This window comes from Solanum verrucosum, unplaced genomic scaffold (genome assembly GCF_900185275.1).
Source record: "Solanum verrucosum unplaced genomic scaffold, falcon-dt-bn FXZP01000081.1, whole genome shotgun sequence".
NCBI lineage: Eukaryota > Viridiplantae > Streptophyta > Magnoliopsida > Solanales > Solanaceae > Solanum > Solanum verrucosum.
Genome location: NW_026020233.1, coordinates 25,510 through 84,926, shown reverse-complemented (window position 1 = coordinate 84,926; position 59,417 = coordinate 25,510). Strand labels below are relative to the sequence as shown.

The window sequence follows — 59,417 nt, the reverse complement described above, 5'->3', positions numbered from 1 at the left end:
ATGAAGCTGCCAATTTTGAAACAGATCCAGATACTTTCAGTAATGATGAATGAGAGGTTCAACAAAGAGAGAGTTAAACCAAGAAGGAGAAAAAAGGTGAATAGAGTTGTATTTGATGCATCTTCTCAGAAAATAGGGCGGGAATTGGGTCTTGTATTTGAAAATGTTAATGAGTTTAGATCTGTTGTTACCAAATATGTTGTTGTTGAACATGTTGCAATTGAAATGTATATTAATGAACCAACAAAGGTAAGGGTTAGGTGTACACTTGGTTGTCCTTGGGTTTATTCGCTAGCTTTGATTCTAGGACAAATAATTTTGTTGTAAAGAGATACAATCCAGTTCACAAATGTGATCCTACTAATAGGAACAAGCTTTGTAATAACAAGTTCTTTTCTAGTCACTATAGTGAAAGGATAAAGGAACAACCTGACATTAGAATCTTTGAGTTTCAAGGGCTTATTAAAAAAGAATTGGATTTATATGTTGGAAGAACAATGTGTAGGAGAGTAAGAAACAAAGTATTACTGGAGCTAATGGGTGACTATGTTCTTAAGTTTGGGAGGATTTTAGACTACAAAGATGAGTTGCTAAGAACTAATTCAAGTAGAACATGTGTAGTCAAGCTTCATGAGGAAACATTTGAAAATGGTAGAAAAAAGTTTCAAGGCTTCTACATATGTTTTGATGCAATGAAGAAGTCCTTCTTAGCTAGTTGTAGGAAGTGCATTGGTTTGGATGGTTGTTTTCTAAAGGGAGTATATAAAGGTCAATTATTGGTTGTTGTTTGTAAAGATGGGAACAATCAAATGTTGCCACTGGCTTGGGCAGTAATTGAAGTTGAAAATAAGTTAACTAGGGCTTGGTTTGTCAATCTTCTAAAGGAAGATCTTCAGTTGGGAGATGGTACAGACCTCACAATCATATCAGATATGCAAAATGTTAAAATGTTTATTGGTTTTTTTTATTTATTATATGTCTTGAATTTATTTATGAATGTCTTAGTTTCTTTAATGCCTTATTTTCTTAGTTTCATGTCTTGAATTTTCTTATAGGGTCTTGAAATTGCCATAACTAATTATTTGCCAAATGTTGAGCATAGAATGTGTGCTAGACACATCCTTGCTATTTGGTCAAAGAGATGGAGAGGTGTTGAGAGAAAGAAATATTTCTGGAGGTGTGCAAGGTCTGCTTTTGAGGCTAAGTTAAAGGATAACATTAGTTATATGAAAAGGTTGGGCCATAAGATAGTTGATAACTTGTTGTATTATAATCCTGAAAGATAGAGCAAGGTTTCCTTCAATTTTACTCCAAAATGTAATGTTGTAGACAATAACATGGCTGAATGTTTCAATTCATGGATATTAGCAGCAAGGCATAAGACTATAATTACAATGCTTGAAGAAATTATGGTGAAAATGATGAAAAAAATAGGGTAAATGAGAGTTTTGCAATACTTGGATCTGTGACATTTCTCCTATGGCAATGGGGTTTTACAAGATAACACAACTAAGTCTATGAAATGCAGCATTGAATAGAATTCAGATACAGGGTATGAGGTACTTCATGGACCATACAGACATGTTGTAGATATTCAAAGGCAAACATGTAGTTGTAGAGCATGTATGTTGAAAGGCATACCATGTCCTCATGCAATAACTGCTCTTCACCATAGAAAATTGGACCCAATCAACTACATTTCTCATTGGTATAACAGAGAAACATACACGAAGACATATAACTACTTCATTCAGCCAGTTATGAATCTGAAAATGTGGCCAGAATCACAAAACATCTCTGTGATACCACCTCATGTTAGGAAGATGCCAGGAAGGCCTGGCAAGATAAGGAAGAAAGAGCAGGGTGAAACCAGTAAAACTGGAAAATTATCCAAAAGAGTGTTTACATTGCATTACCAACAAAAATCTACCAAAACAAGTTAGATTGCATTAGATGTTGTGAGCATTAGAGCTCTTTTGGCTCAAATGTGCAGCCTTAGATCTAGTCTCAATTTGTTTTCTTCCCCTCATCTCTTCAAGTTGGCTTGAGGTCATAGCTTGTTTTACTTTCCATTTCACACCACATGTTGGTTTATGCCCAAGATCTCCAGTGACAAATGCTGAATACTTCACACTTCTAAATCTTTCACTAGGCATTTGAGGTTGTTCAAATGAATATAAATAATCTTAATTTGTGATTAAAGAAAAAATAATAAATGATATTTAAGTATAGAAATAGGGAACTTACATTAATAATAGTAGCACCACTTTGTGTGTGTAGTACACCTATTTCAACCATTCTTGTTCTGCTAGCAACACTACCCTAAAAAACAACAAAATATTCAGTAAAGCAACTTATTTAAAACTTATACATGAAGTAAGTAAAGGAAATTATATCACATTTTCTGTTGAACCCCTTAGTCTACCCCTTCCTCTTCCAGTTGAAGCATTAGGTGTTGCTCTTGGGCCAGCAGTTTGTGTTGATGTTGGTGCAACAACAGGTGTTGTTCTTGGGCTAGCAGTTTGTGTTGATGTTGGTGTAGCAGCAAGTGTTGCTCTTGGGCTAGAACTTGGTCCAGAAGGAGGTCTTGAACTTGGTCCAGCAGCAGGTCTTGAACTTGGTCTTGGTTGATAGACAATGCAGTGCACTTTATCCCTATTTAGGTACTTTAATTTATATTTAAGACAATGAATTGACAGTTGTGACTGCATTTTAATTTTTGGTGTTTGATTATGTAAATGTTTTGACATCTATTAACTTCTATTTTTAGATTAATGATTATGCAGTTATGGCTGTCTGTTTATGTAACATTATTGCTTCTCTGTTAGTTGATGGTTAATGATTCTGTTTTATGAAGGGCAATTAGTGACTACTTTAGCGGTGGCTACACAAATGTATAGTTTAGACAGTTGAGCAGATAGTTGTAGACACTAAATGTATAGTTTATGCCAAATACAAAACCAAATACTCGCCAACATAAATGAGACAAATTAAGATAAGGGAAGCCTTGCAAACTCTTCATTACACAAATGCAAATTCATTACACAAACAAATTCAACCAACATCTTTTCATTACACAAAATCCTTACAAGTTCAACACAATAATGCAAATCTTTGGTACAAGAAGAGATCATGGCAATTTCCTTGAATCGCCTTTTCCTTTCAGAAACAATACTCTTTGAAATACTAAACATACACCTAAAATACAAGCACACAACAGAGCAATCCAAAGTTGTTTCTCCCTTTTCTTGGACTATGCCAATTTGTTTTTCCATTTCTTTTCAACTACTTTCATCTTCTTCAAATCATCATTAAAATTGTCCATTTTTTACTCTATCTTGTTCATATATATTTTGCTTTCCACATATTTGGTCAACTTAGTAGGCTTGTTGATTTCCTTATCTGAAGTTTCAACTTTTCGAGAAGATTCAACACTATGTTCAAGCTCAGCAATTCTTCCCAACAACTTAAGAATCACAAATTTGGATCTTGGATCAATATAATCATCCTTCCAAAGCCAAAAATCACATGATCTAGCAGTCTTAAAAAACAAAACGAATCATTCAACTCTTAAAAAAAATTTAACTTACCCTATAGTAAGGACAACCCCAATATTTTCTACCAGGATTTCTTGGGGTCCAAGAGGTCAGCAAAGGCAAAACAAATCCATGTTTGCATCACAGCTCTTCCAATTCATGATCTTCCTCTTGCAAACAGAGCCTAGTCAAGCTTATTCGAGCCATTGTAGCACCTTAATAAGAATTACAACGAATCAAACAACTAAAAATTCAAAAAAATTACGAAACAGATAGAAACAAATCAAAATAAAAAAGAGAGGAATGAATCAAAATGGAAAATAGATGAATGAATAATAATGAAAAAGAGTTACCTTTGATTCAAAAGAAGAAATTTTGAACTATGTTAGAATTTAGGGTTCTTGATTCAGATTTTTGGGTGAAAATTTAGGGTTCTTGTTCATTAGGGTCGGGTGGGTGGGTTATAAGAAGAGAATGGGAATATAACCGTTGGCTTGAATTTTTTTAATTAAAAAAATAAATAAAAATGACATTATTAGCATGTTGACACGCTCAACTATGTGGAGCGAAACACGCCCTGAGTTGGGTGACGGAAGGGGGAAATAAATACACTTTTATGTACTTAAGGTGTGTAATAGGTTGCTTCATTAGTTAAAGGGTGTAAGTGACTTTTGGATACAAGTTTAGGGGGCAATTTATGCCTTTTCCCAATTATTAATACCATAAATTTTCATTTATTAATGATGTGTTGCTTTCATTAATAATACATCAGGATTATAGGAATAGAAGCACCAAATCTTCCCATTATCATTAGAGATGTAATTCTAGAAGCAGAATTTAGGGTGAATGTGCATTTAATGGATATAATTCACTTAAGAAATCATATTACAAAGTGTAAAGCCAAATATATGAATACCTTTTTAATGTTGATATTGTTTCTGTAATTACTCGGTTGGTCATTTTTTGTAGTTCTTATAAAATTATCATTTTGCCCTCATGATATTGACCCCAAGTCTTCTATGATTGAGTTTTGAAAGTTGGTTTCCAAGCTAAGTTAAAAGTTGAAAAATTGGTAAGTTTGTGCTTTGAAAGGCTAAGTTGCTTAAAAGTGATTTTTGAAGTCTTTTGGAGTTTCGAGTGTCGGAATAGAATTCTGTTGATTCCATCTGTCCCGAATGTGAAATCTGATCCATAAGAGTTGTCGTTTTCTAATTCAGAGTCTTTTTGAAGATTTAAGGTCCTTAGTTGTGAATTTGTGGAAATTTAGCCTTTGTGTTGACTTTGGTCAACATTCGGGTTCGAATGCTCGGATCGGAATTCCAAGAGTTCTGTTGAATTTGGTGAATAATTCTAAGCCTAGTTGAGGTCTTGGTTGATTTTTGAGAGGTCTCGAGCTTGTTTTAGCCTTTTTGGTGTTGAGTTAGTTTCTTGTGGTTTTCACGAATTTCGGGTCAAGGAGACCTCAAATTCGTATTTTGACAGTTCCATTGAGTCTGAAATGTCTAGTATAATTGATTTGCATATGTGGTTTGTGTGCATGGGTTCTGGACAAATCCTGAGGGTCCTTTTGATGTTTTGAGAGTTGGTTGATTTTCTGGAGCCTGAGTTATGTTACCTTCGCTTTTGTGATAGGCCTTCCACTTTAGCGACTTCCGCTTTAGCGACTTCCGCTTTAGCGACCTCCGCTTTAGCGAAGGTGGGATCGCTAAAGCGAAGGCCAGGTTTTCGTGGGGTTCGCTTAAGCGGACCAGGGCTCGCTTAAGTGAAGCATGGTTCACAAAAGCGAGACCCTTAGTTTTGCACGGTTTGCATAAGTGAACCTATGGTCTCTTAAGTGACATCAAAGGGGGTTTTTGACTTGCCATTTTTGGGTTTTATGCGTCATTTCACTACTTTTAAGTTTTGGGAGCTTTGGGATTGTCACGCCCCAAACTAGAGAAGGCGTGACTAGCACTCGACACCTTAAGCAATCGAGTTAGCCACATAAACATACCAACTGACTCAACTGAAGGCTTAGAAGGTCGGGCAGCATAACATCTAAAATTACGAACTTGATGTCGATAAATCGACTGGACCCTTAAGGTCATAACCTGAATATCGATAAGTCATATAGACGAAGGTAGACAATCCAAAGATAATAAGGTACTAGCTAGCTGATAAGGCTACAATGAAGATATACACACATACATACATATCTATACAGGCCAAGCCTATGTGGCTGGAAATTGGAAGCTACAGAAAGAAACCCAGAATAATGTGTCCACAATAGCCTCTATGAGTGACATAAGCACTGGTCAGGACAAGGCCCCGATTATACTCAAATTGTACAATAAAAGTAACATCCCATGAAAGCTCTAGGATGAAGTGGAGCTTACCAACTCACAGCTGAACCCCGAATCCTAGCAGAAGGGTCAATCAGAATCCCTACCTGGACCTGCACACACGAAACAAAAATGCAGCCCCAGGCAACGGGACGTCAGTACGAATAAAAATGTAATGGTATGTAAGGCAGAAAATAGAATAATAAATAGTTACTGTAAAAAGGGGAATAAAGATACCACCTGAAACAGAAACTTTGGTAGCCGCCATGGCTGACATCAAACCTTATATAAATTAAATATGCATGGTATGCTCGCATAATCGTATGTCGTGAATATATATATATATATATATATATATATATATATATATATATATATATATATATATATATATATATATATATATATAGATATATAGATATATAGATATATATATAGATATATAGATATATAGATATATATATAGATGTAAATGCATGTCATACCCAACCAAGTGCTAATAATGGTGGTGTCTTCCGGTAGCGAATCGGGATCATATTCGCCAACTTGTGGCCATCTGTGTCTCATACGTATAAATATAGGCAATAGGCCCCATACCTTCCGATTATAGCTCGGAAGTAGAATGCATAGCATGTAAAATCATGGATTCGTAATGCATTTGTTACCTGAATCATGTTGCCAATCTTGGCTCATTGGTACTCTTGTCCTCATAATCTCGTAATCACTTTCGTATCACATGTAAATATCTCGTGAAACTTATATACTTGTAGATTAAACTGGAACACTTAACTTGGATTTAGAAAGGCAACTTAAACTTGAGGATGTTCATAAAGAGCTTAAAGTTCTTCACTTAGTATCTATATATATTTCCTTAGTGGTTTGTAGAAGAAAGTATTTTAGAAAAACCCGTACTTTAGTAGTTTAAACCTACGATTTATATTTAAGAGCTTTGGAGATCAACGTTTTATTTTAAAGTTTTCAAAAAATATAAATTAGCGAGGAAAGAGGACTGATTTCAAATTCGTATTGTTCATCTCTAATCTTTTTAAGTTACTACACTTAAAGAAGAATAAGAATATGTACACATGGACCTATAGTCAAGAGAATCAACAAAATGACATAAAGACACCAAATACCCTATCTAACCGAACGAGTGGAATAGAAACATAATGGAGTCACAAAATACACCAGCTGCAATATCAATGCCTTTCACCAAAGGTCTTTCTAGTAATAGAGTAGTAAAACAATATTTGACGATTTAGGATTCCAAAATTCGTGCTCAAAGAAAGTACAGTGCTTAGCCTTAATATACCTCAATTCTGGGTCTTGTTGTATCAATATGGATTGTACCCCTTCCTTATAGTATGTAATCTACAGAAAATCATGTCACACAACCATTACAGGCATAATATTAACACGGCAGGGTCAAAGTAGCAACTTAGATCTTACTAGCAGAGTAATTAGCCCGCCAAACCCTTTTTAAAAGTATGCTTCATTACCTTTTCTTCTCCAAATTACAACCCCAAATTAATGAAGTAGGATAAATTTTTGCAGCATCTATTAACAAGTGGAGGCCTACACAATAGTCAACAACAACCAAATTGTAATGACCCTCCAGGTCATTTCTGTGTCTTGCCTTCTGTGTGTCGTTTAGAGCATTCCTGTAGCGACCCCAAGTCATTTATGACTTGCTGGGACTAACAGTTCGATCACCTGGTCGTTCGTTTGGTCTTGGTGCGAGTTTTTGTGTTTTGGAGCTTATGAACCTTGAACGATCATTTTCGATCAAAAGTTCAAGAAGATGACATCAGAATCCAATTCTGACGATTCCATCAGCTCCGGAAGGGTCATTTTAGGCTTATAGCATGGTCGACATGACTCCCAAGGGTTTCAATGTGAGTCGGTGGGATTAGGCGTTTTAACTTTAAGTTTAAGCCTAAGTTTGACTTTGGTCAACATTCTGAGTAAACGCGCTCAGATGAGAATTTCGTCAGTGCGGTTAGCTCCGAAATGTTGAGTTTGGTCTAGATTGACCCTTCTTTTGTGTCCCGAGGTTTTCGATATCTTTCTGAGCCCTTTTGTGGGTTTTGACTTAAAATGACCTTTGAAAGTGGGACCCACTTTTTACGAGATGACCTTTGATGGAAATTTCAACTGCACCGTTGAGTCCGAAATATCGAATTTGAAATGGTTGCATGTCTCATTTGCGTGCACGGTGTTCCGAACGAGTTCGGAGCACCCCGTCGGAGTTTTTAAGTGTTGGAAATATTGCAAAAAATCTGCTATAATTGCAGAAAAACCAACAATATTTCCCAAAACTTAAACCCTCATAACTCTCTCATCTTTTGTCCGAATTAGGTGATTCGAAGTGCGGGAGCTTCGTATTTTCGGTGGCTTTGCTGTAGAGTGTTCGGAAGTTGTTGGGTGCACGTAGTTCGAGGTAATTTCGCGATTTACCTGCTGTTGTACCTCTTTTTCGAGCCTTTGTTTTTAGCATTCTTGTTTTGGTCATATCTCTCTCATTTTAGCTCGGTTTTGGGTGATTCGAAGTCCCACATGTTGAGAATTGTCGAGACTTCATCGTAGAGTGTTCAAAGAGTGCTGGGCACCTTTCGATTTTCCTTTATTTCGAGTTTGGACTGCTGCTGCTTTCTTTTTTTTAGTTGATTAAAGTGTGATTTCTTGCTTGTTGTTTTTTGCTATGTTTTGAGCCTCGAATTGTGTTCCATTTTGGGACATAAGTTTGGGGTACTGTTTAGGGTCTCTTGACGGAGTCAAATTCGGACAGTTCGGTGCGGGTCCCACGATTCCCATTTTGACTCCAAAATTGACCCGTCTCCATTTGTTGTGATTTTGGTGTCTAAACGACCGTACTAACGTTGTGACCCTATATTTGATAGAGTGACAGCGTTCAAAGGTCGATTGGGAAGGAAAAGCTCCGGTAAAGTGATTTGGAGAGCGCGTGATCGGCCTTAAGGTAGGCTACGACTTCCTTTCTTTTAGATTGAGCTTAATTGTGTAAAAACATGTCAATTGGAGTGAATTGGGGGTGGGTACCAGTTTACTACCTTACCTTGATTAGATACCTCATGTTAGGTTCGATTGGCCACATTTCAGGTATAGTATCATGTTAACCGGCTTAGTAGAGTTGCATGCTTATGTGCTAAATGCTATTGTATGTTTGTATGCTATGTATTGTATGCCTTGTTCATCCTTAACCGTAAGCATGATGGCCTTAGTCTAGGTTAGGCTAGCATTGCCTTAGACTTATGACTGTGTGGGCTGGATAGCCTTGACTTGTTGCCGATGTCGTTCGGATGACTTAGCTCCTTGTAGAATGGAATAGCAGACTTGAGTCTGATAGTTTGAGCCTTAGATTAGGCGTTATCGCTACTTGTTGCACTTCTGTATCTTCTCCCTCTCATTCTGCGGTTCCGACGCATTCTCGAAGGTTTGGTGCATCACTCGAGGCGTAGGATTGAGATAGTATAGGCTTGGAGCCTTTTATGTGATGTCTTAGAGTGGATGGCATTCCACGGTGGTTGTTGTTGGATTGAATCCTATTGGAGATACCATCACCCCCGGGGTCATTCTTTCTAGCTGGGCTGGGAACGTATCGTTGGCTGGGTAGACTCGATGATATCGGCGATCGCCCCCAGGCCTCTCTTTCTAGCTTGGCTGGGAGTGTGCTGCTGGTTGGGTGTCCCCGGGTCGCTCTTTCTAGCTGGGCTGGGAGCTGACTGCATGGTAGGACGACTCGCGATATCTTCCTCACTCATGGGTCCTTCTTTCTAGCTGGGCTGGGAGTGGACTGTTTTTGTTGGGTGCCCCCTAGGGTCACTCTTTCTAGCTGAGCTGGGAGTGCACTGCTGGCTGGGTGGAGTCTGATGGATTATCTTAGTTACTTTGGGCTGGGAGCCCGATTTTCTTCTTTCTCAGTAGACTTAGCTTTTCTGTGTACCTGTCGGGCTTATGGGGGTTCGTTCAGGTTTTATTTGAGCTTGCGCACGAGTGTACCTTCTGGGCATATGGGGTCCAGTTAGGTTTAGTTTAGTTGTACTTAGTTTGTTTTTGGTATGCTCGTGTGCTTTCTTTTCTTATTCGCTTTGACCTCTCAGTGTCTAGATTCTATCCTTTCTTATTGTTTTTTTTACCCTTTTTGCTCAGTCGGCCTATGATGCCTACTGAGTACATGTTGTATTGGTACTCATGCTACGCTCTGCATCTATTTCGTGATGCAGGTCCTAGTACCAGTTACCAGCGGTGATCAGTTCCAGCCTTCTTTTGCAGCTGTGATTCGGAGACAAGGGTGAGCACTTGGCGTTTTGGGGTTTGTTTTGTCTCCTTCTTTTGTTTTAGCTAGTCTTGTTGCCTTTGAGACACGCTTTGTTGTGGTCCACTTTTGGGACTTGTACTCTTTATTAGATAGCTCTGTACTAGTGACTTCCAAGTTCTGGGAGGGATTTCTATATATATTTATTTTAGGTTGCTTCCGCCTTGTTATTCTTGTTTAGATTATTGTTATCATTAGTTTCTGCCCTTTCGCTCATTGCTTAATGTTCTGGGTTACGGGTTGGCTTACCTACTGGTAGGGTATAGTAGGTGCCATCATGACTCGAGAAATCGGGTCGTGACACAAATAAAGTATGCCTGCACAATAATAAAAGCTCGGCGTATCGCCACACCCCTCATCTCCAACCACAAAATAACCACAACCAAATCCAAACCATGAGTCTTCAAACCATTAAAGCCAGAAAAATATATGTAATACAGTCCTATAATTGTTCAATATAACCATAATAACTCGAACTTACAGCTTCCAATCACCATCCTGTGAGTTCGTCCAATAATTACGTTTGGAATCATGTCTTTATCTTCATAAGCAATACGAGAATAAAAGGGTAGAACCTTCACTTAAAATTGATTGAGCTTATAGTATTTTAGAATGTCTCCTTAATTACAAAGAGTCTCCTCAAACACAAGACGTTGAACTAAGAAGAAGTCATTTGAAAATTGCAATGCAATAATAGAACCAACGTTACACTTATTTATCTTATAATTAATTACCCATCTATACTTCTTCATCTCTTCCAGATTCATATCAACAACAACCACACACAACTAAATCATTTCCAAAAATTCCAGCAACAACAACATCAAAAAATACTTCAAAAACAGCCCAACATCACATAACTATCAAAATACGATTTTCCAGCCGTCTATTGGTGTTCTTGCTTATATAGCATAGCTATAACTTGGAATCACTCAATAAAATGAAGGGTGAGAATTAATTATTACCTCCAAACGGCAGTAACACCACCTAAAAACGAGACTACTTTACCACGAAGAATCCTTCAAATCACAACCAACGAGGAGGAAAGAAGTAACACAATCTCTATGAACGTTCCGATGGTGAAACCACGTTGAAATCTTGTAGATCATTGCTTGGATGATAAGGGAACCTTTAGAGAGGATTTAGGAATGTTTTCTTCTTATTTTGGTCGAAAAAAATGAGTTAGAATGAAGGGAAACCAAATCTTATAGAGCTAAACCGACATAGGGGCGAGGGACCCACCTTCACGTGCTTGCTTGTGCAGTCTCACTAAAATCTGAATATCTCTCAATTCTGAAGTCGTATGGACAAATGGTTTAGTGCGTTGGAAAGTAAACTCGTAGACCTTCAATTTCATTTATTGGGGTTCTTCTAAAGCTTTATATATTGGGAGAAAAGCTCCGAGACATTTAACCCAAATTTCAGAAGGTTTATTAAAGAAACTTACTCTAACCTTTGTCAACTTTTATTTCCCAACTTGCTTGACTTCAAAAACTTATGATCATTGGGAGACTATATCACCTTATAAAACATCCTTATTAGCATATAAGACACTCTTTGTCTTACCCTAAAGGTACTGGTTAACTTAAACCTTACGAACGGGTGGGGTGTTAGAAGAGACATTCTTTAACTCGAACTTGTTTAAGGGGATCCTTGACCCATAACGTTAGTTTAATTTTTTCAGTTTTACCACCCCTATGCAAACTTATTCTTCTAACATGATACACCAAGTCATATAAACCTCATACACTCATGCAATGATACGCATACTATGTGGAAGAACCACAGGGTCTCACATGGATGACGATTTGAACCCGGTTTTCAAGGAAAAACTTTTGGGTAACGCAGATTTTTAACTCTAAATCTTCATTTACCCATTATTATTTATGGATTTATGTGTTCAAATCAAGCTTTTGAAATGAGAAACTTGGAGTTATCTTCAAGAACCCAAGAACTTAGTAAAAGGTCAAGCTTTTGAAATGAGAAATTTGGGGTTATCTTCAAGAACCCAAGAACTTAGTAAAGTGGTGATTTTGATCCCTTTTTCGAAATGATTTTCACTAATGAATTCCTAAAGCCTTAGTATTAAATTTCGGATTCAAACCTTATTTTCGGAATTGAGTTTTGTGTTGATTGACCCACTTTTCAAGAGGATTGATGTGGGTATCATTGTTTTTCGGAATGTGATGGTAAATACTTGCTTGTATATAGATTGTGTGGCTTTGAAAGTGATTCGGAAGGGAAGACTCAACTCTTGGACTGATTTGGAATGTCAGCATGAGCCTTCCAACCTACGATTTAACGGCATCCATCCTTCCATCCAAATATTGCCCTTTTGGTTTGATCCTCAATTTTTGTTGCCTTTTTGAAAATTTTACATAATTTTTTTGCCCGTTTGGCTCCAGACTCAGAGAAAACTGGCACAAAATTGCTGACATTCCAAATATGGATATTCGTTAGTCTTATTGTAATTGTTTCTTGGGTTCTTTGTTTGTGAGTCCTACACAGGTTACATTCCTGCCATTGGATATAATATTTTGATTTTCTGTCCAAATAGTACTCCCTCTGTCTCAATTTATGTGACACATTTCGGATTACGAGATTCAAACAAGTGTATCTTTGACCGTAAATTTTTCCTATATCTTTTAAATATTTTGAATTATCAATTATTGAGACTTATAGTACTTTTTATGTAGTTTACAAATATATAAATTTCATTCTTAAAAAATTAAAAATTTCATGAGCAAATTCTCGGTCAAACTTAAATTGTTTGACTCACGGAAAGTGAAATGTGTCACATAAATTGGGACAGAGGGAGTAACTTAAAAGACAATTTTTCTGTTATATCACATTGATCAGCTTCAAAAGTGGGAATTCCATTCTAACATGATCAAAACTATATATCCTGCACCATACATGTAACTCTCATGCTGCCTTGAAAAGACTATTTCTTGAGTGGGATCTTATGTCAAAGGAAATAGAGTTCGGTGAGTTAAGCACAACACACAACAGTCTAGGCCCCACGGTGGGTGTCAAAGTACTGTTCACCGAAAAACGGTACAGATAAATTTGTATGCGGTCATGGACACATGCATGTCAAACAAAAAATATTTCATCCTATAAAGTACAAATGCCCAAAACTATAATGTACAAAGTTGATCTACGTACTAAGCACAACATGCATAAGATTTTCACTGCACTACCAATAAAATTTGTACAGTTATTACAAGAATTATTTTGAAAGTGGATAGTCGCAACCATCTGACCCTCTTTGCTCCGGCCACCCACGTGCAAAACTTCAAGTTTATCAATTATTTTTCCTATGGACAAGTGGGGAACCCATTTTTATTATAGTGTAAGACTTTTCACCATTTGAGTTTCAAGATTCCTTAGCACTGGATGGTAAAAACTTACATTGCTATTAATTAAATAGGTACACAGATGATCTGCCACTCCAAATAATTAGTTTCTTGTACAAGATGGAACTTCAATATGTAAGTTTAAGGTCTCAATTTTTCTCCACTTCAGGATACAAAATTTGAGTAACAACGATTCTAATGTTTTATTGATATGCATGCATGCACTAGTTCTAATGTTTCCCTTGATTGGTTTCTGTTATATCACCCACCTTGATCATACAAGCTTCCATTTAATTTACATGTTATTAGAAAGATAAAGCATCAGCCAATAGGGTGGGTGTGTACTATGTAGGGCCATTGTTGCCAGAAACATTTTGGAAATAACCTAGCTAGTTCAATACTAAATGATCATGACATTCAAGCTTAATTTACAGTGTTACATTCTGAAGTTTTGATGATTTTGCAATCTTATATTATAGGGGAACTGAGAGTTTAAGACTATGCAAAAAGGACGGCTGTAAAGCTGCAACCACTGCTACAGTGACTGCAGAATGGAATTGCACTAGGTTATTTGTCCATCTTATATTAGTTATTATCTTGACAAGGGACATAACCTAGTTCTTGCATTTCAAGAATTATACATATATACAACAAAAGTCATTCTCAAGAACATATTCTCATACGCAGCAGCAGGGGACTTGATCGACTGATCTTCTACTATCTTTAGTTGTTGTATGAGATTATAGTCTTGGTTTCATTCAATTTATTAATTAAAATCTATTCCTATGTTATAAAGAAATCAGATCATTTCAGTTGTAATCGTTGATTAAGTTTGAGCTGTAGGTGGAAGGTTTCATAGTTTATTTCTCAAGTATGATTAGTTGTTGATGCTCAGTCGGTCTAACCTACTGAATACTTGTAGATTGTACTACCCCTACTTTTGTTATCTCTTTCGGAGTTGTGGTGAGATCCTGCTTTTCAAATCGTCATTAGTCTTCATCTATCATTTAAAGTCTTTAACTTTGTTTTCGAAGACTTGAGATGTATTTCAGATTCTAGAAATGTATTAGATGCTCTTTATACTTATGCTACCAGGTTTTGAGATTATTTTTGTTATTTCTTAAGTATTTGTTATGGTCTAACTTTTCTTTGGAAGTCTTGTATGTGTTATTTCTTTCGACTTACACACCATTTTGGGGTTCTCAGAGTGTGTGTCATCATGACCTCGACTTTTGAGTCGTGACATTGCTCCTTTTAAAATGACTTCGAAAAGTTGTTTTCAACCTTTGGACAAATCGTTTTAACTCAATTACGACCCATTTGAAATATGCAATTCAATCTTGTCATTTTGAGATACCAAAACAATATTATAATTACTCTTATACGTAAAAGCGTTGCAATAAAGGCTTTTTAGATTATTATTTTTGCAGGTTTATATTTTGTTTTTAATTTTTTTTTTTTTTATATAATAGAATTCAACCTTTATAAATCTTTGTTCCTTACAAAATGGCGTCTTCAACCTTTAAAAATCTTTGTTCCTTACAAAATGGCGTCTTCAACCTTTCGTCGAATCCTTTTTAGCCAGTTGCAATCCATTTGAAAAATCATCATTCAAAACATTACATAAAAAATATTAGAAACTCAGTTTCCTTATGATTTCTAACATCAATTTGCATCAAAAGTATCAAAAAATATAAATCTGAAAATCAGAATCTCATTTTTGAATCAATTTGCCAATTCCAAAAATAAAAAGACAGTTTTATATACGCTATGATACCTAAATTTAGAGATTCCAAACTATTTAAAGCATGTATAAACAAATATGCAGAGTAAAATCATAACAAAACTAATGTATTTATTAGCTTTGTTTATTATTAATATCTTTTTTGGTACATTTTTTCAACTTACGTATAATTAATGCTTATGTTAGTTATATACTCTCTATTTGGAATTAAGGTGTGTATAATTAATACATAAAAACTCATGGTATTAGACCAAACACATACACAAGTACACAACCCCTTAAACTTGCTTCTTTTTTCATTTTGGCACTCTATTTCAACCTTGTTCAATTTTAGCCCTTAAACTACATTTTTTATGTACCATTTGAAAATTAAGACAAAGTGTCAAAATGAAAAATGAGGGAAACTTAAAAGGGCCGTGTATTTTTTATTCATGCATAAGCATAATTAAAGACATAATTGCTCCTCAAAACCTTCTTCACATCCTTTCTACTATACTTCTGCATTACTAATGCAAAACTAATATTAGCATTACCAATACAACCATCACCATATTCAACATTATTCCTAATTTCCTATACATTCTACTAAACGATCCATATATATATACAAACATAAATTTAAAATCCAATTATTATCGCTTAAAATCATTATTATAAAATTCAAAACCAATAAAAAATGAAATTTTAATTTCACCTCCACTAAGATCTTCTAGCAATTGAAACCTCACTCTTATATGGTATGAATTTAAAAAGGTGAAGTATTGTTTGTAGGACCCATTGAATCAAACAATGTCATATTTATGACATATATTCACCCAATCAAGAACAATTTCTTGACCCGTTACCATAGTGGGCAACGTGGCCTAAGATTTTGTTGTTATGATGGGTATTTCTATATGGACCATCTCAAAAAAAGTTTCAGACATTAAACTTTAATTTGCCTAACACCAAATTTTAACGATGCTCATCTCCATCACCAATTATAATGAAGTAAAAATTCGTTCATATTCAAATTAGGTATCGTAATATGACTTCATATTGTTTTTAAGAGATAAATTGGTATTATTTAATATTTTTAAAGAAAACATATGGGAAGTATAATTTATTATTGAAAGTCGTACGACAAGCAATTAGTTATGTTGAAATAGTACAAGTACGTCTCTTATGTCATACTCGTATTTATTTAATAGAGTTGTTCAACTATTCAACTTATAATATTTATAGTAGTATTTTAAATACAAGATTCTAATGTGGACACAAGTATTTTGCTTTTTCCTAGGGGTTGACCTTTTTAATGAACAAAATCATAAAAAGATACTCTTTCGTCTTAAAATAAGCATAACTTTAGTAATCGAAAACTATTGTCCCATAATAAATGTCGCGTTAGGAATTTAAAACAAAAATTTATTATTTTATTCAACTACACCCTTATATTTTACTATCCTCTTATTAGTGTTCAATTCTCAAGAAACATTTATTAAAATAGAGATAGTTTAGTAAAAAACTACTTATTATATTTATTATTCTCTTAATAGAGGTAGTATTTTTTAAGTGACTTATTTTTTAATGGAATGAATACTTGTTACAAGTAGCAAGACTTTTGAAAGAAGACCGTTCAATGGGAAAAGAAAAATAAAATAGAAAGAGTTTGAAAATTGGAAGGAAGCTTTGACATGAAAAAACTAAAACAGGAAAAAGACCAAACAAAAAAAGAAAAATGATAAAATCTTATTACGTAACGTAACGTATCTTAATAAACGTAAGATTAATTTTAGACGTAATTTTTACTTGAGTGACGTAAAAATTACCCATAGATATAAATGGATCCACCCCTCTAGGTGGGTGCACGTGCACCCCTTAATTTCGGAAAAAATCATGTATATCTATATTGAGAAACTGATATAAATTAGGATATAATTAACGGTGTACCCATGAAAAACATAGGAGTGTCATTATGCTATTAGTACAAGCTAGAGGATCCACTTATGAGACCTGGGTTCGAATCTAGCTAGAGCATTATTTCACTCAGGGATGGCTCTATGCTTTGGGAAATAAGGCTTTTGCTTAATTTGGGGGCCCAAAATTTTTTATCAAGAATAAATTATGTGTTAAAATTTTTATAGAAAATATTGATTATTTATTATAAAAAGTATATTTTAAAAAATATATTATTCTACCCACTTTAGCATTTTTGTACTTTGTTAAAAATAACAATTAATAGTGAAAAATGTTGAACGAAGTGAATTACAAATTCTTTTTTTATTTCTTTTTAAATTTTAGTTTCAAACATTACTACAAGCATATTAAAATGGGGTATACCAAATCATCAACTTTTTGAGTCAAATTTTATGGTTCTAACTCTTATCTTTATTTAATATTTGTCAACTTATTACTGAATTATGTTAACAATTCATATAATAATTGTCTCACTGAAAAGATGTTTTTCAATGTTGAGTTGATAAAATCTTACCTAAAATTAATAACTGAAAAAACAATTTAAATACTAATAATTTTCATCTAAATAGTTTAAGAAAAATATTTTTTTGAATAAATACATATATGAAATTTGTTTATATTTTAGGCCTCGAATTAAAATTTTGCTTAGGCCCCAATAACGTTAAACCGCTCCTAATTTCACTATATTTATTTGAGCACCAAAGTCTTCAAATCGTGGTTGGCCCTCTGTTAATCGGAGTAGTACTAATAGTGTAGTCTGTATTATAACTGAAACACAAAAAATGAATATGAAGAAGTTGGAAAGAAGAAATACTATTGTTATTGTTATGTTAGTTGTTGCATTTGATCACTTTACTGCTTGTTTGGCTAACATTGCCACTGATGAAGCTGCTCTTCTTGCCTTCAAATCTCACATTTCTTCTTCTTCTTCTGATCCCAACAACAACAACGTAGTCGGCTTGCAAACCAACTGGTCTTCTTCAATTCCATCATCAGTTTGCACCTGGATAGGGATCACTTGCAACGGGCGCCACAGAGTCACTGCTTTAGACATATCTAGCATGCAACTTCATGGTACCATTCCTCCGCACCTTGGAAACCTCTCATTTCTCATATCCCTTGACATTAGTAACAACACTTTCCATGGAGATCTCCCAGAAGAGTTGACTCATTTGCGGAGGTTGAAATTGATTGATGTTACAAGAAACAATTTAAGTGGTACCATTCCATCATTCTTAAGTTTGTTACCTAACCTTCGATTCGTTTACCTTTCAAACAACCAATATTCAGGGGAAATTCCATCTTCCCTTTCCAATCTAACAAATCTTCAAGAGTTAAGAATACAGAGGAATTTTCTTCAAGGAAAAATCCCTCCTGAAATTGGCAATCTTCATTACTTGACTTTTTTAGACCTGCAAGGTAATAGACTTACTGGCTCTATTCCGCCATCAATCTTCAACATGACTTCCTTGACAACACTTGCTATAATACACAATCGTCTTGTCGGTAAACTTCCTCTAGATATTTGTGACAATCTACCAAATCTTGAAGTTCTTTTACTGTCAACAAACAACCTGGATGGCCTAATCCCACCAAATTTACAGAAATGCTCAAAGCTACAACTGTTGACATTGTCTGGCAATGAGTTCACTGGACCTATACCAAGAGAACTTGGGAACTTAACTATGCTCACAGTCTTGCATCTTGGAGAAAACCATTTAGAAGGTACGTCGTATGAATTACTCCCTCTGTTTCAATTTGTTTATCTAGTTTTGACTTGGCACTGGTTTAAGGAAGTAAAAAGGACTTTTGAATCTTATGTAGAATGTACCAAAATACCCTATAATCTTAGAGTCTTAAACAGGTCACGTGAAAAAGTTGAAATTAAGAAAAAAAGACGAACCGACTAAAAAGGGAAGTAAGACAAACAAATTGAAACGGAGGAAGTATATCTTTATGCTTTTGTGTTTATTTTAAGATTTCTCAAAAGCTAAGCAATATCAATATGTACTAATGTTTATGCATTTTACTCTAATTGACAGGAGAGTTACCGGTCGAGATAGGTAACCTACAAAACCTCCAAGTACTTGGGTTAAGAAATAATAAGTTAAATGGTACTATTCCTGCAGAAGTTTTCAACATTTCAGCATTGCAGATATTGACAATGTATGGAAATCAGTTATCAGGTAGTTTACCTTCAGATTTAGGCATTGGAACGCCTAGTCTTGAAGAAGTTTACCTTGGATCAAATGAACTCAGTGGACGAATTGCTCCTACCATCTCGAATTCTTCAAAGCTAACACTTCTAGACCTTGCACACAACAAGTTTACAGGTCCAATTCCTGATTCACTTGGTTCATTAGAGTTTCTTGCTAAGTCCTATTCTTGGGAGGTAACAATTTCATTAATGAGCCATCTTCTTCTGAGTTAAGATTCGTCTCGTCCCTGACTAATTGTAGATATTTAAGAGAAGTGGTCATTGAAGATAATCCTTTGAATGGTTTTCTTCCATCTTCTATTGGAAACTTTTCTGATTCTTTTCGGATGTTTGTTGCACGTAGAACCAAACTGAAGGGCACAATCCCGGAAGAAATTGGAAACCTGAGTAGCTTAGGTGTGCTAGCTCTCTCTCATAATGACTTCACTGGTTCGATACCTGAGAAGTTGAGAAGCATGAAGAATCTCCAAGAATTTTACTTGGAAAATAACAGCCTAAGTGGAACAATACCTGATGATATCTGCAGTTTACGAAATCTTGGAGCTTTAAAATTGACTGGAAATCAAATATCTGGTTCAATTCCAGCATGTTTAGGAAATGTTTCTACTTTAAGATATCTTCATTTAGCTTTCAACAGATTGACTTCCACCTTACCTGAAACCCTGTGGAGCCTTCAAGATCTCTTGGAACTCAATGCATCAGCAAATCTGTTTAGCGGGCGCATACCTCCTGAGGTTGGTAATCTAAAGGCTGTGTCACTAATTGATCTGTCAAGAAATGATTTTTCTGGTAATATTCCTAGTACTATAGGGGGTCTTGAAAAGTTGATTAGTCTTTCCATGGCACACAATAAATTGGAAGGGCCTATTCCGAGTTCATTCGGGAAAATGGTGGGCTTGGAATTCTTGGATTTTTCTTACAACAATCTTACTAGTGAAATTCCAAAGTCACTTGAAACACTCTCACATCTCAACTACTTTAACATCTCTTTTAACAAATTAAAAGGAGAAATTCCTAGTAGTGGTCCATTTGCAAACTTCACCAGTCAATCTTTCATTTCCAATTCTGCACTCTGTGGTGCTCCTCGCTTTAATGTGTCGCCATGCCTCATCAAATCCACCAAGAAATCAAGGAGACACAGAGTTCTAACAAGTCTGTATATCATATTAGGTATTGGATCGATGATTCTCACATTGGTTCTAGGATATGTTTTGTTAAGGTGGCAAAAGAGAAGGAAGAATTCAGGTCAAACAGATGTATCTTTGGTTAAAAGATATGAAAGAATCTCTTATTATGAACTTCAGCAAGCAACGGAAGGATTCAGCGAGAGCAATTTGCTTGGTACCGGAAGTTTCAGTATGGTATACAAAGGGATACTTAAAGATGGGAATCTTTTGGCAGCTAAGGTATTCAATGTGCAATTGGAGGGAGCATTCAAGAGCTTTGAAACAGAATGTGAGATACTACGCAACCTTCGCCATAGAAATCTAACAAGAGTGATCACTAGTTGTTCCAATCCAGACTTCAAAGCCTTAGTATTGGAATACATGCCCAATGGAACACTTGATAAGTGGCTACACTCTCATGATTTGTTCTTAGACATGTTGAAGAGGTTGGACATTATGATAGACGTGGCATCGGCATTAGATTATCTCCACAACGGGTATCCAACACCCGTGGTGCATTGTGACTTGAAGCCAAGCAACGTCTTGCTTGATCAAGACATGGTTGGTCATGTGAGTGATTTTGGCATTTCAAAATTGCTAGGTGATGGGGAGACTTTTGTACAAACAAGGACTATTGCAACCATTGGATACATTGCTCCAGGTAATTGAAATTTCAAACTTGACATCCTTTAGATTTTCACATTTCAAACTTTATCTAACAAGATTTCTCCCATGATTGTAGAGTATGGACAGGACGGAATAGTATCCAAATGTTGTGATGTTTATAGTTTCGGTATCATGATGATGGAAACATTTACAGGTATGAGGCCAAGTGATAAAATGTTTACGGGAGATTTGAGCCTAAGATGTTGGATTAATGATTCTTTTCCCAATGGAGTTGTGGATGGCAATTTGTTAAGGCCAGAGGAAGAACATATTAAAGAGAAAATGCAATGTGTATTGTCTATCATGGAATTGGCTTTGAGTTGCACTTTAGTGTCACCTGATGCAAGAGTTAACATTGAAGATGCTCTTTCAGCCTCCAGAAAATAAGACATCAGTTTGTCAATAGTTGTGCAAGGACTTAAAAACAAATCATCAAAGGATTTATTTTGTATTATTTAGGTTCGAAATTCAATTTAAATGATTTGGATACAAGTTATGCAGGGATTAATTATAATGAGATTAGCTAATTAGTTATATAGAGATTATTTTTATTGGGTGTTTGGTTCATGACACTAAAGAATTGAATGTCTTTGTTCATCCCTCATCAAAAGAATCTAATGATCTACATAAACTAATACACTAAACACAGCATCAGGTCTACAACCAAATGGAGCTTTCTGTACATCAACTGCTATTCTCTAGACCAAGGATGTCATTAGCATTACTACGAGCAACCTGAGCATGTCATGACTTTAAGGTTGTGTTTTGTAGAAAATGTTTTCCAATTTTTCCTTGTTCGTTTCATCAAATATTTTGAAAAACATCTTCTATAAGAAAACTGCTCCTTTTTTTTTTCGAATTTATATCACTAGACAGAGCGTCATAGAAAAACTGCTCCTTAAAAATGAGGAAAATGACTTTCCTGATGAAATAGGAAAAAAAAAAAGTTACACTCCATATTGATTGTGTCCTCTGTCCTCCCCACCCCCATAGCCCTCACCCCACCATTCCACACCCCACCCCAACCCACCTCCCATAATATTTATCTAAATTATATCCAAATGGCCGCACACATAGCCTCTTAGAAACAACTAGAAATATTAATATTGCACTTGGAAATAATTATAAGCGCAAATTAATAACTTCTACAACACCAAGGTGACAAACCAAGTATTGCATCATCATCATCTAGCTAATCAGACAAGAATCCTCGACACCATAAATAAATTCCTCCTTCTGCTCACGTTTGTTTTAATTGAATACGAGCAATATGTAGAATCAGAACAAGTAATTGTTAAAATTCTTGCAAGAATATCCATCCACTTTGAATTCTAAGGAGGTCTGAAACAGCTTGTACACACATCATTATTTTTGGACTTCCTTGTTAAAATTTATGTCTGTGTATTCTGTATTTGATTCAAAATTATGAATTATTTCATCTATGACGATAACAAAGAAAATTGATGTGTGTATTCTATATTTGATTCAAAATTAAAACTTTATCTAAATATTTTCTTACATTTCGAACAATTTGATAAACCCATTAGATTTCAAGATTAGGAGGCATCATATAATTTTTTTTTTATCCAATTTCTATCAAGTTCTTTCAATTTTCGGGGAATTCATTGATTCTTTCAAAGTTATCATTTCTAATTTTGAAGTTATATGAAACGGAGTAATTGATGATACCTTCAAAATTTTAAATTTTCTTAGAAAAATAATTAATTTTGTTATCAATAATTCAATAAAGTCTAGAAAATAGTATGATTTCTTTTTTATAAAAAAAATCACTAAATAAAGAATTTGATTAAAGAAGAAGAAAAAAAAGGAAAAAAAAGAGGAGGGATTCACTTGACGTGGGGGTGGGGTGAGGGTGGGAGGTGAAAAAAAAAAGAAAATGGAGGGATGGATCAACTTGAAAGTTGAAAGTGAGGGATGGAAGATGAAATCAAAATTAAAATAAGTCAAAAATTAAGAGAATAAGTCAAAAATTAAAAAGAGATAAAGAAAAAACTTAAAATGAATTTTTTATTTTTATTTTTAATTAAATTAACACGTGTCATGTAATGATTGGTGTGAACACACTTGCTTCTTAAAATTTGGGGCTGACCGAAAAATGATATAATAATATCAATGCATAATTGTTTAGTGAGGTAATAGGACGGTTGCAAAGTGAAGATGTCTTTTTAAAAATTCGGGACAACTCTAATTGTGACTTTATGTCTTTTCTCAAACAAAAAAAAAAATGTGTATGCTATAACCATGAGAGAATTCAAAATGATAATATAAAATCTTCAATTATTTGAATTCGTTACTGTACCTAATTATTTGACATTTAGTAGAATTATACCCTAAATCAAATACCTTAGAATTGAAATGATAGTGAAGAACCCTGGTAATGTATATATTCATTTAACTATGACTCTTCATATTCTTTAATTTAAGATTAAAATGGAAAAAACTTGATTTATCTACTTATTTAAGAATAGTTATTTAGTTTTCATTATTTTAGCAATTATATATGACTCTTAAATTCTAGAAATCCTAATTGAGATGTTTAATCTAGTAGAGCATGTTTGACATTGTTGTTGGGAAGCCAAAAACATTTATTTTGATGAAAAAACACTTTTTAGAGAAATTAAGGTGTTTGGCTAACATAAAACTTCTTTTAATTGGAAACAGAAGCCGTTTTTCTATTTTTGGGAAGAAGTTAAAAGTTTTTGTTTCTTAAAACAAGCAGAAGCAGAAGCAAAAAAGAATAGCAAGACCAAACTATCTTTGTCATATATACATATTTACCAATATATTCTTTATATTTATTTATTTATTGTGGTGAATTTTCATATGTAGTGATTAGGGTTGTTCATGGTTATGGTTAAAAAACCAAACCGAACTGCAATCCAAATCAAACCGATTAAAAAAATTGATATTTGGTTTGGTTTGGTTTTAAATTTTGAAAACTGATATTATTTGGTTTGGTTTTAGGTTTTCTAAAAAACAATCGCAATAATAACCAATTTGAACCGATAAACTAGATATATAAATTTTGTATTCATATATCATTATAAGTGGGAAGCTCCAAAACTAAAAGTTGAATTACGATTTTACCCCAACTACAAATTAAAATGTTATAAAATATTTAATTATTTAAATATTAATTGTATCATTTTAATTAAAATGTTAATAACTTTTCGACTTCTTTTGATTAATTACTAATTAAATATCTAAATAATAAAAATAATAATGATGATAATAACAATAACAATAACAATAGTAATAATAATAATAACTATAAGAATAAGAACAAGAACAATAACAATAGTAATAATAATAATAACTATAACAACAACAACAACAGTAATACAACAACAACAACAACAACAACAATTTGTACATAAATTACTCAATTTTTCCTCTTTTCATAACTTTTTCCATAACTCCTCTCATAAATAATATAATTTATGTGGATAAAGTATTATCCTTTATGATAAATAAAGAAATTTAATAATTTAAAAGTGTGGCAATCTGTAAAATGGATAGACATAATATCCTATTGTTTTTTTTTTCTTTATTTGCTTTAATATTTATATTCATAATTCATATCCAATTACCTATTCAATTGTTACACTCTTAATACCCATAACTCTCATCTTTTCATATTCATAACTCCAAATATTTAATCTAAAACTTTAAGATATCTTTTGGTATTCCTTCATTTTTATCTATATAAGTTCATCTTTTTTTGTTTTATGAAACCCACCCAATGTTATCATTTTTATTCTATAGTTAAAGTAGATGAAGAAGACTCTTGATTATTAATTGCATATGAGGCAAGGAGTCAATAAGAACTCAGAAAATTATGTACTAATTTTGTATTTATTTTTTCATCTATATTATTATCGATCAAAGTCTTAAGAAGAATGTATACATTGTATTTTTTACTTCTATGATTTTTTGTGTGTGTGTTTTTTCTCTATTAGACTTCTTACTTTTGTTTTCTAGGAATGCATGCATTATTGCCGTAAGTTTATATTCTTATTTGGGCTCAATTAAGTCATTTGTGACTTTATTGAAAGTTTGCTAACTATTAAGCAAAGTTCAAAAGTTACCATTTGTTGCTTAAAAAGAATTAATTTGAAACATCAAAATACCTACTTCATTTGGTGTTTTTTGGACATATTATTAAAGATTTATTTGTATTGTTGTATTTTATTACTCATTACATACATGCTTTCATAAAATTTTGGTCATTCTAATATATTTATTAAAATTCACATGGAACACACGTGCGAAGCACGTACCCAGATACTAGTTATTTATATATTATTCTTGAATAAAATATAAATATTTTGTTAAATTTTAATTAACTCAAGTCTAACTTTACCATTTTCTCAAGCACAACACTTAAATTTTGGGAAAATATTCAAAATGTCAATATTTTATCATTTAATCGTACCCTTTTGCCACATTTTTAATATTTATTAAAATGTCAATATTTTAGTTTGTTATGTATCTAATTTTTTTTTTATTTGTTCCAATTGAAAGAATACAATTATTTAATAATAGAAAAGAGAAATTTAGGAGAGAATATTTTTAAAAAGGAACATATCACTTAAAATTCTCATCAGTTACAAATTCAAAAATAAATGACAGGGCACCCATCCCCCTTGTTCATCAAATTTTCAATATCAATTTTTAAATTTCCATTGATAATACTCAATCTATGTTGAAGTGAATTCGATTAAATAAGATTTTTCTGTTTGGGAAGAAGATTTTGAAAATGAATATGGAATTTCATTGATAAACGGGTAAAATTACGCCGACAAACAACTTTGGAGAAGGAATTCCCAACTGGAACTTCGATATAATCAGTGAAATACAAAATTGATCAGGTATACATGACCCTATCCGCATAATTACAATATTGTATTCCACAAAAATTGAATACAAAATCATCAATAAATACAGATTCACATTCATATTACAAAAAAAGTATTCATGATTGAGTTATGTATGTATTCTACTTTCAAAGTGAAAACTAAAAATTGTATCCAGTGAACATAATTGTATTACATCACTACCAAATATTTTTTTTTTATTTGTATTACAAAAATATTACTAATTATATCTCAATATAATCTAATCATTACATATGAATACGGTTTAAGAAATGATACATGTCACGACCCGAGCCTACACCCTGGACGTAGTTGGCACTCGAGAACGTTGGTCCCCAAGCGAACCCTAATCCAGGCTGACTACAAGCAGAAGACTTACTCAAGCATACAAAGCTTAAAAACTCAATAAAAATTCATGAAACTCAAATACAAAGCTCTAACTCAAATGAAAAACTCTGAATAAAAATAATATATTCAACTCGCCATAAAATAGGCAACTTAAGTCTTTAAGACATTTAATAAGATAAATGAAATAGACTTCTCAAACTCTACTGTCTAACTATGAAGCCTCTAACTGACAAAGATGGAAGTCAGGACAAGACCCACGACATCCTGACAAAACTGAAAGTAAATGGAATTCTCCGGAAGCAAGGAGGATCACCATAGCTAACTCGAACTCCATGTGGTATCAACGAAACTCCTGTTGATGATCCTGAATATTTGTATCTGCATCATGAAACGATGTAGGCCAAATGACTCAGTACATGGAATGTATGAGCATGTAAGGGGAATTCTAAAGCATAACATAAGCTTGAACTTAATAAAAAGGAAACATACTTACGTCTTGTCAACTCACTCAACTAAACTCAACTCAAGAATAAGATAATTAATTCAAAGATTAGATACTCAACTCAAAGATATGGCATTCAACTCAAAGGTACTCAACTCAAGATACTCAACTCAAGATAAAGCAACAATAAAAGATGTGATATATGGAAAGCTTTTCAAACGATAAATAGCAACTCAATGTATTGAAGAATACAATAATAACTCAGTTTGTATATAATAAAATATAATACAACTCTGTGGGAGTTTTTCTAACCGACAATCATCACTATGAGCAATGTGATAATACAACGTCTTGCCCACGCTGCTAGAACTGTCGTATAACTTGTCGGGATATAGAATGCCTCAACTAAGTGGATCCACTAGTCTATACTAAAAATCATTAAGGAATCGTCTAAAAAGTATGACCCTTTCGACCCACATTGGCTACATGGTTTATGAAGACTTGAATTATCTGAACTCGTCCCCATATCAGTGCTCAATACTACTCCCAAAAATATACTCAGCTCGTATGTTTAAAAACATTACTCTTTCTGTGGTTTGAGATTATTACTCAAAAACTAGCTTAAAAGCTCTCTTGAAAATTGGTGTTTCCTCTCTTGTTTAAATGTGAAAATATTTTTACTCTTGGAAATACTTAGTTCCCATATAATATTTTGAAGAAATGAACTTCACTCTTTACTCAACTCAATGCTCAAGTCTTTAAAATAATTTGTAAAAATACTTCTTAAAATAGGGTTCATGCCGAATTATGGACGTGAACGACTTAATTCAAGGTTTTCAATAACCATAGATAGAACTCAATACTCGGAACTCAAGAACTTCAATGATACTACTCATTTCAAGAATGCTTAACTCAGAGGGTTCATGCATAATTATGAGCATTAACTACTCAACTTAAGGACTCAAAGATACTTCTCATCTTAAGACTACTCGACTTATAGGGTTCGTGTGGAGTTATGGGCATGAACTACTCAACTCAAGGACTTCATAGGTAACATGTAATAGTCCCATGATTAGGAAAAAAATCTCAAATGGGTTAGGAACTCAATACTCAAGACTTAGAACTTGAAAATATTACTCCTCTCAAAGATACTTAATTTATGGAGTTCATGCGAAATTTATGGGCATGAACGACTCGACTCGAGGGTCTACATAAAAACATGGAACTCATGTATACAACTCTTCTCATTCTCATACTTAATTTCTCAAAACATAGTTCAACTCGATAGTTTATCTCAAAGGATTTACAATTGAACTCAAAAGCTTTCTTGAACTCTACTCTTAACTCTCTCTTGAATGTGAATTATGAATTCAAGAGTTATGGTTCATGATACGAAGGACCTTATGATGATAAAGTAGACTCATGAATACATTCTCCTCATTATCATACTCACATGCTTGAGTCTTGAAACAAGTTATTAGAAATTGTAGAAGACTCCTCAAAAAGACTCCAAGGGACTTTCTCAAAATGTTTGAAATAACTCTAAATACCTAACTCTTAACTGTACCTTGAATTTGAATTATGAATTCAAGGTTATGATTCATTTTATGAATGATTTCTAGGTGTTTAGAAGTAGTTTAGAGTGTTTAGAATCAAAGGGGAGTAAAGGCCTTTGAAAGAACTCAAACGGACGAAACGATGAAGAACGGGTTGGGGCAGGAGACCCTGGCGTACTGAGTGGCATGGGGCACCAGCCCCTAAACTACAGAGAATAATTCTTGGCGTATTGACTGGCGTGGCTCACCATCCATCCCTGGCGTTATGGTGGCGCGTCTCCCCAGGCACCGCCAGAAAACTGACGACTTTCTTTGCTCGTTTTCTCACCCTAGTTTGCCTGGATTCGAAAGGTTTCTTCTCCAATCACTTGGATTCGATTTATCAACATAAGTACACACTAATATACTCAATACATCCCTCAAAACACTCACTTTCATCTCAAGAAATCATCAAAACCTCAACAAAACAAGATTTATAATGAAACTTCAAGAGCACTTATTAAGAACTTAAATCTTTCAATATTTATGGATGAATTCAAATATGAAAATCATGTTTGAAATGTGGGTGAATGAACCCAGCACTATGGAAACTTACATACCTCTTAGGGATCAAACCCATGGCAAAAATCTGAAACAAAACTCAAGAACCTCGACGAACGCCTTGATCCTTTACTCTTTTCTCTTCTTTTCTCTTCTTGAACTCTCAACTAAAACACTAGGCGTATATTAGGATTATAAAGTTGAACCTAATAGGATAGACCTTAAAACCTTACTAAAAATAAATTAAATATGATTGGGTAAGGAAAGGACCAAAATACCCCTTACTATTTTCGGGTAACTTTTCTTAACTGGAAACCTAATTCAAAAGGGAATATCTCACTCATCCGACCTCGAAACTTAGCAAACTCAGTGGTGTTGGAAAGATAATTCAAAGACCTTTCATTAGATATCTTTTAGTCCACCTAAATCATCATGTACTAGGAGTTATGATCATTTGAAGTTGACCCAAAACTCATAACTTTAGCATAACTTGAAAAATTTCAGAATTTACTATTTCCTATTTAGTTCTTTTTGGAACTCAAGATGCTACATCTAGTGAACTGACCTTAATACTTATGAAATTTTAAATTCCTCAATAAAATCCTACTCACAACGAAGGATGGTTTGAGTCTTAGCTCAAAAAATTTCTGGGGGTGTTATAATATCTCCCCATTTGGATCATTCGTCCTTGAATGACGACTAGACTTGGTATGGAATGGGGTTATTCTTACTAAGGTCTGAGTCTAATGGTACCCTCTCACTATATTCAAGATTAACCCAAATCCTTAGGTTCGGTCTCTATACCTCTTTATAGGGAATCTCATCCCAAGACTATTACTCCTTACCACCACATTCAAGCTTAGTACTCTAACAACTCCATGGACTCCTACTAACCAACTCCTTCAGAGCCAACTAAAGGCTCTCATTTAACTATTTCTCATAGTAAAACCTCATCCTCTTCTTTTCTAACCTTTAATAGAATTATCACACCATCATCATCACGATAAAATCATTAACATTCTCCTTTTAACATCATTTCACTACTAAAAGGTCCTCTGAAAGGATATCTCCCATACTCTTTGGAACTCATTATTATCTTACTCTCAAACACTTGACTTGATTTCTCATCTTCTCATCTCCCCCTTAGGTCTAAAGCTGACACTTAAAAGCTATGGACTATTCCATCATCTCTAACTGGTCTACATTCTCTTTTATTCTAACACTCGAGAGAAGTTTATCTCATGACTACCGAACTCTCCATAAGCAGGTACCAAGACCTCTTTCTAAGGTGTTTCTCTTAATCTCAATTGGGACCTCGTCTGATTACATACCATCTCGGTACACCTCTTAATGCTCTTGTTACTCTTGTGACTTAGCCACACTTCACTGCCCTTATCTAAAGGTTAGGGTCTCTCACTTGTACCACTCATATTTATTGCAGCTAACATCTCAAATTCAAGCTTAATGTTCATTACTAAACCTAAATATCAATATGATTGCTCGCCTACTATACTATACCTCATTACTTAATCATTTCTATAACCTTCTGAACATCATGACCCTCTCAAACATATCATAAGCCTAGTTTAGATCTATCACTTCATGGATACTTTGTGCTTCTATTCAACACATACACTTGGTCATTACCTACACAATGACATTTCATCACAAGCTCCTTTCTAGCTAAAACATGTTCTACTTCCTATGAGTTTAGTTAGGAACTAAGCTGAGAAATAAAAGGAAGGGAAATGAATTATATTTGGATACACTTTATTTTCTATATAATTAACATATTGACATTTTTAATAATTATTTTAAAGTGTAGATATTTTTAATAATTATGTTAGTTATTTTGATTAGTTAGCTAATTTTAGGAAAGCGGAACTATTACAATCCTAAGTCCAAGTCCATCAAAATCCATTACTTTAGTCTTTACCTATCTAACCTCACATAAGATAGTCACACTTTCTTTACTTGAATCATTTTGTTCGTGTAATAATAACTCTAGTACTGTTTAATTGTTTAAATGAACTGACAATAGCTTTCTTATGGATTGTTCATCTAATAGGTGTTTGTGTCTTTCGAGATACGTATTTCCTCAAAAAATTTATTACTTTCAAATCAAAAAAATCAGAAGAGCTGCACCAAACCGAGCCAAATCGACATTAACCAAATCGGCAGTTATTTTGTTTGTTTGGTTTGGTTTGATTTTAGAAAATTAAAAAACCAATTAGATTGGTTTGGTTTTGAGATTTAACCAATAACCGATCAAAACCGAATCACGAACACCCCTAGTAGTGATTTTTAAATTGTGGAATGGTTTTTAAATTTATTTTACTTGATATTTTTAATTATAATTAAATTACTATGTTAATATCATATTAATATTTAATTTATATTTTATTTATCTATATATAACATTGATTCAAAATTTAAATATGTAGATATTAATTTAATAAAAGTAAAATATTAATTCAATACTTTATAATAGATATTTAAAATAATTTTCTCTCTATAAAATAATCTTAATATTAAAAGTGTGTTGATACTTGTCCTTTTTCGTAATTTGACTCTCAAAAGCACTTTTTAAAAATGATTAGTCAAACACAATCAACTTTCAAAAGCACTTTTCAAATGAATAAACCAAACACAAATTATTATTTTTTAAAGCATTTTTTCTAAAAAGTCATTTTAGAAAAAGCATTTCTAAAAATAAGTTGTTTTTAGCAGTAATGTCAAACAAGCTCTAAGAGTAAAATGGTAATCTAATTTTTCATCTTTGAAGCTTCCCATTTTTAATAATATATGATATGATGATTAACACATAAGAGAGGGCTCACGTATGACTTATCATGTGCTTGAGCGAGTCCGGAACCTAAATAAATCACAAAAAGATAAAAGTGACCAAAATAAGCCACTACTCTAGTAAGTAACCAAAATAGGCTTAGTGGAGGAAAATATTCTGTTTTATGTAATATTCCAAAGGTTATAGTTAGTCTCATAATGTGTATATTTTATAATATAACATAATTATTTTTTACACCTTGTATAACAGAACTATTTCTTACACTTTGTAAAGTGTAAGTTTTTCTTACACTTTGTAAAGTGGAACTTTTTCTTACACTTTATAAAGTGGAAGTTTTTCTTACACTTTGTAAAGTGGAACTTTTTCTTACACTTTATAAAGTGGAAGAAAATCTTACACTTTATAAAAAGTTACTTTACCTTTTCACTTTCTTCTTCTCCCCTTTCACTTTCATGGCTTCCAAACGTTTTTTCACTTTGAAGATTAAAATTTGATGGTCCCAATACGACAACTGAAGCGGCCCCACACTAAAAAATCAGAATCTTGAAAGATTGGAGTAGCACAGCCCGACAACACAACAATTCGACCCTACAAATTATATAAATTAGGTTTTTTTTTTCATCTCATATTTTCATTACTTTGAAATGATGTTGTAATTTGTTCAAAATTTCAGCAAGTCTTATACAATGTGCATTCAATTACTAAATATTGAGTTAGAAAAAAAGAGTCTTTAATTCGAAAGAAACAAAAGAAATTACAATATTGGATTGATATTGCAAAAATAGTATTTTGGTACTGCAGAATTACACATTTCCATCTCATGCTTTTTTATATTTAATAATTGAGAGTCCTTATGGTTACATCATGTGGAGTTTGGAACCTAAATAAGGTCATTATATTCTTTCCAAGCTATATCATAATGTCTTAAAGTGACTATATGTTTTTTCCCCATGAAAAATATTGCATAAAGATTGATAATGGCAGCAAACAGGTAGAGGCTAAAAAGGAACCATCTATTGGAACAATTCAGGGATGAAGAATGAGGTATTGAAGCTACGATAATACCTTGAAACACAAAATAATAGTTTGCAAGCTGAAAAATAGTGTTTTGAAGATGTTGAAGTCGTTCTTTATATTTGTCGACAAATTTGTCCATTGCTTCTAACATAGATTGCCTTCTTGCATTATTTTCAATTGTATTTGGTGCTTGTCTTCGAGCTTGATTAGTAGCTTCTCTTGAATTTCTTCCCCTAGCAATATGATCCATTGTGTTGAAATGAAAAAAATAAATAAAATTGTATTGAAATGAAATGTTATATCATATAGTATATATAGAAGGGAGACTAATACTTTTGGTTCCTCAATATATATATATGTAGTAGGGAGACTAGTACTTTTGTGTAACACTCCAGAAAATGATAGGGTAAACTAGAGCCTAAACGTGAGGATGAACGTCAAGAATGAGGGTTATAAGAGTCAAGGCCAAAGGGGCAAGTGCTAAGGCAAAAGGGGCCAAGCCAAAGCCAAAGGCCAAGGCTTTCCCCTAGCTTGGAGCTACTGCCCCACCTTCACGAGTGGGACCACGGGTCGTGGTCCACACCACGGCTCGTGAAGGCAGCTTGTGGTCTTGCCTTGGCCATGCTAAAGTGGCCACCCATTTGCCAAGCCACTGCCTCAACTTCACGAGAGGGACCACGACTCGTGGAGCCCTTCGTGAAGAAGCCTTAGGCATTGAGCTAAGGCCGCCCAAGTAGCATAGCTACTGCCTCAACTTCACGAAAGGGACCACGGCTCGTGAAGCCCTTTGTGAAAAAGACTTAGAAAATATGGGTTGTGGCACCAAGTGCCTAGCTACTGCACAATCTTTACGAGGGGGACCACAGATCGTGGTCCTCACCACGACTCATGAAGGGGCTCGTGAGGCTTGGACATGTTCTTTAAGTGAGGGTCAATTAAGTCTTTTCCTATTTAAGTCCAATTAAAGTGAGTCGTTTTGGGTATTTTTAGGGGTACTATATAAGTTGTTTTTAAGCCAAATTCACCCAATTGAAGTCATTAATTCACAACACCCAAATAATTCCCAAAATCCTCTCCCTCACAATATTTCTCTCACTAGAAATCCTCCATTGAAGAAGAACAAGAACTTGAAGACTAGGGCTTAAGATCTCATCTTCCTTACTCAAATTCGTGAGGAAATCTCCAATCAAGGTATGGTAGTCTTGATTCATGGAAAGCTTTCTTCCATGAAGCCCTTAAACTTTCAATTTCAAATTGGTAGATTCTTCAAAACCTAGGGTTTCCAATATAGTCATGGGTTCTTCATAAAAATGATTTCAATGAGTTAATTGTCTTATATTATGATTGAATTTTTGTTTAATGGTGATTTTTATAGTAAAGTCCCCCATGACCCCAATTTCATGAATTGTGATGGGTGTATTGATGCAAGATGAATACTATGAATTATGTCTATGGTATTTTAGTTATTGAATCTTGTTTTATCCATGCCTAATGTAGTATTTCTAGGTGTGATTGTGAGACATGATTCAAGACCCTTGAAGGGTAAATTATGAAGGTTTGTACATGTTGATGAAAGTTGTGTATGAACTTATGATTCACTTAGAAAGTGAAGATTCTATGACTATTGTGTAAATTGTGGTATTATTGAAGATTCTAGACTATGTATGAATTGTCTAGGATGATGATAATGTTGTTGTGTTGATTGAAAAGTTATTCTCATGAAACACTATGAACATAATGTGAAAGGTTTACTCACATGTTAATGACGATTCTAAGGTTGAAAGTTCATTCTCACCTAATTGATTGTATGAGCTATTTTATGAGTTGTATTGAATGAAGGGAAAGATATTCCTTCACACATGTAAATGCAATTCAAGACTAATTATGTATAATTTGAGAAATAATGCTTAGCACCGAGTGGATATAGAAAATGAGGTAGAGGACCTCCTGTCAATACAATAGGCCGGGTCATCTAAATTATTCTCATGAGATGGAAGCTCCTCCGCCAATACAACAGGTCGGGTTTCTGGAAGCATTCTCCATATCCCATAACTATGTGCCCACATAGGTCTTTAGCTAGTGGATCCACCTAAAAGCTAATACATTTAGTTCTACCTTAGGCAAGTAGGACACCTTCTTTCGGTGTGGGGTTACGACACGGGATTCTATATATCTCACATGGTCTATGTCGGTTATGGCTAATTTTTTCCCTACATGAAAAGATAATGAATATGACACGAACTATACTTATGACTCCTTGATGAGCTTTACTTAGTAGGAGTGGGGGTATGGGACTTCACTTTTACATTTCACAAGTAGACTTTGAAAGGGTTATGGGATGGTTTCTTATGCTATGATAAGATATGAATGTATGCATGTATGTTGAATGGATTGTTGCTATGGATAACTTTCTTTATGTTCAAGTTAAGGTACATGACTATTTCCTTGTCTATGAGTATTGACTATGATGAGGTCTATGTATGTTATGTATGACTAGGGTGGTCTCAAATGAGTACTTAGTGTGGTTGGTATTATGGGATGCCAATCAAACATTTCACAAGTACAACTTAAGGTTACTAAAAAGATTGTTCTATTATGTCATAATGTTCTCACATGATAAATGTGCTTATGACTTGTGTTTTACATTAAAAGTGCATGGTGATTCTCAAACTTGGCAAATGCATACTTTTGAACAAAAATGTCCTTTTTATCATATTTCAAGGATTTTTATGCATGCTTCCATACTTGGTACATATTTGTGCTAACCCCTATTTCTTCTACATTTTTGAAAAGTGTAGGTTCCGACTAGTTGAAGTCTACTTCCTTTCTTGACAAAGGCTTGGATTGCTTATCTCCAATACTTGTGGTGAGTCATCATGGTTCGAGGACAAGATGTCATTCACTTCTAGATTTTTTTCTTATAGACTACTTTTGAGACTTTTGATTGTAAAGGGGTGTGACCCTATTGATATTCTATTGTAGTAGATAGTTAATGAAACAATGTCTAGACTTCGCTTTTGTTTTTAATAAAAAGACTTTGATTGTAAAATTTGAAATTCGGCATCATTTCTATTTCCTATGTTTATGTATGCTAAGGGCTTGTATGAGACCCCTTCAGGGTCAAGTACGCGGTGTTGCATCTATGGGGTACCCTTGGGTCGTGACATTTTGGTCCCTCAATATTTCATACATTTTAATTTTGGTCCTTGCGATATATGACTCAACATATTTAACCTTTGATCCTTTTAGGTTGGAAATATGTTATGCTCAGAATTTTTTTAGAGATAGCAGGGTTAAAGTCGGCGTAAATTCTATTTTTTTCCTAAACCCCACTTGTTATTACACTCGATATGTTGTTGTTGTATTAACCTAAAATATGGAATAATAAATATAAGTTTAACATAACACATTGATAACTGAATGGTGGAGTGGTTAATAATTCTGAATCATTTTGAATATTATAAACAAAGAGATCAAAATTTCACAATTACACATTTCAAGTAATTGAAATATATTCATACTCAATAAGCACTAAAATTGAAATTTATCAAATTTTAGGGATTCAATTCCTCTCCATGGGGAAAAAACATATAGTCATCCCTCAATTGTTCCAATAGATGGTTCCATCTCTTTCACTTTAGGTATATGTTTCTTTTGGTTCTTTTTTTTCTATTTTATTTTCTTGTGGTTGACTCGACAAATAACACATTGAATTGACTTGCTCAAGTTAGAGATCTTTAACTCTCGTACAATTATTTGTTTGAAGGTAGTTCACGGTTTAATTTGTCAAGATATCATTATATTAAACGAATTAATAGAATTTTTCTCACAGCATATAATGGAGCATGTTGTGAATCCTTGACCGATTGATCGTACACTTCTTCTCTCAGCATGAGCATAAATCAGAATTGTTATGGAAATGTGAGATATCATTTAGCAGCCTTATGAGTAGAGCTGTCAAATAGGGCTTAGCCCATGGGGCCGGCCCAACCCAACCCGTTATTGGGGTAGGGTTGTGATAGAAATTTACAAGCCCATTTAAAACTGGGGATTATAAGCCCAATCCTTTTAGGCCCTTAGCCCTTGAGGCTTGATCGGGGTCGGGCCGGGGTCAGCCCATGGGCCAAATTATTTAATTTTAATTAAAATAAATATTCAAAAAATAAGAATAAAAAACTAGAAAACCTAAATAAGTGTTTGTGGAGTTTTTCTAAGGAGCTTACCTCGTGAATTTCTTTATTATTTAGTTTTGAATATAAGACTTGGATAGTAAACACTATTTATATTATATGTGATAGAATGTTTTATGGCTTGAACAATTAATTAGTTTCTTGATTTCATTTAACAAAATACTTTAAGTAATTATGTATTGCTAACTAAAGATTTAGTCAGAAGTGTTCTTTAGTTTACTAGTTTGTTTTTCAGATATTTTTCACTTAAGAGATTATAATTTTTTTTCTTTAAATATTTATTGCTAGATTTTATTTAGTAGGCGTTTGGCCATGCGATACCATATCACGATATGGTATCATGAGATGGAATCAGCACTTAGACATGCGATTTTACGTTGATTCCATCTCATGATTCCATATCATGAGAGGTGATACCATACTCTCCAAAAACCATGATATGGAATTATATGGTGATTCCATATCATTATTTGAGATATTTTAATACAATAATTGATCTATGAGTTTATATTTTGTTAAAACAACCCCACATTTATATCTACTAACCATTTGTTTCATATGTAAATAAAATTTATAACACATCATTACTTTTTAAAATTTATTATTCTCACCGACATAAAATTTATTATTCTCACCAACATATAGTCACTTTAACTCACACCTCAAGATTGTGAAACTTTTCAACATTCACTTGAAACAATTAACCGGCATGTTAAAATAGTTGCCGAGGCAATTAGCAAGATGACACCAACATTTATACAACCAAAAAATATGACTGGTGTACATTCCAAAATTCGACATAATACTCGATTTTGGCCTTGGTTTAAGGTAAAATTTCAGTCACATTAATAAATTTATTTTATGGCCTTAATAAGTGAACATTTATATTTTATGTGTAAGTTATTAGTATTTAGTTACATATTTCCTATAAACTTTGTTTAAAGAGATAATATTGATTTTATGACTTTGCATTGTCTTGGAAGCACTATTTTTATTACTCTTACAAACATTATTTTTATGAAGTACATTCTATAATGCTTCCAATTTATTTTATGTTCACTAAACTAATATTGATGTATTTTTTATTTGGTAGGATTGTGTTGGTGCGATTGATGGAACATATATAGAATGGGAGGTTCCTAAAGCGGTGCAACAAGCATATCGTAATCGCAAAGGAAGAACATCACAAAATGTCTTATGTGCTTGTGATTTTGATATGCGATTTACCTTTGTTGTTGCTGGTTGGGAAGGTACTTCACATGATAGTAAGTACTTGAGAATGCACTTGTTGAACCAACGTCACAATTTCCATTTCCGCCACATGGTAACTTTAAATTACATCCTTAGAATAAATATTATTTATTTACACAAAGTTGTCTCATTTACGTCACATATGCATTTAGTAATTCTTTATAAAATATTTTTTGGTAGATAAATATTATGTTGTTAATGCTGGTTTCCGAAACACAAAAGGATTTTTAGCTCCATACAAAGGACTACGCTATCATTTGCAAGATTACCGAGGAAGTGAAAGAGAGCCTCAAAATGCCAAAGAACTATTTAATTATAGGCATTCATCTCTGTGCAATGTGATTGAACGGACTTTTGGAGCTTGAAAAAATAGATTTAGAATTTTGAAACAAGGCATGAACCATTATGATATTGATACACAAGTGAAAATTGTCATACTTGTGCAGTGTTACATAATTATTTGCGAGAATACCAAAGTAGTGATGAAATTTTTATGGTCTATGAACATGAAGATATAGTTGCGGAGGATATTGACCAACAAATGGCTCAAAGTAACAATGTTGGTTCGTCTTCTCGGTCACATGATCGAGAAATGCAAGTTCAACGTGAGGAAATTGTCCATACTATGTGTGAGGATTATATTAAAGACTAGTACACTACAATTTATGTTCAACTTTTTTTATTAAATTAAAGTTAGATGAACAACTACTTAAGTGGAGAACAAATAACTTTGTAATAATTTATTATGCGATTTTATAATTTTTTATTTATTTGATAAGATTGAATAAACAATTGGGACTATTTTAATAGTTTTACAACTTATGGATTTTTATGTTTATGAGAAAATATACAACACAAAAATTACATATCGCATGTCCAAAGAAACCTTCAATTTCATCAATGATTCCATATTATGATACCATATCATGATTCCATATCGCATGGCCAAACATGCCCTTAGAATTATTGAAACAATGTTACTGTTTGTGACATTGATTTGACATAAAAAAAAAAAAAGGGTTGTCCCGCCCAAGCCCTTGACCCTTCTGGGGTTGAGCCGAGTTGACCATTTTACAGCCTTTTGAAATGAAGGGCCAGCCCTCCCCAGCCCATCAAATTCTTTGGCCCGTGAGGCTTGGGCGGGATAGGGTTGGGCTGACCCATTTTGACAGCTCTACTTATGAGGACGGTGCACATAAATGATGCTTGGAATTTATTTCGTTTGCACTGACCTCATGGACGTGTTGAGGAGATCTTACGTAGGTCCGGACTATATGATGTAGTTTGTGTGGGCAGGATGCAATATGATCGTGCCCTTGTTACAACTATGGTTGAGCGTTGGAGGCCAGAGACTCATTGCTTCCACTTACCTTTTGGTGAGGTCACGATTACATTGCAGGATGTGCATGTAATGTTTGGTTTGCACATCGATGGTGATGATGTATACATGCAGGATGTTGCACGGAGGATTCGTCCATGTCGTACTTTATTAGAGACACTCACATGATGCGCCATAGCACCTACTGATATGGATGGTGCAAGTCAGGTGAGGATACATAGCTTTATCGGCTACTTGCGAGATCAGTTACAAGTAGATTCGATAGGAGATGCTACTCCAGTGGAGCGGGTTGAAAAGATTGCTAGACTTTACATATTTGTTATATTGGGGGGCATCTTATTTCCGAACACGTCGGGGAACCTTATTAGCTTACAATACTTGGCGTTCCTAGATCCCATCCATGATGTAGGTAAGTACAGTTGCGGCAGTGCAGTGTTGGCCTACTTGTACCGTGCACTTTGTCGGGCATCTATCGATAACGTGGTTGACATTTGCGGATTTATTCCTCTCCTTCAGGTAACTTTACTAAAGTTTTAAAATACATTCAAATACAAAGAATCTTTAACATTACACCGTACAAGAATATTTTTTCTATATTCAATTTTTTAAAATATTTAAATTATATACAAATAATTTTTAAAAACTATTAAATATATATATATATATATATATATAATTGTTAATTTATTTTGTTAATGATGATAGTTTAATTATTTTGTTTGTCACATTAAGGTTTGGTGTTGGGAGAGGATCTTGCATGTACAACCATCAGCTCCTTCACCGCATGATGGTGACACATTACTTCCATATGCTAGGCGTTGGACGCGTGGAATTGATAGGGATACTGAGTCACATCATGTTCTTATCCCGATTAGGGACCAACTAGACCGCATGATGGAGGTTCAGGTACATCAAATAATTTTTGCAACTCTTTACTAGTTTTTTTAAAAAATATATAAATTACATATAAACGTAAATTATATAAAAGTAAATCAATAATAATTTTATTTGTATACTAAGTAGTTAATGTTGATTTTATCTAATTAATATATTTTAAAATAGTTTCGATGGACACCGTATAATGAGATTTTACATACACTGCTTCGTTGTTGTACAATGGATGAGACTTTATGGATGGCATGCGTGCCTATTCTTTGCCTAGAGATTGTTGAGGTGCACACGCTTGATAGAGTGATGCGTCAGTTTGGTCGTCCCCAACATGTACCTGCGATTCCTAGTTGGGGAACCAACCACCACGTGCATGATCAGCGTAGGAGGCTTGGACCGGAGGTTCTTGAAATGTTGGTTAAATATTTTGATGATTGGGGTAATCGACATCAGAGTTTAGAGGTTGGTAGATGATGGTACTAGCGAGGCAGGGTATAAATTGTGGTACATGTGGTACGGAAGGTTGCTTATAGGTAAGCCTGCATTAGAGGTTGTTGTACCGTCAGGCTTTGATTCCGCTATTACTAGCATTGCAATAGAAGGTTGCTTATAGGTAAGCCTGCATTGGATGATATGTCTCAAACACCCGGAAGAAAAAAGATTGTTACAAGAATTGTAAAGAATGTGAACATAAATGATCTTCTGGCCAAAAAGAGGAAGAGGGACAATGAAGATGAGGATGGATGGATATACGGGACTTAGGCCGCGAGATATTCTACGTATTTCAAGAAAGGGTTGTGGAACATAATATTATTATTTTTGTGTATGTATTTTTTTTTAGGAAAAGTGAATGAAAAAATTCATGTATATTCATATTTTTGTGTATGTATTTTTTAAAAAAAGTGAATGAAAAAACATGACTCGAGGATGACCAAAAATACAAATAAAAAGTTGCATATAAATTAATACAAAAATAAATTAACACAGTTAAACATATTTCTTTAACTACTACCACCATATGATGCGTTTCGAGCTCGTGATGGACAATTGCGCGTATCATGGACTATTTGTTTGCACGTTGAGCACTTGCGAGTGAGTGTACTTGTGGGAACTCCATTTTTTTATGTATACGGGTGGTTTTATTTACGCCCACTTTTCGTAAATATTTTTTATTTGCTATCATAATTAAGGGACTCTCGGGCCAATACTTTTCACTGGCAAGTGAATTGAATTGTCCGGAGTACTAGGCTTTTTTGTAGTTACGCACGCTGAATTCTGGTGCCATATGTTCCCATGTTTGATACCCAATTTGGTCAAATCCCTTTATTGCATGAGAACATGGAATGTGGTATGATTTCCATTTACCACATTGACATATTCCTTGCAATGCATTTACAATGTGCTTATTACCACCACGACCATGATGCATATGTGTCTGCACCTCAAATATGTTTTCCCTTTGTTGGTGGTAGTTGATGAGTGTGTGACGCTGTGACTTTTTTTGGTTATCTTCAAAAATCTTGAATGGTTTAGGCATTCATTGTTGCTTTTTTTGTACTAGCTAATTGACAAAGTTTGATCTTGTAGCAAATTCGTTCACAATCTGATTGTAAGTGAGTCTCACCATTGCAATAACTGGTAGGCCCGTGGCTGACTCAAGCAGATCATTGAATGAATCAGAACTATTTGTTGTCAGCATGCCTCATCTCCTACGTCCATCCTTGTGCAATGTCCATTTGTCAAGATCGTTCTTCATTAACCACACATACGCTTCCGCATTAATCTCATTGATCATCTCCATTTTTTCCAAAATACTTTTCTCCTAACAGTGATTTGCAGCTTCCCATAAAAGGTTGTTCAAAGTGACATTTTTTATTTTTTTTTTGAAAATTGGCCTTCAAATGTCTTAAACAAAAACGATGAAACCCAAATGGGCCCTACCAATTTGGAGAATTATACACGGATGAGAGTATTCCGTGATGTCTATCTGATATCAATGCTACACCTCTACGACCCTTGACAACGTGCAAGTGTAAATGATCCAAAAATAAAGTTCATGTCTCCATGCTCTCATTCGCAACTATTGTAAATGTCAAAGGTAATATTGAGTCGTTACCATCCGTTGCAATCGCAATCAACAACTTGATATCATATTTTTCATAGACATGTGTTCTGTCAATTGATATAACAGGATGACAAAACACAAACCCATCAATACATGGTTTAAAAGTCCAGAACATATAGTTGAATACATCTTCAATGACATCGACACGCCGCTCTGGTTACCATTCAACTATTGTTCCAGGATTGAAGTGTTTCATAGCTTCCATGAACCATGGCCACTCGGCAAAAGAACCCTCCCAAGTACCATAGACTTTTTCAAAAGCACGCTTGCGACCAAGATAGGCTTTTCTCCTGCTTGTCGAAATGTCATATGCTTTAAGAATGGTTGTTTGACAGTCTTTGATGAACAATCTGAAAAATAAAAATAATATTAATTATCAAATAAAAAGGTATACGTTGTGATGTATATTCATCATGTGTATCGCCAAAGATATCTGGACCATCTGGGAGATGATCAAGATAAGGAATTTCATGATTACAAAAAAGACTCATGGACATTGGTATTGCTGGCCGATTGGGCATAAAAAAATCATCATCACTAGATGATGCCTAAAATGAAACATTATCTCCTGATTCCTAAGCATTAGGCAAATAATCACTATCACTAGTTGAAGGTGAGCCGTAATTTGGAAGGTCACGATCATCGATATTCACAGGATCAATGGGCTCATCTTGTGTGATATTTTCCCTATATGTGTAAAAAAGTATAAATATTTGCCTCATGCAATTAACTTAAATAAAAAAAATTAAGTGTTGGACACACCGATAATCATCTGCATCAAAAGTAGGCGAGACATGAAAATTTGAGAATGTCCCAGTATTTTCCGTCTGTAGACATTGAAATTTTGTGGAACTCTACAAGACGTGTTCAATTCGAATTGAGACTCTAGAAGGTGTGTTCAGTTTCAATTAGAATTCTTAGAGGCTACTCAACCCTAAACCCTAGTCCATGCCTATATAAAGAAAACTAAATTCTCTTAAAAGGCATCTCGAAAATTCCATAAAGAGATCGAAATCTCAAAAATTTCGTAAAGAGATCGAAATCTCGAATATTCTGCAAATTGATGGAATATTCATATAGAGGTCAAATCTAAATCATCTTAGTTCGAGAAATACGCCACTAACGGTCCTCGAATCATGGATAAATCTCAGGAGAGTAGAATCAAGGGAGAAACAAAATTGTACCCGCATTGATTTATCAATAAAATTCACGTTTCTTCAGATTTTATTTGTGTGGTTTATTTATTTTCCATATGTTTAAAAAAAATCGCAAACAAATTGGCACGCCCAGTGGGACCAAATCTGCCCTTCATCTCTTCTTTCATAAATCAAATCTGAAAATCTGAAGCTGCAAAGGTGGAAGAATGAGTACTTCAAGCCTCGTCTTTTAGTTTCATCGAGTCTACACTCCGGCAAGTCTTGACATGGGGCATTTGTAGACATTGAAATTTTGTGGGACTCTACAAGACGTATTAAATTCAAATTGAGACTCTAGAAGGTGTGTTTAGTTTCAATTAGAATTCTTAGAGGCTACACAACCCTAAATTCTAGTTTATGCCTATATAAAGGGTATTGAATTCTCTTAAAAGGCATATCAAAAATTTCATAAAGATATCGAGATCTCGATATATTCCACAAAAGTCATGGAATATTCATATAAAAGTCAAATTTAAATCATCCTAGTTCGAGAAATACGCCACCAACGTCCCTCGAATCAGGGATAAATCTTATGAGAGTAGAATCAAGGGAGGAACAGAATTGTACTCTCATTGATGAATAAATATTATGCTTCTTCAGATTTTATTTGTGTGGTTTATTTATTTTCCATATATTTAAAATTTGTTGCAAACAAATTAATTTCGTCAAGTCCCTTGATTAAACTCTCCTCTCATCTCAACTTTTCAAGGTTTTGTTGGGCTTCTAGCCTCTTTTTGTCAAATGCTTCTAACTCAGCAAGACGCAGTCGAACATTTTCTTCTTCAGTGATCCCTTATTGAATAACAAGTCTTAAGGAAGGTATTTGATGCTCAAGTGGTAGGACTGCTTCAACACCAAAAGCGAGTGAATATGGTGTTGCTTGAGTTGGAGTACGGTACGTCGTCCTATATCCCCGCAAAGCTTCTTCCATTCTTTCATACCAATCCCATTTGGACTTGGAGACAACTTTCTTCAGGAGGTTGCATAGAGTCTTATTGAATGCTTCAGCGAGACCATTGGCGGTAGCATGATACATAGAAAATTTACGCTGCTTGAAACCAAAGAGATCACAAATTTTGTTCATTAACTTGTTATCAAATGGCTTGTCATTATCTGTTATTATGTAGCGAGGGATGCCAAAGCGATAGATGATATTCACTCGGATAAAATTTGCAACATTCTCTGCTAGATTTGAGATGAACCTCCTCAAGTAGGCTAGTTTTCCTTGGAGACTTTTTAACTCATGAATATTTCGAAGCTCAGGCATCTTCGATATTGCATCAACTTTGGCTTAATCTATTTCAATTCCTCGATGTCTCACAATGAAGCCAAGGAACTTTCCAGAAGTAACTCTGAAGGCACACTTCAATGGATTCATCCTTAGTTGATATCTTTGAAGCAACTCAAACACCATTCTTAAGTCTTTCAAATGATCATTCCTCTTTCTCGACTTTACCACCAGGTCATCCACATAACATTCAACATTTTTATGGAGCAAGTCATCAAATATATTTTGCATAGCCCTTTGATATATAGCACCAGCATTCTTCAAACCGAAAGGCATCACTTTGTAGCAATAAATACCTTTAGGCATGCGAAATGCGGTGAGTTCTTCATCCTTTGGTGCCATGAGGATTTGATTATAGCCAGAAGAACCGTCCATGAATGACATCGCCTCATAACCAGTAGTAGCATCAATCATTAGCTCAAGAATGGGAAGAGGGAACTCACCTTTAGGACATGCATTATTGAGATCCCTGAAGTCAACACAAACTCGAATTTGGCCATTCTTCTTCCTTACATGAACAATATTTGAAATCCATGTAGGATATTTAACTTCACGAATGAATCCTGCCTCAATGAGTTTGTTGACTTCATTCTCTATCAATGGAACCAAGTCTGGCCTAAAACGTCTTTAGGCTTGCTTAACAGGACGAGCACCATTTTTGACTGCCAACTGATGGACTGCTACTTTAGGATTCAAGCCAGACATTTCTTTATAACTCCAAGAGAAGACATCCCTATATTCTTTTAGTATATTCATATAAGCGATTTCTTCATTAACTTCTAGAAAGGCACTCAAGTAAGTAGGCATTGGGTCTTCATCAGTGCCAAGGTTAACTTCCTTTAAGGGATCTATTGTGGTCTTCACTCCTTCTTCAAGTTCTGGTGGAGCATCTCCAGCATCTTCCTCTTCTAGAGGGTCATTTTCATTGACAGATATATGATAACACTAGACAATATCTTCTAACTCTTCATCAATCTTTATTTGAGGTAAAGAATCGTGCTCATTCTAGATTGCAACATGATATGAAGAGCCTACACTTTCTTCATCTTCCTCGCGCTCCTTGGTGTAAACCACAATATGAGCCTTTGCCTTGAGTTCCTCTTTACACGAAATCACAAGTTCCACTCATCGCCTCATTCTAGAAGGAATCAAACTTTTGAAATCCTTTTGGATCATAGATGAAGTCAACGTGTCACTTTTAGATAACTTCTCCGATGCTTGTTGTTTTTCTTCTTCAATGGACCTAATCTCTCGAACACAGAAGTTCTTGCAGTCGATCAAAGACGAAAGGCTTTTTATTGGGAGCAATGACATCATCTTCAAAAGTTATATGATTATTGCTTGCTCGTCTTATGGAGATGCAAACTGGTGGTGGTTGGTTATAGCCTAGGCCTTCACGTGCTTGCCTAGTTTTATCAACTGATAGGAGTTTCCCTAACATTGATGGCTCATTAGGATTATATCCGGCCTTCGCAAATAACTTGTAAGCATTAGGATTAAAACCTTCTCCCGTGCGTTTTGTAGGGAGTGCCACATCTTGCACTTGATTTTGAGCGATTGTCTTTCCTGGTAGCTTTGAAGGCAAGTTTACTGCATCAATTCGTCTGATAGGAAGAGTTAGTCCTCTTAATGCATCTTCTTGAAGGGTAGATGATTTGACTTCTTCTTTCTTTACTTTTGGAACATAGCGAAGTCCAGAAGTTAGATTCTTCTTTGAAGACATGGTCCTCCCTTCATTGAGATTGGGACGAAGTTCTTTAGTGTCAACTTTTGCCTTTTTGACAGCCGTTCGATTATTTTGCTTGTGATCTTGTTAGACTTGGTTGATTTGACTTTATTAGATTTTGTCCCTTTAACAACATAACTCTTCAAATAGAATTTTGCATCGGCAAAGTGCGTCTCAACTTCGGTGAAAGGATTATCATCTGCAACTATCTTCCTTTCAATTCCGTCTTCAAGATACTTCAAACATTGATAGTAAAAAAATGAGACAATTTTATTCTCGTGTACCCAAGGCCTGCCAAGTAATATATTGTATGAAGTCTTTGCATCGATTACGTGCATCCATGCGTTTGATCGCAAATATTTCATGTGGATTTGTAATTTAATGGAGCCTATGGACCTCTGTCCTCCTTAATTGAATCATTGTATCAACAAACGACTTTCACTAAGTTTTTCGATGATGATGCCGAGTTCCTTCAATGTGTCGATAGGCAAAATATTAACTCCAGATCCTTCATCTATCAAGATTCTATTTATCTTCTTCTCTAACACCTGACCAACCATATACAAATGACGATTGTGTAGTGTTTCACCAAATAGAAGATCATTATTTGTGAATGTGATTTTTGTATCACATGTATGTGCTTCTTGGGAAGAAGGTTCAATAGGCTTTTCAGAAGATGACATCATTGACGAGATTTCTCTTGTTGCATTTTCTTCGCCACTAGGAGACACTTTTGGTGAGGATTCTCTCGTTATTCCTTCTTTGTCAGTTGGAGACACCTTCATTGTTTCTTCTTTATCAGCATTAAAACATGATGCCTCTACATTTTCTTGAGTAGACTTTGTGCGCAACCAACTTGGTAAGAATTCCTCTAGAGTTATAGGATGTCGGGGTTTCTGGTAGTGATGCACTTTTACCTTTGCCTTCTTTGGGCGCTTTATTGATTTCTGCTTCACCAGTTTCTTCACCATCTTCTTTATAATCGGTTGCTCACATGATTCTTTTCGTAAGCTTGACTTGTTGCGTCTTTGCCTAGTCATAAGAATCCAGCCTTCATCACCATTTATATCAACTTGAGATTTGTTTAGCTCCAATGACTCTTCTTCATGCTTTTCAGTGATACATATTTGGACCGGATCGAGCGAGCCGAATGTGATGGAGATTTGATTAGAACTAGTTTTCTCATCATAAAGGACAATCTTCTTTTCTCTAACCAATCGCATCACTCTATCCTTGAAGACAAAACATTTTTCAAGAGAATGACTCACAAGTCTATGATACTTGCAATAAGTTGGGTCATCAGCTTTTCCAGCTTCATCAGGCCGCTTCATCTCTGGCAACTCAATGAGCTTTAATTTAAGCAACTCATCAAAAATATTAGAAATGTTAGAATCCAAGAAGGGGTATTCTTTTTCTTGCATTTCCCTTAGGATCGATTTTTGGTCTGAACACGCTTGGAAATTCGTTCTCACACTTTGCTTCTTCCCTTCCTTCTGAGTGAACTTCACAGGCGACACATTAACATTCATTTACTCTTTGTTGTCGTTCTTGGCATCTCTTAAGTTTCTGCTTGTCTCTTCATTTGCGAGGGTCATGGACAAACATCATATCCTTTCCGGCAGAGGACATGCTCAACTACATTTCATCAACGCGAGTAGCTAGATCTTCAATGTATTTTGGTTTTATTCCCTGTAAGATATTAAAAAAAAAGTTCTCAGTGCATCCCTTGGATACACATTTCTATTGCAGAAGCTTCACTAAGCTTATCCTTGCAATTCAGGCTCGTGTTCTTCCATCGATTTATGAATTCTATGGCTAGTTCATCCTTCCTTTGGCGAGTATTCGTAAGTTCTACCATGCTCACAGTATGCCTCGTGCTATAGAATCGATTGAGAAACTCGTGCTCCAGTTGCTCCCAACTATCAATAGAATTGGGCTCAAGATCCGTATACCAATCAAAGGCATTTCTTTTTAGAAACCGGACAAACTGCTTGACAAGATAGTCTCCATATGTTCCAACATTATTACATGTCTCCACAAAGTGTGCAACATGTTGCTTCGGATTTCCTCTACCCTCAAATTGTTGAAATTTGGGAGGTTGATAACCAGCAGGTATTTTTAAGTTATCAATTCTTGCGGTGTATGGCTTGACATACATATGAGATGACTTGGTGGAGACTTCATACTTATCTTTGATAGTGCCTTCAATGAACTCCTTCAAGCGATAGAGTGGGATTATTCCTTCAGAAGAAACTGGCATCTCATTAACAAGCGGTGCTTTCTTCGTAGGATCTCCAATCTCTTGAACTTCAACATATTTTTTGGGCGCATGACTTTCTTCTCCATCTAAAAGTCCTTCCATTCGATCCATCAACTTATTGATTCTAGACTCTTGGTGTTGTACATGCTTTGTCAATCTTTCAACCAACTTCGTCAGATTTGCGAGTTGTTCCTTAGAGGAAGAAACAACAACCATCATTATTTGCATGATCATTGGAGATGTAGGAGAGTAGCATGGATTGTTGCATAAGTTGATCTTCAGCGGACTCACATTACGCGATGCACATGGAGGTGACTCATTCGTTGAATCATAGCTCTCATTTGTGGTAGCGTTCTTGGAACCAGATTGCTCAAGGAGAGCCAATGTCTTCTTGATCTTTTCAGTAACACTACTTCTTCCTTCTAAAGCGTTTGCGAAGGAACTTGATATTTTTGGAGTCGTAGACCCAAAAACTGGAGTTGATGCGGATGACACTTGAAGTGTTTGTTGTCCTAGTGTAGCAGCCTTGCTTCTCGTAACAGCTCTGAAACTTCCAAAGGTAACACCCAAAATGCCTTCAACTTCAGTAGAGAACTTGGAGCTGGTGGCCTTAAAGGCAGTTGATCGAGAGTTATTCTTCATGGAAGTCATCTTGATATTCTTTGATGCTTGAAAAGTTGAGATGAGAGGTAGAGATTGTCCCACTGGGCGTGCCAAAATTTGTAGACAATAAAATTTTGTGGGATTTTACAAGACGTATTCAATTCGAATTGAGACTCTAGAAGGTGTGTTCAGTTTCAATAGAATTCTTAGAGGCTACTCAATCCTAAATTCTAGTTTATGCCTATATAAAGGGTACTGAATTCTCTTAAAAGGCACCTCAAAAATTTCAAAAAGAGATCGAGATCTCGATATATTCCACAAAAGTCATGGAATATTCATATAGAGGTCAAATTTAAATCATCCTAGTTAGAGAAATATGCTACTAATGGCCCTCAAATCATGGATAAATCTTATGAGAGTAGAATCAAGGGAGGAACAGAATTGTACTCGCATTGATGAATAAAATATTATGTTTCTTCAGATTTTATTTGTCTGGTTTATTTATTTTCCATATATTTAAAATTTGTTGCAAAAAAATTGTCACGCCCAGTGGGACCAAATCTGTCCTTCATTTCTTCTTTCATAAATCAAATCTGAAAATCTGAAGCTGCAAAGGTGGAAGAATGAGTATTTCAAGCCTCGTCTTTGACTTTCATCGAGTCTACACTCCGACAAGCCTTGAAGCAAGGGGCATTTGTAGACATTGAAATTTTGTGGAACTCTACAAGACGTGTTCAATTCGAATTGAGACTCTAGATGGTATGTTCAGTTTCAATTAGAATTTTTGGAGGTTACTCAACCCTAAACCCTAATTCATGCCTATATAAAGAAAACTAAATTCTCTTAAAAGGCATCTCAAAAATTTCATAAAGAGATCGAAATCTCGAAAATTTCGTAAAGAGATCGAAATCTTGAATATTTCGCAAATTGATGGAATATTCATATAGAGGTCAAATCTAAATCATCTTAGTTCGAGATATACGCCACTAACGGTCCTCGAATCATGGATAAATCTCAGGAGAGTAGAATCAAGGGAGGAACAGAATTGTACCCGCATTGATTTATCAATAAAATTCACGTTTCTTCATATTTTATTTGTGTGGTTTATTTGTTTTCCATAGATTTAAAAATTTGTTGCAAACACCGTCATTTCAAAGTGGGAGGACTGACCAAAATAATTATCTACTCCATAACTTGGAGCAATATTCCTCTCTTGCTAAGGTAAACCGATACAAAATATAATAATAATAATAATAATAATAATAATAATAATAATACTAATAAGAATAATAAATCATATAAATTAATAAATAATTGACAAAATCAACAAATAATAATCGAAATATAACTATTGAGCATTACCGGTCACTTTCATTGATAGTTTTGTTCAAATCAAAATCATATCGACCGCTAAGAATATTTTGATAATGAGTCATGTTAGGAAAATCAGTAGATTGAGTTATTGGAAATCCATCAAAGCTGTTATAATTTTCTAATCGGGGATGGACATTGACTGATAAAGGAGAACGTTGTTGACTAGTCTTAGGCTCTTTCCTAACATAGATTTCAAATATTGTTAACTTGATTTGATCTGCGTAGTCATTTGGAACCCTCAGAAAGTCGGTCAACGATTCGTCATTATAGATAATTCACTCTCTGAAATTTACTTGTCCTTGTGATAAAAATGAAGTAGGGTATTTTCCGACTATAATCAAATTATAATTAGTACTATTTATACTCATTCTTTTATAAATTGATGAAAAAAATTTATGATATCGGCCATTAATTGAATATTTAGCATTATGTTTGGGAGGACAATTATAATAAATGGTATTTTCGTCATGTATAATTTCGCCATCCCAATAAATCGAAATTCTAACTTTTGGTTGAGAAGACATTTTTTTTAGATTGAAATGAAGAAAGATAGAAGACTACAGATGTTGAAGGTGTTATGTTTGAACGTCCTTAAATAGAGCTTGGAGGAGTTTTCAAAATAAAAAAATAAAAATACATAATGTAATAATTTTTTCCATTTTTATGATATGTCAAATCAATATAATTGTATGACAAACACTACAAAAGCTTTATAAAGAGATACAATTCAATGCAAAACGTGAAAAATATTCCTCTTTGTAAAACAAATATTTTTCTTTCACTTTATAAAATGTAAGAAAAACTTACACTTTACTTTACAAAGTGTAAGAAATTGTTCCGTTTTACAAGATGTAAAAAATAGTTCCGTTATGTATTAAAATATACACGTTATGAGACTAACGAAAAACGTTTGAAATATTGCATAAAACGGAATATTTTCTTCCACTAAGCTTAATTTAGTTACTTCTAGTGACTTATTTTGATCACTTTTATTTTTTTGTGGCTTATTTAGCTTCCGGACTCTGCTTGTTCACCCATTAATCCGACGTAACCTCGTATATTTATATATATATATAAAACATTATAAGATAGATATATTAAGACATCAACATCAAGTGATCAAAAGCTTGATAGGTACTTTGATTCAATTGTTGACCTGAAGGTCTCCCTAGGGAGATGAGCTACGCTTCAAAATTCAAATGTTTTCTTCTAATTCTCTAATACAATTTTTATTCCTTTTCCTCCATTTATACTTTATTTATTTACTTTAAGTTTAGTTTTACTTTTTTTTTATATTTATGTAATTTCTTGAAATAAAAAAAAATTGTCTGGCTAAAAAATCTCTCAAGATAATTCATTTTTTTCTAAGAAATGAAAGAGTTTCTTAACTTCATCATTTTGATAGTTATGCACTTAAACAATTATATTATGCAATTTATAGTAATTTTATATTAAGAAAATCAAGCATTCATAAACTTAAAATAATAGATCCGTCACTAATTAAATAATTAAAATTAAGAAAAGAATAAAAGAAATTAATAGAAGTGCAATCACTAAAAGAATTATGACCTAGATATTTTATTAATAAGAATAATTTTTTATTATTATGAACCATAGTTATCATCATGTCGTGAACCTTATTTCTACATTAGTAAACAACTATCATAATTTAATTACCTTTTAGAATTTTACAATATAATATAATGCAGTTGCTCCTCTAAAACGTTTCCTTGTATACTAATCTTCGCATAAAAAAAAGTGATGCAGAAATCTTTGTACCTAATGCTTTAACGCGTAGACTTTTCTCCAGAAAAAAACGTGGCGGTGCCATTGCAGCACAAATCTTGAAATTGTCCATTCCTCAAACCCCAAAAAAAGTGACAAAGGAACAAGAGTTGTTTGAGCTGAATCAAGAATGGATCTGCCAGCAGAAGAGCTTCAATTCTTGACTATACCTGATATTTTTCAAGAATCAATCTCCATACCTAAGAGATCTCCAAAAACATTCTACCTAATTACCCTTACTTTAGTATTTCCTTTATCTTTTGCAATCTTGGCTCATTCTTTGTTCACTCATCCAATCATTACTCAGCTTCAACAAAACCCAAATTCATCTCATGCTTCTCAATGGACAAAGCTCATTGTTTTTCAGTTTTTTTACCTGCTTTTCTTGTTTGCTTTCTCTTTGCTTTCAACTGCTGCTGTTGTTTTCACTGTAGCATCAATTTACACTGCAAAGCCTGTCTCTTTTTCATCTACCTTAGCTGCAATTCCCAGTGTTTTCAAGAGGCTTTTCATTACCTTCATATGGGTTTCTCTTTCTATGTTGGCTTATAACACTGTTTTCTTGATTTTTCTTGTGCTTCTCATTGTAGCAGCAGATACCCAGAATGTGGTTTTGTTCCTTTTCTCCTTTTTGGTTGTCTTTATACTCTTTCTTGTAGTTCATGTTTACTTCAGTGCATTGTGGCATTTGGCCAGCGTGGTGTCTGTTCTTGAGCCTATTTATGGTATAGGAGCTATGAAGAAGAGCTATCACTTGTTGAAAGGGAAGACAGGAATGGCATTTTTCTTTGTTTTTGGATATTTGTCTATTTGTGGGGTAATTAATGGGTTTTTTGGGTCTGTTGTGGTGCATGGAGGTGAAAGTTATGGTGTGATTTCAAGGATTTTGATTGGTGGGTTCTTGGTTGGAGTATTGGTGATTGTGAATCTTGTGGGGCTTTTGATGCAAAGTGTGTTTTTACTATGTTTGCAAGAGCTACCATCATCAAGGGATAGATAAGACTGCTCTCTATGATCATCTTGGTGGATACCTTGGGGAGTATGTGCCTCTGAAAAGCAGCGTGCAGATGGAGAACTTAGAAGGCGGTCCCTTGACGCCATGATGGTGAGAAAGGCTGAATCCTTGTGCTTTCATTCGAATTTGTTGCATGATATATTGGCAAGAGGAATCGTAAAGACATTAACTTTGAAGTAGGTTGTTGTGTTTTGGCACTTGAATTTGTTTGTATACATAATAAGTAACTTTGCTCTTTGTGCTTTCTTGATAAATTCCATTAATATGCACCAATAGTGTTTATAACAAAGCTCTGTGTTCTTTGTACATGTTAAAATATATCTATTGATAATTGTTATGCTATGTGATTGTTCGCCACCAGAGGTGGACAAATATCATATACTGCGTATGACTGCTCCGCTGTTGTTTATAGAAAGAAAGTTATACCATTGTTCATTGTATCAATTGAGATAAATTCGTCCAACTTTGTCTCTTATGTTGTACTCAACTTTGCTCTTTGTGCTTTCTTGATAAATTCCATTAATATGCACCAATAGTGTTTATAACAAAGCTCTGTGTTCTTTGTACATGTTAAAATATATCTATTGATAATTGTTATGCTATGTGATTGTTCGCCACCAGAGGTGGACAAATATCATATACTGCGTATGACTGCTCCGCTGTTGTTTATAGAAAGAAAGTTATACCATTGTTCATTGTATCAATTGAGATAAATTCGTCCAACTTTGTCTCTTATGTTGTACTCAACTTGTCAAGTCTTCTCTTTGTTTTCCTGTGCTTATATCTCCTCAGAATCCCAGTGGAGATCGAAATTTAAGTTGTTAACTAAGCTGAGTGATTTAAATAGATACAGAAATAATAAGGGTTTGGCCTACCTGTAATAACTGAGTTGGTACTTTTTCTATTTCAGCCTCACCAAACCTCTGCATTGCCGTAGAACTGATTCCTTTTTTTCCCCTCAAGGATTGGAATGGTACTCTTCTATGATAGTCTAACTAGCTTCACTCCTTTTTGTGGGGCAGTTTACTTGAAAAACAAATAAAAGAAAAGGCGAGGAATCGCCTCATTGGACAGAAAAGCTTACACTTCATTGTGTGTGTCTTTTGTTAGGAAATTGGTGGGGAGAAGAGAGGGGGAAATGCTCAACCTTCACCGTATTATATTAAGTGTGTAAGTGAAGGAACTGTCTTGGACTCAGTTTTGTGAAATATTCTTTTAACGGTAATAAGCTAACAAAATATTTTCTTTGCTTCTGGTTATGCAGAACTTCAGTTTAATTTAGTGTACACCACTTAAACTAGTGAAATAGTTTTGCTAGGAAGTCTCACAGCATTATGTGTACTCACTTAAAGCGGCTATCCATGATTTAGTCTTTCCTCCTTTCTCCTTTTCACTGGATATTAGTCTTTTGGGATAATGGTCAAAATACACTTGAACTATCACTTTTTTCGCGAATTTTACATCCCATCTATCAACTATTTCCTTTTCCTATCTGAACTATCACCATCTATGTATTAAAACACACCTAGTTGAGTAGGTGGTGATAGTTCAGGTAGGAAAAGGGAACAATTGAAAGTTGCAGCTACTAGAAAATATTGAACAATTATATTGAGATGGAGTGTTGTACTTGGGTAAGTGGGTGGGGGTTGAAATCTGAGCTACTTCGATGGAGTGATGTCCTTGGGTTACCTCCACATAGCCTCCAATGTCTGGATGGTCCTCTTTGACTGGCCATAGGTCTGAGGACAAAATGTTGTGCTAAGTACTCTGCTACCGAAAGCCTTTTGGATGCCCTGCCACAAGGCTAAAGTGAACCCTGGATATTTGATTGATACTATGGATGATGGTATCCTGTGTAGGCATACTATCTCATTATGGAACAGTATCTCAGTATGTATATGTTGGGTAGGTCTAAGAAACTCAGAGATGTCACAAACCCAAATTGGAAAAAAGATATATATAATGTCTTTTTGGCATAACATGGTAGTTGTAGATGAAGCTGAAAAGTTTTCTTGATTTCTTAACTGCCCTAGAGGAGTAGCAAAGGTAGGGGTGGACGTTAGGTCGTTCAAATTGGATATGTAAATTTCAGTTTGGATTTTCCGGTTCTCAGGGTGAGAAATTACAATCCAAATAAACTCGAATTGGATTCGATTTTTTTAAGTTCGGTTTTGGATTAAATGGTTTGGATGTTTTTGACTTTTCAGTTTCGACTTTAGAGCATTTGGGGCAGGCCATAACAATTAACAACCTCAATTCGCCTAATAGTTTGCTCTTTATAATGTATAACTTTCTACCGTTAACAAGGATGGAGGCCACCCTGCAGTCCATGCCATGTAATTCCATATTGAACTTAATATTATAATAGGTATGGCCGTAGGTATTAATCTAATATCTATTTTTTTTTTGATAACAAGGGAAACCCGCAGCTGCTACCCTTTTGGTGCGCACAGGGTAAAACCCCGCTCCTATGCAATAGCTCGCAAACCACATAGGAGAGGTAACCCACACTAGGCAAGCCCGGTGCGACGAGCTCGACCCAGAAAGCAAACCCATTGCTTTCGCTGGCAAGGGGTTTCGAACTTGAGATCTCCAACATGAAAGTCCCAAGCCCCCAAACCACTGGGCCACCCCGAAGGGTATTAATCTAATATCTATTGGATCTTTGGAAATTGGATTTAATAGTATTGGACACATTTGATATGGGTAGGGCTGAATATAATGTATAAAATTTTTGGTTGGATATCCAAAATTCCGTAGTACTAAATCCGATATCCAATCCATAATCCAAAAATTCAAACTAAATATCCAAAATGTTCGGACTGCGGGTTGACCCAAACTAAGCCCACCTCTAAGCAAGTGTTCTGCATATACAATAATTCTTAGTTCTATGTTGTGTTGATAAAATTGTTTATTTAGATGCAAAGGGCAGTGGCTTTCGACATAGAAAAAGAACATCCAGTGGCAATTAAAATCAGAGACTAAAGTTCAATTTTACTTTGAGAAATTAAAGCGCACTGGAATAACATGATTGTAGTACAATTTGAGATTTCCTTCAGGAGCTACTAGTCCAATATTGACAATTTGAATTACGTGATCATACTACAATTGGATTTCCTTCAAAAGGAAACTAGATATCCATTTTGTGAAGTAGCTTGAACAGTTTAGTTACTTAGCTCCACAGTTCTAATTGGCTGTGAGCATGTCAATGGACCTTTAGTTATGTCGGGTAATAATCATAATATAGTTTTGGAAGATACACTCATGATGAAGCTAGCTTAAAGAACAAGAAGTAGCTTGTAAGAGGATTCGGAAAGACTTGCAAGAAAGAAGGATTCTAGGAGGAATATAGCCTTCTTTACATCAAACCTTAGCTAACAGAAATATCTATTATGAGCTCATTTGGATTTGGCTTATTTTAAGTGCTTTTAAGCTAAAATAGCTTTTAAGCATTTTTGGAGTGTTTGGGTAAGTTTAAAAAAAGGTGCTCATAAGCACTTAGTTTTAAAGCTAAAATACTAAACATAAGCCAAAAATGAAAAACCAATCCAAACAGGCTCTAACTCAGAACCCGACAGTTACTGCCACTGCAGATGCTCGCTCCTGTTAATTCTTGTGCATTTTCCTGGTATTTGGACGTGGATCTTGCTGTTGGGTTGGCCTCCTGGATTGTCAATGTTTTCTGGTTAAGCCTTCTACTTATGATGAAACAGTTATCAATCCTGCAATACATAGATCCAGAAAGTCTTTATTCTCTTTTGGATAGTGGTTCTATTTCAATGTCTTTAGATTCAGTGAAATCCTGTAGGGGTACATTTTGGACATTGATTGAAGTTCTTTCAGCATGTTCAACATATACAATATGTTACTATATAGTGTGGTTGGTCCTGGAGGCATTGTACATCGTACCGTATGCAACAATAAGTCTAATATGTCCATGGAGCACTTAGTTTCTCTTGAGAACTTGTTTTGGCTCATAGAGTGAGAAGTTCGCACTTGTGTTTCTCTGTGATTTGATTTCCACATGGTTACCGTCCATTTTGTTGTTTCTCCTTGATGAACTTGCATGTAATTAGCCTGACACATTTAGTTCAGCTGGATGTGGGTAACATGACATGAGAAAGGAGATATATGTTGGCATCATCATTATGCATAGGTAAGTTTGCAATGGCAAGGATAACAAAATTTCAAGTCAGTAGCCACCTGATGTCCTTTGTTTAGGACATCTTCCAAGCAACCTGCTGGCCAAGACTGTCCGTCTTCCATAAGCATGGAAATGATGTGAGGAGTGCCTCACTGCTAAGAATTGAAAGTTCTTAAAAAAGGTATCTTTGTTTAGGGGAAGACGCTAGGGTGGTGTTGTGAAAAAGTATCTTGGCATATAAAAGTAAGTTAGTTATAGATTCAGAGAAGTCGTGTGATAGCTAAATAAAATGCTTAAACTGGCGGAAATTTGAACCATCCATTTGATGGATGATTATTTGGAATGAACAATGTTTTTTGCGCAATTTTAAGTTACGTGAACATGTCTTTCACTCTCCTATATGGGTTCTTCATTGTTTTAAAAGGCATTAATAAATTTTCTGCAACTTGTTAATGTTTTTCTGCTAATTTTATTTTGCCTATGGATCTTGTGTGAGATTTCTTCTGTAAAAGTGTAGTTGAAATAGTGTTTCTTGAAGTTTGTATATTGTTATAACAGGTGAAGGATCTATGCAGATAACAAAATTGTGGCAGAGCTTTGAAGATTGCCTTGATTATCAGACAGACTATAGGCCTTTTTCTATCCTATATGTTGAAATTCATTCTCTTTTGTGATAAAAATTACAGAAACTTTCATCAGTTTAGTTTACTATTCATTAGTCTTTAGTTTTTGGGTTCAAAAAGTACATACTAATTAAGCTTGTTTAATTTGAATCACTTAACTATAGTCTATTAAATTTACTATTTGAGTCTTGCTTTGTGTTTACACTAACATAGGCAGGCATCCAGAATAGTATATAAATATTCACAAGGATAAAAAAAAAGAAAGAACTTCATTCTGTGATTCACCATATACAAGTCTATTCAGAAATGATTAGAAGCTGATTTATACCAAAATGGAGTGAGAGAGACATCGCTTACTATAGAAAGAAAATCCATGATTATATAATTTTACCTGCTCTATTGAGGTAAGGTGTGCATACACTATCCTTTCTGGATTTCACTTTATAAAACTATACTGAGTATGTTGTATAAGTACTACTCATGTTTGAAATAATCCAGGGAAGTTACGAAGTCAACTAGTTTATCAATATGCTCAAAGTATATGCTACATATACATTATAGGTATGCAAATTAAATGTATAATATATGTATATTCAGTATAAGATCTATACTATTTATATATTTTGTATATACTTTATAAATTAGATGATCAAATGATTTGTAATCATCCCCAATCCCCATCATGAATATTTAAATAATTAATC

The 59,417-nt window shown here is 34.5% G+C and overlaps 4 protein-coding genes and 1 pseudogene across 5 annotated transcripts; 4 read left to right on the top strand and 1 right to left on the bottom strand.

The window, feature by feature from the left end:
- Window positions 1-18,076: 18,076 nt before the first annotated feature.
- Window positions 18,077-19,680, top strand: LOC125832766 (receptor kinase-like protein Xa21). Its single transcript, XM_049511962.1, has 2 exons — window positions 18,077-18,974; window positions 19,292-19,680. Exons 1-2 carry the CDS (start codon window positions 18,077-18,079, stop codon window positions 19,678-19,680), a joined length of 1,287 nt encoding a protein of 428 aa, XP_049367919.1.
- LOC125832747 (receptor kinase-like protein Xa21) lies at window positions 19,454-21,709 on the top strand. The gene is made up of 2 exons (XM_049511940.1): window positions 19,454-21,294; window positions 21,376-21,709. The coding sequence occupies exons 1-2, from the start codon at window positions 19,794-19,796 to the stop codon at window positions 21,684-21,686; spliced, it is 1,812 nt and encodes a 603-aa protein (XP_049367897.1). The 5' UTR covers window positions 19,454-19,793; the 3' UTR covers window positions 21,687-21,709.
- Window positions 21,710-39,875: 18,166 nt separating this feature from the next.
- On the top strand, window positions 39,876-41,336 carry LOC125832765 (serine/threonine-protein phosphatase 7 long form homolog). The gene is made up of 4 exons (XM_049511961.1): window positions 39,876-40,202; window positions 40,419-40,592; window positions 40,749-41,036; window positions 41,163-41,336. Exons 1-4 carry the CDS (start codon window positions 39,876-39,878, stop codon window positions 41,334-41,336), a joined length of 963 nt encoding a protein of 320 aa, XP_049367918.1.
- Window positions 41,337-42,856: 1,520 nt separating this feature from the next.
- On the bottom strand, window positions 42,857-45,162 carry LOC125832764 (uncharacterized). The gene is made up of 3 exons (XM_049511960.1): window positions 44,701-45,162; window positions 43,462-43,526; window positions 42,857-43,049 (listed from the first exon to the last, which is right to left on the bottom strand). The coding sequence occupies exons 1-3, from the start codon at window positions 45,160-45,162 to the stop codon at window positions 42,857-42,859; spliced, it is 720 nt and encodes a 239-aa protein (XP_049367917.1).
- Window positions 45,163-52,915: 7,753 nt separating this feature from the next.
- On the top strand, window positions 52,916-54,419 carry LOC125832748 (uncharacterized; annotated as a pseudogene). The gene has a single exon (XR_007443259.1). The product of XR_007443259.1 is annotated as an uncharacterized LOC125832748 (transcript).
- Window positions 54,420-59,417: the final 4,998 nt, after the last annotated feature.

Excerpts from the sequence above, each read along its gene's own strand:
- LOC125832766 (XM_049511962.1), top strand. The coding sequence starts at position 18,077 with ATGTTAGTTGTTGCATTTGATCACTTTACTGCTTGTTTGGCTAACATT. Across the intron at positions 18,975-19,291 it reads TGGAGAAAACCATTTAGAAG|GAGAGTTACCGGTCGAGATA; the intron begins GTACGTCGTATG and ends TCTAATTGACAG.
- LOC125832747 (XM_049511940.1), top strand. The coding sequence starts at position 19,794 with ATGTTTGTTGCACGTAGAACCAAACTGAAGGGCACAATCCCGGAAGAA. Across the intron at positions 21,295-21,375 it reads CATTGGATACATTGCTCCAG|AGTATGGACAGGACGGAATA; the intron begins GTAATTGAAATT and ends CCATGATTGTAG.
- LOC125832765 (XM_049511961.1), top strand. The coding sequence starts at position 39,876 with ATGGATGGTGCAAGTCAGGTGAGGATACATAGCTTTATCGGCTACTTG. Across the intron at positions 40,593-40,748 it reads ACCGCATGATGGAGGTTCAG|TTTCGATGGACACCGTATAA; the intron begins GTACATCAAATA and ends ATTTTAAAATAG. Across the intron at positions 41,037-41,162 it reads ATCGACATCAGAGTTTAGAG|CATTGCAATAGAAGGTTGCT; the intron begins GTTGGTAGATGA and ends CGCTATTACTAG.
- LOC125832764 (XM_049511960.1), bottom strand. The coding sequence starts at position 45,162 with ATGCCTGAGCTTCGAAATATTCATGAGTTAAAAAGTCTCCAAGGAAAA. Across the intron at positions 43,527-44,700 it reads AAATACCTTCCTTAAGACTT|ACGGAAAATACTGGGACATT; the intron begins GTTATTCAATAA and ends CAATGTCTACAG. Across the intron at positions 43,050-43,461 it reads TTTGATGCAGATGATTATCG|ATTGTTCATCAAAGACTGTC; the intron begins GTGTGTCCAACA and ends TTTATTTTTCAG.